At 44.4% G+C, this 72089-nt stretch overlaps 1 protein-coding gene and 1 long non-coding RNA gene across 5 annotated transcripts; one reads left to right on the forward strand and one right to left on the reverse strand.

The window, feature by feature from the left end:
• Nucleotides 1-5454: 5454 nt before the first annotated feature.
• LOC119398589 (BTB/POZ domain-containing protein 6-B) lies at nt 5455-14816 on the reverse strand. The gene is made up of 3 exons (XM_049417355.1): nt 14775-14816; nt 13884-14104; nt 5455-6067 (listed from the first exon to the last, which is right to left on the reverse strand). The coding sequence occupies exons 1-3, from the start codon at nt 14814-14816 to the stop codon at nt 5455-5457; spliced, it is 876 nt and encodes a 291-aa protein (XP_049273312.1).
• Nucleotides 14817-24403: 9587 nt separating this feature from the next.
• Nucleotides 24404-55880, forward strand: LOC119399354 (uncharacterized). 4 transcript variants are annotated; one of them, XR_005184811.2, is made up of 3 exons: nt 24404-24574; nt 27329-27515; nt 55710-55880. It is a non-coding gene; the product is annotated as an uncharacterized LOC119399354 (long non-coding RNA). The 4 variants fall into 4 exon arrangements; XR_005184808.2 differs by lacking the exon at nt 55710-55880 and adding an exon at nt 54982-55002; XR_005184809.2 differs by lacking the exon at nt 55710-55880 and adding an exon at nt 53716-53735.
• The last annotated feature ends 16209 nt before the right edge of the window (nt 55881-72089 follow it).

The raw sequence follows: 72089 nt of genomic DNA on the forward strand, positions 1-72089 counted from the left end.
TTAAGAATACGAGATGATACTTTAATAAGAAAAAAAGCGCAGAGGGAACTTTACCGAACAAACAACCACGGGTGCTGAATCAGACTAATCTGTTCGTACATTTAGGCGTTAAAGGGACCGACAACTGATTTTTCTCGACACAGTTTCTTACAGCGCGACAGGAAGCTCACCCTTCGTAGCGTTTGTAGATGCAGTGGCTTATCCGGAAAACAAGTAGCTATTTTATAAGCAGTATTTTTCGATCTGAAAGGCTCCAATTACGCATGGAGGCTTGCTCCAGCAACGCTGAGAATTGATAGCGATGCCGCTAGCCCTTGTGAAAGCTGTCGTTCTTCTGCTTTCGCAGGAGTTACTGTAACAATGCTTAACCACCTTTATTTTGAGCTTTCCAACTAGTTTTGAAAATAGCAAGCTGTTACAATGAGATGTGTGGCTTTATACACCTTCCCGGTATTTGTACAGCGTTGTGTGCGCCTGCGCCCAAGGTTGCCTGCGCCTGTTTCATGGATGGCTTGTCCCGCTTGTCCCGGCGTCGTTACTCTCTCGATACACGAGCCAAGCCAAGTAATCGAAAACGTAACTGTGCATATGCACGGCCGCACCGAGTAGCAGCGCGCGTCATTTCTGAGACGAAGTGTAGGTAGCAAAGCTATGTCGCTCCAAAATCTTAGCGACCTGGAAACTGCGTGCACGGTTGCATGAGCACGCTGAAAAGTCGCTCAAGACGCGCTGACGCGCATGGGATCATTACGTCACACGAAGGCAGCGCCACTTTAATGCATACAACTAACGCAGGCCTATATGTATATTATTATGGAGTAATACCTTTTAATATTAAGAAACGAACAATATTTCAATACTAACAAAAACATCGTCAACCGCGTACAGTAATCAACGGTCATGTGGCCGTCTTCATCGGATCATTTATGTTTTTGCCGCCAGAGGCGCCACAGGTCATTTTTCGTGTCTTTCAATTAAGAAATAAAAATATAAATCCATCTCTCACGAAAAAAACAGGGTTGGTTTGAGTCAGTGCGACGGACAATCTTTACATCAGTGGAGTCAACTCATTTCATATTCTGGGCAGTTGTCGGTCCCTTTAAGAAATACACATAGTTTTCATCCACGTCACCGTGGGCGCCAGCTTAGGGCCCCAGCTGGTTGATATGCTGCGTGAACTCTTACTCGAACGCGCGGAGCAAGAAACCGTGGCATCAGATTTGTGCCGGTGCCCCCCCCGCGTTCCCTTGTCGCGGCTGGCGAACAGAAGAAAGCGGGCAGCGCACAAAAGAACGCGGGCACCGAACGACTCTGTGTCGTTCCGTGCACTGACACTCTCTAATGAGATAAAAAGTCACGGTGGCCGCCATTTTGAGGTACCCAGCGCAGAGAACCTGTCGGTGACGTCACGTGAAAACTATGTATGCTGCAAATTTTTCTGGTTTTCTAATTTGGACGTAAATTAATAGCGTTCTTTCGTCTGTGCGATATTCCGGTAACGCAAAGGCATAGCATAATACTGGACGGCGCGTGCCATAGCTGCCGCCACGTGAAGTGGCGCCAGCTATGGAATATATCAAACAGCTAAAAAAACGCGTAATATATGTCCTCTGAGATTTCGGGAGCGCCCAAAATGCTTTGCGTTTAGCGTAATACCAGGTGTGAACTGAGCATGCGCGCGCCCGAGAAACACGGCCGCGCCGCCCAAAGCTGTTGCCGTCAACCTCGAATCTATCGAGTGGCCGTCGTGCGCTCTGTAGCTCGTTAGCTCCGAAATGACGCTTTTATTTGCTTTAGATTCATGTCCTTAAATTTCGACCGCGAAGTATTCGTGTCGATTCGGCACCGTTTTCGAAAGCCATACTCAAATAATCGACGCTGTAGGCTTAGCGAATGGCGATGGGCGCTCCCGGAATCTCGGAGCACAGATTACGTGTTTGTAAGTTTTTTTACCCTCCATAGTGGGTGCCACTTGAGGTGGCGGCAGCTATGGTAGCTATGGCACATGCTATCCGGCATTACGCTATTGCCTTTGCCAGGCCCGTAGCCAGGAAAGGGGGGGGGGATGGGGGGCTACGGGCCCGGCCCTCCTCCCCCCCCCCCCCCCGCAATTTTGTTGAAGGTGTTTTTACCAAAAAGAAATAATGAGAATAGGTGATTTTCTCAAATAGTCAAGGTTGTGGGGGTGCTGTCGGCCCCTGTGGAGTTGTCTGCGCCTCATGGCGCACGCGCGCCTCGCGGATAGGCCGTCGGCGGCAGTGGCGCTGGGCTCGCGAGCGTTGGGGTTTGCGCGTGAGCGATGGCCGCGCCACCGGAGAGAAGCGGGCGAGGCTGCCGCGGCCGCCGGGCGGGAAAAAGGAAGGATCTGGGGATTTCGCGGCTGGCGTCGACGGCGGCTCCCGCGGTGGGTCCCGCAGGGGGACGATACCGCGGCTCGTTTCCCTCGGGGCCCCTCGTAGTGGTGAGCCGTGCGTCCTCGCACGCCGCATTTGCGGTTATTGCTTGTCGTATCTTATGGTGTATTTCATGTCTTACGTTGTTGAGTGTGTGTTATGTTATCCAAGTATTCATTGTCCGCGTGTAATTGTTTTAGCGGGTGACTAGATTGTAATAAGATTCGGCCGGCGAGCTCGCCGAATGTAAAAGCAGTGTGTAATAAACTTGAATGTGTTCGTATGAACCGACCGCGTCTGCTGTCTTCCGTGTGCTCTGAGAGCCGGCGATAATGAGAACACCCACGATCACAGATCCCACAAGGTTTTCAGCAAGTGCCCCCCCCCCCCACGAAAAAAATTCCTGTCTACGGGCCCGGCCTTTGCATTACCGGAATACCACACAGACTAAAAAAAGACTATTAACGGATGCCAATCAATAACAACAGCGCGCTTTTTATTGGTCCGTTATTATTTCTCTTTTTTTTTACAGTTCTGGTTATCCAAGTGTTTTGAGACCGGCGATCTTGCCGATGTGGAGATCTCGGTTGAGTCCTACCAATTGCGCGCGTAAAAGGCACCTTCAAGGCCCACAAAATGATCCTGGGTGCACAGAACGACGTGTTCAGGGCGATTTTTTAAGGCAACTTCGCCAAAGAGGACCGCATAGTGATCACCGACTTGCATCCAGAAGGCGTCCATGGCCTCTTGCGGTAAGTCTTTTGTTATCGTCTCCGTGTGCTTTAGTGTTTTAGGAGAACGCATTACGCACCTTTCATTTCAGTTCTCAGGCCCCATTTAGATCAGTCTTACAATCTACTTTTTTTTTTTAGAAAAAGAAAGCAATGCGAAGAACATTCTTCTTCAAATACTTAACAAAAATCGGAAGCCTTTCCCTTATCGGGAAAAGGGGGGCAAGCGGAGCTTGCATGTGCGTGCCTGACCAACTACTTCTCTTTCTTTCTTTCTTTCTTCTTTCTTTCTTTCTTTCTTTCTTTCTTTCTTTCTTTCTTTCTTTCTTTCTTTCTTTCTTTCTTTCTTTCTTTCTTTCTTTCTCTCTCTTTCTTTCAATTGCTTTGCGCAATGTCCCCTCCTAACGTTTCCCTTCCTGCATTGCGGGAATCGTACCTTCATTCACGTGCTTACAGCACAACACTTCGCTTGCTACAGGCAACAATGAAATGAATTGGACCTTCGTCCGTGGGCTTAGCAGCGCGAACAGCCGGGCAACAATGAAATGTGGCAACGTGAAATGGCAAGTCGCGTTCATAAAAGATGAAATTTACACATCAGAAACGGCTGGTCTATGACAAGCCCACGATCGAGAGAGCATCAATTATTAGAAAACCGCGGCTATAAACACGCTTGTGACCGGCACATTTTCGAGGGCCGCATTTCGGTGCACTCGCCGGCGCCGGGTATTTAGCGCACAGCGCCGCCGCCGCTGTCTCTGAACACTAATTTACTAGCATTGTTTGTGGTTATGTACTGTTCAGGCTTCGCTTGCGCAATACATAAACCAGAAAAATTCTAGTAATAAACAGGCAGTGGAAACAAATGATCGCAGCCATTAAAGATAACCCGACAAGGAAGGCTGAAGATTTATGAAATTTCCGTCACATGCATGTTTATTGTCAAGCTGCGTTTTATAGCTGAAATTTTGACACTTCAGAAAAGGCGTCGTGCTTTGTTTCGACCTGCCAAGAAACCTTTATTGGCCAGTAAGGGTAAGCTACGCCACAATTTGAACTGGTATAGCGCATTACGGGGAAGAAGAAACGGCCGAGCAGACCGACACAAGAGTTGGAAGTTAGCGCTCTGTCCTCTTGTGTCGGTCTGCTCGGCCGTTTCTTCTTCCCCGTAATGCGCTATTCCAGTTCAAGTACGACGAACCAACTCGCCCAATCTTCAACACTTGTGGACTACGCCACAAGATGCCCAGAAAATGTGCTCTGTTCAGTTACAGCACTGAACAGCTGTAAAGCTGCTGCTATCAGATGCCCTTTCAAACAGACCACGTGCAGGCTTCATGAGACGTCTGTATTAATGAGTATGCCTTGACACGAGGAATTAATTATGCGACCGTTGAAAGAGACAGCGTAGAGTGCCATTTTGTTTGGATTTGAATGTCACCAACGCACATCTTCCTGGGAAGACTCCGAAACTTGCCTTCGGAAAGTACATCGCTGTCAATGTTTAATGATTTTTGGAGTTTTGCGCATGTCAAGATGTATTACACGCCGAGTTCATACGCATACGTCGTCTGCGTACACTGACATGTTGATGACAATTGGAAGATGTTCAATAAGGCTGATGAGTGTGAAGTTTGATAGAGTGAGGCTTAGTACTGCGCCTTGATCTCCCCAGCAGGTGCAGTGTTGTCAGGTTGGATTATCATCGGCAGAAACAAGAATTGATTTCCCAAGCTAGTAATTAGATATCAACCGAAGACACAGCGTTCCCGTTAGTTCGGCTCTGATTCTGTAAAGTTACACGGCTCTTCTTATTCTTATTCTTGAAAACAACTTTATTGTCTATTCTGTACATTACGCCAATGCGCTATCTTCGCAACTCACACGACGGGACCGATCTTTTTACCACGAAGCTGCCTTATACCCTGGTCACACTGGCAAATTTAGTGTCAATTTGAGCGAGGCTTAATGCACAGAGATTTAGCATGACTCGTACACGTTACTGGTAAAACGACACGAGATGCAGATGGGAGCAATGGAGCCACTGACGTTTTGCAAGTATGTATGGTATGTATGACCTGGTGTGCCCCTACCAGCTGGAATGTGGGAGTACTAGCTACGGCGTATTAGAAAAAGTATTGCTCGTTTACTAAACTGCTTTAAGGCACGGCCATGGTCATCCAATAAAATCTTTCTCTTTCTGGGGGTCTGGTTTAAAGCGGCACAACGTGGCGACACAATTGTCACTGTTGACACTGTTGTCAACGGGTAAGTCTTAAACCTATGATGAGATCAAGAGGAATCCCTGTAACGATGGCTCACGTGCAAGCCTAAGCTCGAGCCTGCCGAATCTTGCAGAATCCCGCTGGCATGGGCATCGAACCTTCTGCCACAATGTTGCTTAATATGGCACGTGCTTCCGCATCTGTCAAGATTCCCCACCTATTGGGGTCATCAGTGAACTCTTTCGGAGTTAGTGCAAGGAACCGCAGCTGGGGGAACAGCGGCTCAAGTATGGTTCGAAGCTTGCCCTTCTCGTGGTCGCCAAGTCTACCACGCTTAGGTGCGCGTGCTTTCTTCATAAGCGTCAAGCAATGCCGCCCCCAGGCATACGCGGCTTGTAGTACCAATGCCTCTGATACATTAGTAACGTGTTTAAGGACATATTTGACGGTAGCTTCGGTGGAAGACTTAAACGTCGTGGACGAGAGAACTTTGAGGCTGTCCCTGACGATCACTATTGTTGCGTGGGTTGCCAGGGCTTCTTCACTGACGGTCAGAACATAGTCGAGGAAAGGACACACGTCATCGGGGGTCATACCGCAATTCATAAATTTGAGGCATTCCTCCTCGAGCTGTGGGACCAAGTACTTGTGAGCAGCGGTACGGGTACAGGCGGCCTCATGTACGGTTTTTACTTCAAGGCGTCCGCTGTAGAAGTACCTGCGTTGAAGGAAAAAGAAAGAACATGAATGAGAGAAGTCTGAAAGACCGACCTCAGAATAGGCTAGGCTGGTTAGTCAGCATTGTGAAAATGCAAGTGGCATAATAGACAAAAAATCTACGGCCCGTCGACTCCGTGAAGACCGACTCCGGAAGATTCCTTGCAGTGGCTTTTACTGCCCTTAGCAGTGACGGCAACCCTTCGTTGCCGTGCTGCCTCGGCTTCGCGAGTTCGCAGTTCGAAGTCGTGTGGTTAGTTAGGAAAGCGCGCGAGTCTATATGATTGGCTAGCGATATGACGTGGTGCCGTGAATCCGCCGCTACACGTGGTATGTGCGTGCTTACACCTGATAAGCCAAAGCGAGATCACGTGACCCACCGGCTCGGCCAATGGTTTTCTGCGTATGCCCACTACTACTACTACTACTACTACTACTACTACTACTACTACTACTACTACTAGTAGTAGTACTATTGCATAGGCTAGCCTAATAACCTTGTCACACGCGGCAACTTAAGTACACTTAAGTGCACTCCCACTGAGGGAGTGCACTTCGCCGCTAATGTCCTTCGCACGCCGTCACACGAGAACGCTTAGTGACGCTCGCTGCAAAGCGCACTAGCCGGCGAGCGCATTCGCCAAACTCACTTCGCTGCGACGGAGTGTTTAGCCTTAGTAGCAGTGGCTCGAGAATAAGTGACTATCCGAAGCCGAGTTCGTAGCATTTCTTAAACTATCATCCTCGTTATTAGGAATGTTCTTATGCATTAAAGCATACTATACCACACAAAAAAACTACCCTGCTATTCTAGTTCTCAGGCAGTACAGCCACGACCACCAGGGGCATACCCAGCACACGCCGTGGAATGGCCGCAGCCGCCGCGTTTGTATGTAAAGTTTATTTTAAGGGTCGGCTATAGCTGTAACACATTATTACTTATGAAACATTGCCTGAAATAACAGATATCTCTTGTGCTGCTTAAGTACCCATCGGCATTACAATAATTTCCCTTTCTCGTGTAGCAGCGCGCCGCCAAAGTGACATTCTGGGGGCGTAAGTGCACTCGCTCAAATTGACACTAAATTTGCCAGTGTGACTGGGATATAAGGCAGCTTCGTGGTAAAAAGATTGGTCCCGTCGTGTGAGTTGCGAGGATGGCGCATTGTCGTAATGTACAGAATAGACAATAAAGTTGTTTTCAAGAATAAGAATAAAAAGATCCGTGCAACTTTGCAGAATCAGAGCCGAACTAACAGGAACGCTGTGTCTTCGGTTGATGTCTAATTACTAGCTTGGGAGATCAATTATTGTTTCTGCGGATGATAATCCAACCTGACAACACTGCGCCTGCTGGGGATATCAAGGCGCAATATTTTTTTTAATTTATTTACAATACTGCTACTCTCATTCGAGAGCGTGGCAGTTGGGCAGTAGAATGATTTTCAGTACAATCAATAAAAAAATAGCGAGAAAGGGGGGAACAAAAATCAAAGCAAAACAAGTCAGATAAACAAACACTACCATTTGTAGCGTAATTACAGCGCATGTGGGTTACAGAGAAAAACAAAAACAAGAAGCACGATATGTACAGTATACAGTATGGCAAACAAATGCTGGTTAAAGAAACGGCATATTCAGTGGAATTTATACACAAAACGCATAATACATGCTAGGTTCAAGGGAAATGATAAAGAAAGACGGAAAAAGGAGGAAAATGAGGCTTCGCATGAAGTGGCCAAAGAGAATGCCAATAGTACAGGTGTCGCTAGGGGCTGGTAATAAAACTAGGGTAACTAAGATTAAACGTGTAGCATTGAGCCCAGCGAATGAACAAGCTGTCGTAAATGGAAAGTTTTTTAGATGGTATGAGGAAATCTATGTAGGTGATGTTGGTTACATAGGTGCTCTTACGCGAACAAATTTTTTCTATTTGCGCCATAAATTCCGATAGTGATTCGATGTTGGTGATAGTAGCGTCAAGTTGATTCCATTCTGATATTGCGAGCGGAAAAAAAGAATACTTAAACGTGTCATTTTTACATGCATATTCTGTCAATGTGTGCGCATGCTTATTACGTGTAGGTCGAGCCTGGGAAAGCGAAATGTACTTAGAAATATCTATTCTATAATTATTTTTCAGTAGCTGAAATAAAAATTTTAGGCGAGCGTGTTTCGCTCTTATGGATAGCTTTCGTAAACCGGATTGCATTAAAAGATGCGTTGGCGAGTATGTGCGTTTATATTTGTTATGAATGAACCTCACAGCTTTTCTTTGTATTGATTCAAGTTTGTTTATGTTAGTCACTGTATGCGGAAACCAGACTGTGTTAGCGTATTCGAGAACAGGTCTTACAGATGATGTGTAGGCTAGTAGCTTCGTTGCCATTGTTGCGTGTGCTAGGCTTCTTTTTTAAAAAAAATAGCTTCCGTAGTGCCTTTGAGGTTATTTTACTGATATGCTTGTCCCACTTGAGATCCGATGTTATTGTGACGCCTAGGTATTTATGTTCAACAACCCTATTAAGGGGAGTGCTATTAACTACGAACGTAAAGTTGGATGGTATTGCTTTCCTGGTCACAGTCATGATCGCTGACTTTTGTATGTTGAGTGTCATCTGCCAACTAGAGCACCAATTAGCTATATCAGCTAGAGAATCATTCAGCTCGATATGATCACTGTAATCACTAATTTCTTTGTAAATAACACAGTCGTCTGCGAATAGCTTTATATTGCATTTGATGTTGGCTGCGATATCGTTAATATAGAGTAAGAAGAGCAATGGTCCGAGGACAGATTCTTGTGGGACTCCGGATGTAACTGTGACTGTGTTAGATAACGTATGTTCGTAAACTCCAAATTGCGAGCGGTTACTTAAGAAGCTTTTTACCCAGGCTGAAAATTCTCCTATACCAAAAACATTTTCAACTTTGGCGATTAATTTTCTATGACACACACAGTCGAAAGCCTTGGATAAGTCAAGTAGAATCAAGTCGGTTTGACCACGGTTATTAATTGTAGCAGCGAGGTTGTGTACTAGTTCAGTGAGCTGAGTCACTGTCGATAACCCACTGCGAAAACCATGTTGGTTGGGAGAGAAAAAATTAATGCGCTCTAGGAATACTGTCATGTGCTTTAAGATTATATGTTCGAGAAGTTTACATGATGTACTAGTTAGTGAAATAGGCATGAAATTTGAAGGTGAATCTACGTCTCCTCCTTTGTGGATTGGTTTTACCTTGGCTATTTTCCATTCTTGAGGTAGCTGTGAAGTACTGAGTGATTTCCGGAAAATTAGGCCTAGGTGTCTACTACACCACTCTGCATATCTTTTGAGGAATGCATTTGGTATATCGTCGGGGCCACTACCTTTCTTGGGGTCAAGTTTAAGCAAAAGGTTAAAAATCCCTGCGTCCGTAATGTCCAGTTTATCGATTTCCGTGTATTGTTGTGTTTTAATCTCGGGAATGATATTATCATCCACGGTGAACACTGACTGAAAAAGTTTATTATATGCGTTGGCCTTAGTCTTTTTTTCTTCGGGAAGAAGATGTGATGTAACGGTTTTATTGGTACGAAAGTGATTCCAGAACTTTTGGGGATTATCAACAAGAAAATTAGGCAACACTACATCAAAATAGTGCTGCTTAGCACGTTTAACTTTAAGTTTGAATTCCGCGATAGCTTCCGATAGTTTCTGAATTTCGGACTCTCCCCCTCCTTTCGTTTTTATCGCCGTGCGTAATCTTTTCAACCGTCGCTTCGCTTGAATTACCTCCCGTGTGATCCATGGATTATTTTTTGGAGGACGCTTTGTTTCTGTGGGTATGTAGTGGGCGATACAGTAAAGTACAACTGATTTGAAGTGGAGCCAAAGGGAATCTACATCTATTGAAGCATGGGAACCGGTTTCTGTAAAAAGCTGGAATTCATGAGCGAGGTGCGTCTGTATGCTACCGTCATCGGCGTTTTCGAAGTCTGTTATTACAGATACAGAAGAATGAGTGGTTATGGTGCCGTCAAGGGGTACGGAGCACACTGGTACGTTGTGGTCAGATATACCATGGACTACATCAGTTTTAATGCGGTTTATGTCGAAGTGATTACTGAAAAATATTAGATCAAGTATATTCTGAAAAATTCCCTGCGAGCGGGTTGGACGTGAAACGACCTGATGGAGATTAAAGGTAAGCATAAGATCAAACAATGTATCCGAAGCTGATGATGAGTAGCACATACTATTCCAGTTAATATCTGGCAGATTGAAGTCACCCATGAGAACAATGCGCGAACCAAAGGTGTGACGTTGCATGTAATCATGAATGGCACTGATAGAAGCATCACCAGAGTTAGGGCTCCGATAAACAAAACCTATGAATATACTCGCGCCGTCACAAAGCAGTTTGCAAAAAATGGCCTCTGCGCTTTGTACATCTGGAAGAGCCACAAATGAAAGTCCCTTTTTTATTAATAACGCCACTCCACCACCACGTGTGGGGCGGTCTTTTCGGATCACAGAATAGTTAGGTGGGGCAAACTCGTGAACGAAAACGTCAGGTGTAAGCCAGGTTTCTGTAATTGCTGCTAAGTGAGGCTCATGATCAATGATCAGATTTTCAATCAATTCAGGCTTATTGATGACGCTACGTGCGTTCACCCTGAGGAGCGCTAGTTCGCCGATTTTGCAGCACGACGAGTAACAGCTCCCTTTTTTGTTTGATGACTAGGTACGTTCGCCGCCGTTGCTGAACATGTAGTAGCTGTGTCTGCTTCTACGATCTTTTTATTAAGCGGTACCTTGTCATCCTTCTCATTGCTCCAAACATATGCGCGATTATTTATATATATCTTATCAAAAACAAGGGAAACTTTCTCATTATTTTGTCGGTTAGCTTTCGCACTGTTCCATAGTTTTCGTCGGATATCGCGTACACGTTTAGAAAAGTCTTCAGCAATTGATAGGTCGGTATCTTTAAGTTTATATCCCCTCTTTAGTATTGAAGGTTTGTCTCTAGAGTCTAGTAGTTTAATAATTACAGGTCTAACCTTGTTTGGTGCTGCTCTACCTATCCGATGTATGCGATCGATTGCTATTGGTTTTAGTTCTAGAGTGCCTTCAATTATGTTTTTGTTTACTGTACCTTCAAGTATCGGGGGCGTCTCTCCTTCTGCCTCTGGTAAGCCGTATATTATCAGGTTATTTCGCTCACTACGATTTTCGAGATCGTCAATTTTTTCTTGCATGAATTTTATGAGAACATTCAGATTCGCGATTTGTTCTTGACAACAGTCGACTTTTTCTTCTAGGCTTGTCAGCAAGTCTAATTTCTTGTCAATTTTAGCAAGCCGACTTTCCTTAATCTCTTTTATATCCGCAGCTATTTCCTTTAATTGTTGGCTGATGTCAGGACCAGGGTTTGTCTCGATGTCTCCGCCAAGCAGTAAGAGCTTAAGTATAGACATCGCATGCTCAATCACACCAACACATGGCCGTGGGCACGGCAGCACAAATAAGAAAGGGTCGTCTGAGCTAATGCATTTTCCATATCGCTTCCTCACCTGTAGGATGAAGACAAGCGGATTGTTAGGTGACCGCATTCCGTGAGTGCCACCGTGCCCAATGGCCCGGCCGTGCTTGAGGTGATCCTTTATAGCTGGGTCGAGTGGTGGCGCTGAGCTGTGTCTATGCGCACAGCAAATGCGCACAGTGTCCGCGCAGGTAGACGACGAACGTTGCAGCACGGGATCCCATGACTGAATCAGTAAAGAATCTCGTCTGTTGATAGTGACGTTGACGCCACGTGTTGTCCTGGGTTGTCCTGGTGGCTCGAAACCCGGGCCGGCATGAAGCAGCAGTCCGAGGACGAGCTGTAGGATGAAGACAAGCGGATTGTTAGGTGACCGCATTCCGTGAGTGCCACCGTGCCCAAATTAAGCCTCATCCTATTAAACTTCACACTCATTAGCCTTATTTAACATCTGCCAATTGTCATCAACATGTCGGTGTACGCAGGCGACGTATGCGTATGACGAAGTGGATGCGCTTGAAAGACGAGGACGAAGAAGAGACGGGACACGCAATGCGCAACTTACAACTTCTTTATTGGAAAAAGGGGGTAGCGTCACTTATATACACTTAAGCACGTGACACAGGGCCTGCGCGTTACACGTTACTGAGCACTCAAATATGCTATCTCTTTCTTAGATAATGTCAATGAAGCTATGCTGACACACGATTCTGCGCATTCTAAAATATATTTTGCTTCAACTACGAGCCTCGCCGATTGGTTACGGTTGCGAGATAGGACTGTGCACTGATGCGTATGAACTTGGCGTGTAACACGTCTTATGTGCAAAACCCCCAAAATTTTTAAACACTGACAACGATGTACTTTCCGAAGGCAGGTTTGAGAGTCTTCCCAGCAAAATGTGCACTGGTGGCATTCCAATCTAAACAAAATGACACTCTATGCTGTCTCTATCAACGGTCGCATAATTCCTCGTGTCAAGGCATACTCATTTATTCAGACGTCTCATGAAGCCTACATATGGCCTGTTTGAAAGAGCGTCTGACAGCAGCTTCTCAGCTGTTCAAGTTTCTGGGCAGAGACATTTTGAGCATGTCAGTGCCTGTAATGCTGTAATTGAACAAAACACATTTTCTGGGCATCTTGTGGCGCGGCTTACCCTTACTGACCAATAAAGGTTTCATGGCAGGTGGAAACAAAGCACTACGCCTTTTCTGAAATGTACAAATTTGAGCAATAAAACCCAGCTTGACAATAAACATGCATGTGACAGATGTTGCATAAATCTTGATCTATTAGGAAGCCTTCCTTCTCGGGTTATCTTTAATGGCTGCGATCATTAATTACACAGCCTGTTGTTTACTAATAGCATTGTTTCTGGTTTATGTACTGTGCAAGCGAAGCCTGAACAGTACATAACCAAAGACAATGCTAGTAAATTACAGAGTTCAGTGGCAGTGGCGGCGGCGCTGTACGCGAAATACCCGGCGCCGGCGAGTGTATAGCGAAATGCGGCCTTCGAAAGTGTGCCGGTCACGTCCGCATTTATGGCCGCCGTTTTCTAATAATTGATCGTTTCTCGATCGTGGGCTAGTCATAGAGCAACCGTTCTTGATGTGGAAATTTCGTCTTTTATCAACGCGACTTGCCATTTTACGTTGCCACATTTCATTGTTGCGCAACTTGTTGCACTGCTAAGCCCGCGGACGAAGGTCCAATTCATTTCATTGTTGCCTCCTGTAGCAAGTGAAGTGTCGTGCTGTAAGCACGTGGATGAAGGTCCAATTCCCGGCATGCAGGAAGGAAAACATTAGGAGGGGGCATTGCGCAAAGCAATAGAAAGAAAGAAAGAAAGAAAGAAAGAAAGAAAGAAAGAAAAGTAAGTAAGTAAGTAAGTAAGTAAGTAAGTAAGTAAGAAAGTAAGTAAGAAAGTAAGATAGATAGATAGATAGATAGATAGATAGATAGATAGATAGATAGATAGATAGATAGATAGATAGATAGATAGATAGATAGATAGATAGATAGATAGATAGATAGATAGATAGATAGATAAAGTAGTAGGTCAGGCACGCACACGCAAGCTCCCCTTGCCCCCATATTCCCGATAGGGAAAGGCTACCATTATTGTTAAGTATTTGAACAAGAATTTTCTTTGCAGTGTTTCTTTTTTCCTCAAAATGTAGATGGCAAGACTGATCCAAATGGGGCCTACGAACTGAAATGAAAGGTGCGTAATGCGTTCTCCTAAAACACTAAAGCACATGAGAGGATAACAAAAGACTTACCGCAAGAGGCTATGGACGCCTTCTGGATGCAAGTCGGTGATGACTATGCGGTCCTCTTTGGCGAAGTCGCCGTAAAACATCGCCCTGAACACGTCGTTCTGTGCAGCCAGGATCATCTTGTGGGCCTTGAAGGTGCCTTTTACGCGCGGGAAGTGGCAGGACTCAACCGAGATCTCCACATCGGCAAGATCGCCGGTCTCAAAACACTTGGATAACCAGAACTGTAAAAAGAAAAAAGAAAAATAATAACGGACCAATAAAAAGCGCGCTGTTGTTATTGATTGGTATCCGTTAATAGCCTTCTTTTTAGTCTGTGTGGTATTCCGGTAATGCAAAGGCCGGGCCCGTAAACAGAAATTTTTTCGGCGGGGGGGGGGGGGGGGAGCGGGGCACTTGCTGAAAACCTTGACTATTTGAGAAAATCACCTATTTTCATTATTTCTTTTTGGTAAAAACACCTTCAATAACATTGCGGGGGGGAGGGGGGCCGGGCTCGTAGCCCCCATCCCCCCCCCTCCTGCCTACGGGCCTAATAATATATAATAAAAATATCTGGGGTTTAACGTCCCAAAACCAAGATATGATTATGAGAGACGCCGTAGTGGAGGGCTCCGGAAATTTCTACCACCTGGGGTTCTTTAACGTGCACCTAAATCTAAGTACACGGGCCTCAAACATTTTCGCCTCCATCGAAAATGCAGCCGCCGCGGCCGGGATTCGATCCCGCGACCTTCGGGTCAGCAGTCGAGCGCCATAACCACTAGACCACCGTGGCGGGGCTGGCTACGGGCCTGGCAAAGGCAATAGCGTAATGCCGGATAGTATGTGCCATAGCTACCATAGCTGCCGCCACCTCAAGTGGCGCCCACTATGGAGGGTAAAAAAACTTACAAACACGTAATCTGTGTGCTCCGAGATTCCGGGAGCGACCATCGCCATTCGCTAAGCCTACAGCGTCGATTATTTGAGTATGGCTTTCGAAAACGGTGCCGAATCGACACGAATACTTCGTGGTCGAAATTTAAAGACATGAATATAAAGCAAATAAAAGCGTCATTTCGGAGCTAACGAGCTACAGAGCGCACGACGGCCACTCGATAAATTCGAGGTTGACGGCAACAGCTTTCGGCGGCGCGGCCGTGTTTCTCGGGCGCGCGCATGCTCAGTTCACACCTGGTATTAAGGTAAACGCAAAGCATTTTGCGTATACCGCTTAGCTTAGCTTAGCGAGTGGCGATGGGCACTCTCGGAATATCGGAGGACATATATTACGCGTTTTTTTTTTAGTTGTTTGATATCTCCCATAGCTGGCGCCACTTCACGTGGCGGCAGCTATGGCACGCGCTGTCCGGAATTATGCTATGCCATTGCGTTACCGGAATGCCGGACAGACGAAAGAACGCTATTAATTTACGCCCAAATTAGAAAACCAGAAAGATTTGCAGCATACATAGTTTTCGCGTGACGTCACAGACAGGTTCTCTGCGCTGGGTACCTCAAAATGGCGGCCACCGTGACTTTTTATCTCATTAGAAAGTGTCAGTGCAGGGGACAACACATAGTCGTTCGGTCCCCGCGTTCTTTTGTGCGCTGCCCGCTTTCTTCTGTTCGCCAGCCGCGACAAGGGAACGCGAGGGGGCACCGGCACAAATCTGATGCCACCGTTTCTTGCTCCGCGCGTTCGAGTAAGAGTTCACGCAGCATATCAACCAGCTGGGGCCCTAAGATGGCGCCCACGGTGACGTGGATGAAAACTATGTATATTTCTTAACGCCTAAATGTACGAACAGATTAGTCTGATTCAGCACCCGTGGTTGTATGTTCGGTAAAGTTCCCTCTGCGCTTTTTTTCTTATTAAATTATCATCTCGTATTCTTAAAAAAAAATGCAGGGGCCCTTGCCCTCTCGGCAAAGTGGGGGCAAGCAAAGCTTTGCGTCTGCATGCCTGAAGTACGGCTTATTTCTTTTTCTTTTCTCTATCGCATTGCACAATGCTCCTGTTAACTGCTTCCTTGCTCCGTGCCGGGAATTGGACTTTCATCTATGAGCTAGCTTAGCAGTACATCACTTCAGTGGTTAAGGCCCGAACACACGTACGCGTTGCAGCGCGTCAACGCGTGACTTTTTGACGCGGCGCCGCGCCCTCTCCCTATGGAGAGGGAGGGCGCGCGGCTACGCGAAGCTGCGCGCCCTCCCTCTCCATAGGGAGAGGGCGCGGCGCCGCGTCAAAAAGTCACGCGTTGACGCGCTGCAACGCGTACGTGTGTTCGGGCCTTTACAGGCAACGACGACGGTCCTGCGTTCATATCCTTAGAATGGCGGAGCCCCCCCCCCCCCCCTCCCTTTCGAAAGTGGTCACTGTCGCCTGCATACTGGGCAACCGAACAACTGAGGCGCAGCTTTCCTTCAACACAACAATGACATAAATATATAGTGAAAGTTGTCCTACGGTTCCTTTGTGAACATCGTCCCCCGTGTCTCACGACCACGCACTGTATAGGCTCTCTGCGGTGCAGACCACTTATGCGACGCTTTCGTGTATTGCGCTCCAGCATTGCAGAGGACGGTACCGCTGAGCAGGGGCTCTATAACGTTGGAGCGCTGGTCATGCTGCTATTCTGCTCTAGCTAGCCTGAAGTTTAAATCATCGACGACGCAAATACGGGTGGGAACCAGTAAACGTTTTATGGACCAATCAAACCTCTTCCTATTTCAGGAAATTATTTTCTTTCATCGAAAAGAATCACATCACCGCTGCTCTATATCCATCCTGCTTTGAGTCGTTGAGTGTTTTAGTTGGGACGAGCCGGGAAAGCTAAAAAAGGTTTGCGCTTTATTCTCCTATTAGCATGCATCTCCTCGCTTATCATATGGCAGCTTGCAATGATCGCAGCGGCTGGCAACAAGGCGACGAATAAGGCAGTTGACATGAACACATTGGGAAGCCCAGCTTTGAAGCTTGCCCCGCAATTTGATCTACCCGGACCAGGGAGATGGTCAAGTCGCGCGGTTTTCTGGACTGAGGATACTGAATTGACAGCCGGGCTAGTTGGTCTTTATTCGTTTTAGGTTGACTTGTACAGCGCAGAACACAACTCTGACGGCAAAGAAGCACACACTCACAGCGCTGTTTATTTCTCTCTCTCTCCCTCTCTCTCGGCAAGGATGAGTTCACAGAGTTGTATACGAGCGCAAAAGTATCAATATCGTTACACTACAACTGCAGATATTTATTATACTCGTATGAATCAATCTGGCCAGCTGTTATAAGTAACCGCTGTCAATGTGATCGGCGGGAAGCCTTCTTGAATTACGTTCAGAATGAGACACTGCCCGGCTATTCCAGAAAAAGTTCAGGTATTACTCAGCATATTAATGCGCTGCTTATTGTGCACACGCTATTTTAACGCCGCGAGATTTCACAGGTTCGTGACAACGCGTAACAAGCAGGCGATTTTATTGAACACCGAAAATTTTTTTGACGAATGGCGAAGAACTAATAGCCAACACTATGCCGCATTGAAAATAGTTTATTCTCTTAATTTTTACGCAGTCGTGCATAGGCGACTCGACTAATAATTTTCGGGTCACTTATATTCGAGTACGATACGATGAGTATACAAAATGTACTACGCCTTTAATGCCAGGAATTATTAATTTTTAAAGAAAACTTGTGGTTCAATAAAAATATAGTAAGTGGAATAACAATAATAATAACGCGCTGAAAACACCATTTCGACTACGAGCGAACAAGGCAAACTGTATGCATGTTTGATGCATACAGCTGTTTGCTGTATAACTGCTTGCATGTTTTTGGAGTTTATTTTTAATTTTTTTAAGTTCAGAGGGTGTTTGCAGAGCTTATTTTCTGGCTGAAATTCGGCATTTATCGGAGTTTAAATTCGGCATTTATCAGCGTTCATTTCTCATAAATCCCCAATTCTCCGAAATATCGAGTTTAACTTTCATTATTCTCAATACTCTCAAATTTCAAAGATCAAATGATATCTGAACACGAAAACATCAGAACACACGAAGTGTATTTTAGATAAGCGTATTTTAGAAGGTTATATATATACCCGCAAGTACATACATATACCCACAAGTACAAATACTTGTGGGTATATGTGTCTACGTTTGTGCGTATTACAGCATTAAAGCTAATTGCAATAGACGCAAGCATACTTTACGAAGTTGCTCTCACTGATAGAAGCGCGCTCTTTTCGATTGATGATTCTCAGCTTTTTGAAATTGCCTTTTCAACGTTTGCGACAGAAACAGGGATAGCCTGAAGAATCAGCGCGCAGCGAGAAGGCGCTAGCCAGTGGACACTGTGAAGTATCCAAAACGACAGGGGTACAACCGTGTTACTTATTTCATAGTTCTCATATTTCGCAAAATCGCTCATGAGCTGTCTCACGTCGTCAATTGCCAGAGACACTAACTTCAAAATCAGCACACGTTTCGAACGAGCGGGGTATCTCATGTTTTCCTGGATTCACAATTTGAACGCTGTACCAAAACAATTAACTGGTGTACCGCAGTGCATCGCAAAGGTTTATCTCGACTGTCTTCCTCCACTTTTCCGCGACAGCAGCGTCGTATTCATGAAGGTCTGCGACAGTCGTTGAGCGGTCATCCTCGTAAAGGAGATCCAACAGACTTGAGACATCTGTCGTTGAAGACCTAGATGGGTCACGCCACTGACCATAGGTACGCAAACTCACTCATGAGTCGACTCACTCAGACACAGATCGAGCCGTGAGTCAGAATGAGTCAAGCTGAGTAATATTTTCGTGGGTCTGCGTCCGAGTGAGTCCGGTTGAGAAAAAAAATTCAGTGAGTCTGAGTCCGAGTGAATTTGAATGAGGAAAATTTTGGTGAATCTGAGTCCGAGTGAGCCCTAAGGTCAAATATATTTCATGAGCGAGTCTGAGGGAACTCCAACTTTTTTGCCGACCTGTGGTCCTATTTACTCAACTTCAGCATTACTATCAGCCTTATGATGACTCACGTTTATAACCACGTCTACTCACACATACATCAAACCATTCGCGTTCATGCGCCATCTCAATATTTATTGATCAGAGGCATGAGTTACGGAGGGGGGGTGCGGGGGGCGAGGGGAGGGGAGGGGTGTTTCACCTCCCTCTGGTAAAATCTTTCACGGGAAGTTCTTGATAAAGATATATTTTGTGAGTCATTTCGTTCAATAAAAATGTCCTTTACTGGATTGTAACCATTCGTATGTGAAGGTATGAGGTCAAAACGTGCCAAGTAGAACACCATTTATATGGGATATTGACATTTAAGAGCATTTACACTATGGTAAAAAATATTAATCATACCCTATTGGCCTCATGAGTCGACTCACTCAGACTCACTCAGACTCAGATCGAGCCGTGACTCCGAGTAAGTCCGAGCGAGCAATGTTTTTTGACTTTGAGTCCGAGTGAGTCCGGTTTAAAAAAATTTCAGTCAGCCTGAGTCCGAGTGAGCCCTAAAGGCAAAATATATTTCGTGAGTGAGTCTGAGTGAGCTTCACATTTTTTGCCGACCTATGCCACTCACTGAAGAGCGCGTGCAAATGAACCCCCAGTATGGGTCAAACCTGGGTGCTCCCTGGCTGAAGTTCCTTAATCGTTGCAGAGCACAGCTCTCAACGATTAAATACTTTGCCGCAATTAAAATGACATTGAGGCGACTAATTAACACGTTAATTACTTTTTTAATTATTGACTTGAGGGCAGCTGTTTAAATTTGAAAGTTATAATGCGTGCCAATTTATGGCATACCCATTTTTTTTAGAAATCACGAAAGTTGCGCGTAATCCGAGATATTCGTCATCGAATTTTAAGGCCGATACCGAAACTGATCGCGCCCGTCGCGCAAAAAGCGCGACCGCTCTATTACGTCAGACCAGAACAACACGTTACAAGGAAGTTACCAAATTTCATTAAAGGCACGTACCGGTAGTATCTTTTCGTGAACAGCGGCAAGTCATCTCAGTTGCGCCAGCGGATCTCTTTACCTTTGCGTGTGGTGTTTGGTGCTTATCTGCTTCTTTCAAGGTGTGCAAAAAAAATAATGAAAACGAAAATGCGATATGAACTTTTTATATTCCCGTCAAGAATAAAACTAGGGACCCTCCCCCCCCCCTCCTGAAATTTTGACGGAGGGTAGTGTTTCACCAAAAATAAATGATGAAAATATGTGTTTTTCTAAAATAGTCAAGGCCTACGGCAAGTGCCCCCCCCCCCCCCTGAAAAAAATTCCTGGCTACCGGTCTGGCTCGACTACTGACCCAAAGGTCGAAGGATCGAATTCCAGCCGCAGTTCAATATGGGGCGAAGCGCTGGAATCCCCTTTACTTAGATTTAGGTGCCCGTGAAAGAACCACAGGTGGTCGAAATTTTCATTGCCCTGCACTACTGCGTCCTTCATAATCTTATCGTTTTGGTTTTGGGACGTGCAAGTCTAACAATTATTATTTTAAAACTAGGTTCACTGAACACGTTAGGCTTCATTGAACTCAACTTAATGAGCCAACTGAGCTTTACTTCGATTAGTATGTAGCTTAAGCAGCGATAAAAAAATCACAGCATATCCACGGAGTGAATGATGATGAGTGGGCGAAGCTGCGGAGGTTCATCGGTAAACCGTGAATCTTCCGTGAATTCTGCCCAGTACATCATCACCGACGTGAGATCGGGCGCGTTTATACTAAAGGTTCGATGAGAGTTATGACGACTTGCAGCTCACTTTAATTTTACATGTACGCTGTGAATTTTCATTTCAGGAGAGGAGAAACATCTGGCGTCTTTCGTTAAGCAGCTGGCGTCTTTTCGTTTTGCTTTAGAAACATCTGGCGTCTTCGTTGCTTAGAAAACATCTGGCGTCTTTCGTTGGTTTATTTCATCAATCAACGGCGTTTTGAACAAAATTTTTATTGTTTAATCACGCACAGGAGAAATCTCACCAGGCACTACCTTGGAGGTAAACAATGGCTGCTAATGGGAATGAGAGACAGAAGAAGTCGGCTTTTAGCTAACACTTACACTTCTACTTCTACTAACGTTTCCTACTGGAACATGCCAATGGCTGCTAATGGGGAATGAGAGACAGAAGAATTCGGCTTTTAGTTAACGCGCACGCTGCGAATTTTTTATTATTCAACAACGCACAGGAGAAATCTCCCACCGGCACCAACTTGGAGGTCAAGATCTGGTACTAGCGTTAAGACTGGCTACGCACTACGACGGGGACGAACGGGTGCCGCTTTAAGGAGCTTCGCCCCTAAAATATTCACGCGGGTTACCTCAGACTTCTCTTCAGTCTGCGTAGAAGCGTGTTGGTGTGGTTTGGGAGCAGGTGCAGAGCAGTAGTAGCAGTTCTTTGTACTCACGCAGCAGAACCATCGAGGTAGCCCTAGAAAGAAAGAAGGATTAGTGCCATAGTCTGCATATACAGAGCGCTTACTGTAAAAAAAAAAAATGCGCAAGTACACAGCGGTGGGCACTGCAGGGAGATCGTTTCGCAGTTTCTTAAAATTCATGTTTCTCCGATAATTGTTACTCTCAATGTACGATGGCCCAGACAAAGCAGAAAGCCACAAAGGCGACTCGAAGGGTTCTAAGCCCTCATTTACGTCTACATGGGACAGCGAGTACTTTGCCGTAAGAACATATATCAAAGTAAATCAGAGGTATCTGACTGCATACAGACTATAGGTCAGCAATCTCACTTATGAGACAACTCGGACTCACTCAGATTGAGATCGGGCCATGGGTGTGAGTCCGGATGAGTGATATTTTGGTGAGACTGAGACTGAGTGAGTCCGGTTCAGAAAAATTTTAGTGAGTCTGAGTCCGAGTGAGTCCGGTTGAGGAAAATATTGGTGAGTCTGAGTCCGATACCTGTCGGTCCCTATGTGGGAGACGCCCGCTACGCGCTAAACGCGTCCTGCAGGACACAAATAAAGCTTTTTCCAATCCAATCTGAGTCGATGAGCCCTAAGCGCAAAATATATTTCTTGAGTCTGTGTGAGCTCCACTTTTTTTGCCAACCTATGATACAGACTAAATATTTCATAACTCAAAGCAAAAAAAAAGAACAGAATTTTACCGAAGACACGTAACAAACAAGAAAATTACTCTCCATGAGGGAAAAAGAGAGAGAGAGAGAATACAGGAAAGACAAGGAGGGGTCCAGTTTCCTGCCCTGCCCGTGGGGAGGGTAGCAAACTGAATGAGGAAGTAAAAGAGAGAGAGAGATAAAACGTGAGTGTACGCAATTCACATGCACACACACACAGTGTTGCAGCGTAGCTACGGGCGATCACTTAGTTCACTTGTCTTCAAGAATTGCAGAAGGGCTCGTACGGCTTTCTGGGTCTATGAGAGGCAAGGCCAGGCTCCCGAGATGAAACCAAAATGACAATTTTCTGAAATTTGTTATTTTTTTCTCGTAATATTTAGAAACTTGAATTGTCTGAAAATAATTTTAACGCATAATATACCTTTTGTAGAGTAAGCTTGCATTATTGAGATATTCATACAAAGAGCATTTTTACAGGGAAAAAAATGCAAACATAGAACATTTTGGCTAAATTTCCTGAGGCGTATATGGCACAAAAATTGCAGTAATATTATTCAGCTTCGTACAGCTTGCACAAAGCAAATTTGTTATTGAAACGAGAAACGATACTCTCATAACAAATGTTTTGACAAACAACACCCAGACGACACTCTTGCAAAATTCGGAAGGCTCCCACGTGACCAATTTTTTTTTCTCACTGAAAAATTTCTTTTGAGTGTACTAAATCAGCATATATTTATTTCCAATACATTTGAGATGGTCGCCAAAATGGCTGTGATGTTTGGCGTGGAATGACCCATATGGGTGAATCCGCCATACCAAGGGTCAGGAACGTGCGGCCCGCGGGGCAGTATTGTGCCTCCCCCGGCACGACGTCTGAACCCCTCCCTCCCAAACTAACCGATGAAGCCCCCCACGACTTTCTGCGACTGTCAGTGGGCAACCCTGATGTAGATATTTGCTAGTTCGCTCAGAATGTTCAGCACCAAAAGTAGCATTGAAAGACATTTTTGTTTTTGCTTGCAACCTATGTTTATAAATTGCAACGTTGTGAGATGCGTGCTGACAAAAAACATGATTTCTATTACAGTTTTGTACATCATTATTTTCATTTCACCGAATTTTTTCTGTTTACCTGCAAAGCACGCCCCCCCCCCCCCCCCCCGGTTTTCCATGTGGCCCCCGCCGTGTCGGCTTCATGCAACTGGGCCGTCTGTTTAAAAAGGCTTGCTGACCCCTGCGCCATACCAATGCGATATCTGACTGAGTTAAAAGATTCATTCCGACTCGGTCAACGGCGTTGATGGAACGCCCGTAGTTATTAATTTATCTATATATGGAGTGGGACACTCTGGGTACATTTTGTACATTATAGAGGAGTGGGGCGGAAATACAATGTAAGTGTAAAATTAAAATGTACAGGACTACTTGTAGGAAGTTACAGTGCAGAGGATTGCACTACGTAATAGTACATTAATGCACAGGGAATAATGACTAGCCAGCTTATATAACTAACCGCACGTATCTACGATTAACGCTGTCACAACGATCGCGATACTGCTTTTTGCGTAAGAGACGTCAGACTGAAGATTCGCGAGACGCGTGGCGTCACCTGTCGGAGCGAGATGGAAGGAAGTGAGTGGTGCAAAGTCCGACTCCCTAGCTTCCAAAGGTTGCTGTGGAACCAGGTGCAGCGAGCGAGTGTGAAACAACGATTTCGCTTAATATTGCGTGTGATTTGCCCATTTAACACTCGGAAAGAAAGCTATGGATTTCTCTCCGCTAGTCAAACGCGCCACCGAACCTCCAGGAAGTGCTTGTTGGATCACTCTCCAGAACGATGGCGATAGCAAAAGCACTCGCGACAGCTCAGCACGCCACGAAGAAACTCCGCAATCAGGGGCGTAGCCAGAAATTTTTTTCGGTGGGGGGGGTTCAACCATACTTTATGTACGTTCGTGCGTGAGTTTGTATGTGTGCGTGTATATATACGAAAGCAAAACTGAAAGATTTCGGGGGGGTTTGAACCCCCCCCCCTTGGCTACGCCCCTGTCCGCAATCGACGCTACTGTTGCGCTGTGAATTGCCAAGGACGCGTAAAGGACTGAATAACTGCAGTTTTACTGGTTTTCATAGGTGTCGTATGAAGCAGAAAGGCGAGAGCGCTGGGTCGTTGAACGTGCTGGGTTCAGCGGCGTAGCCAGGGGGTGGCACACCGGGGCGCGCATTTACAAAGGCGAGCGAATAAACCCCCCCACAATGCACCGCGCCACGGCGCTCTCTGGGGCTATGCATTTTGGCCGGCCAAATTGTTTCAGGCGGCTGCCAGTCCCCGTGTTTTCGTATCAGCGGAAACATAGCGACCGCGCGAACGCGCCTGTGCCTGGCTCCCTGGCTCTCCATGCCTGGACGACGCGACCATAGCAAACGCCTCACGAATGAATCGGATACTCGTGAACAGACAGTAAGTGCTTCGAGAGACGCTGTGCGCACACTTCTCGCTGCCGAAAGCCGTCTCGTCCAGGATGCATTGAAGCGGACACACACAGCCTGCAGCGAAGAACAACGCGACGGACATTGCTCTACTCCACTTGGTAAGTTTTTGTTGCTGCTCAGCATGGATCTATTAAAAAGCGCGTTTCTGATACTGTCAGTATATCTAAGGCTACGAACGTTGCTCGGGCAGCAAGCGCAGCTTCCACTAGCTAGTGGCGATGCAAGCGTGCGACCATAAAAGCCTGCGCGCAAACTTTATCGTGCTGCCGCTTCCAAACTTGCGAAGCTAAAAGATAAAAGAAAAGCACGCAGCCCTAAAGCACTGCCTTTAGTGGAATAAATTTAAGAGGAGGAAATTGAACTTAAAATAGGGAGCTCTTCGAGTATATGCTTTTTTTTTCATGGCTTCACCGCAATACGGCTCTGTGTTCCAGTGAAGGCAAGGGAGACTCGCACTTATCCGCACTCGTTTGTGGCTTCAGCTTTCTTTCTGGCAGTATTGTGCAACCCTCCTCCATGAAATTGTCGAGTGCACTCTATACGGCTCTACTCTACACTTTAACGCTTCATCACAGTAAAAAATATATATTAGAGGGAGGCTTACTAAAATCACGTCCGCCACTGTAGTGATCACTGTACCCATGCAGAAAAAAAGAACAAAACAAGGGATAACAATTTATTAACAAGAAAAGTGTCCCATGAAGTAAGAACAAGCAAAAGAGGTTTTTGGTTTATTGGTATATCACAAGCATAAACATGTTTTATATATATACACACACACACAGACATTAATGTTTATTGAAGCAAGGTAAATAACTTGTAAATGTGTGCAGAGCAAAGATGACAGAAAATTCTGTAGTGCTTTGAAGTTCAGAAGACAACTGGAAATGTGCAACCGCACTCTGGCAAAGTGGTAACTAGGGATGTGCAAATATTCAAGTTTCGAATTCAAATAGAATAATTCGTTTTGACTTTTGAATAGCTAGTATTTGAAGTTTTGAATAATTCAACACGACGAATATCAAAGACGCGACAAAGGCCAAAGTGCAATTTGATTAGGGTGGGATGGCAAAAACTAACGCTAAAGTCGCTAAACTTTATTAAATTTTCACCTTTCATTAAAACTTTCATCGATATGCTGGTTCAAAAGTGAGTGCATGTTTATTTTAAAAAAGATTATGTTGTTTCCACGCCTCATGGCTAATGGCCAGGGAACATTCTGTGAGACTCGAACTGCTGGCAACCAAAAATAACCAGCACACTGAGCTCAGGTCTTATAGGCAAGAGGTTCACAAATACTTCAATGAGCCCCTAATCACAAGAAAGGATGATCCTTTAACATACTGCAAAGAGCACGGAGCTGCACTTTATCGAGGTATCGCTATAATCGCTTTGTGATACCTTCCCAACCCTGCTACTGAGGTACCCAGTGAACAGCGAAAAGTTTTAGTTGATTACCCAGTGAACTTGCAGGAAACACCTTAACATCGTGGCAAGAGAGCCTGAAGCCAGGTCATGTGAAACTGCTTGTGTCATGACAATTCATAGTCTTTCGGTAGTAGCCACGCACCGCGTTATGTGTTCGAAGACATGAGCACATTTTATTTCCTTGTTCTTTCTTTCAATTTCAAATAAAACTTTCTGTATTCGATATCTATATTTGACATTTTCGGCCACTATTCGGCACTATTCGATTCAAGATGAAATTCACTATTTGCACACCCCTACTGATAACAAAAGATCTCAGAGAAACTCGCCATCAAGACAAAGGAAGCAGAAAGGTGTTCTATTTGACATGATTACTATTTCTGCTTTTGTTCTCACAACATCAAGACCACTGTAATATTCTAAAACAGGGGTCGACATGTTCAAGGAAAGACATGCTCCGAGGTCTGCTCACTGGTCTCCTTTTCTGTCTTACTGGCATTGTGGTCACTGCTGCCGTGCAACTAGGCTGTGCAACCAGGGTTATGTTGCTTACATCTGGAGTAACTGAACCTTGACCTCTTTCGCTTTTGTGAGTTACTTTAGTTACATTTGTTCATTTTGCTTAGCTGCCCCATTTGAAATGCGAAGCATTTCTTAGCAGACTGCAGGCTATTTGAGCTTGTCTATCTACGTATCTGTCTAGCCGCCTACGTCTGGGCGCTCTTGTGGTACATCAAAAATTCAGTCAGCCCTCAGTGATGAGGGCTGACAGCACTGAGGACCACACTAGCTCCTAACGGTAAGGCATAGCAAAAGTCAATCATCATGGAATACCACATTGTGACTGCATGACAACATGACTTGACAGCGTGACTTGAATGGGCCACAGCTGGAGGAGCCAAGGGTTGTCCGTTAGTAGGTGCCATTCTTTAACATGACTGTATGCATGATACTGTGGTAGCAGTGCAGAGCCAGATGCTTGCGCCTGTGGCTAAGGTCACCAATTGTAGGGGTATGATGTCACAACAGCCAACGTGAGGAGTCGTTGTCCTCACTTTGATTCAAGGATAGGTGAAGCACCTAAGTGCAGTGGCGGCGATGAGCAGCCTGTATGATGAGCAGCTCCTTTGCTTAGATTTAGGTGCATGTTAAAGAATCCCATGTGGCCTAAATTGATCCGAAGTCACCCACTACGGTGTGCCTCACAATCACATCACGGTTTTGGCGCATAAAACCCTAGAAAGGTTGTTATTGAAACCAGGCTGGCACTGTGCCTAGGGCTGCCATAAAACCCATTAGGCGGGAGGCAGCGAACATTCAATGCAGGCTTGCACTGGGCACATTCTGCTCGACGTTTAGCTTGAGAGAATGGGGCCTCTTCTTTGGCCTGTTGGCAGCTGGCTCAACTACTGGGCGCCTTGCAGGCATCCTCTTAGACCCCCTCGTGAGCCTTGGCCGACGCCTGGCAATGCTGGTTGGCTGCACTCGTATCTGACGAGCCCGGCGACGTCTTGCTGCAGCGGTAGCCTTGAGTGCCAGCATCAGCGCAGTTCCATCCGTGCTGTTTTGCACACGAGCCAGCTCCTCTCCAAGGCCCTTCAGGATCTCGAGGTAAGCCGGATTGTGTGCATTCATGGCAGGCACACGCCGTACCTGGGCCTCCAGGAATAGACCTTTTTCAAGCAATCCCAGAACTCCCCGAGGGCGCGCGAAGCACTATGGGAAAAGTGTGTACGGCGAGCCCACCCGCTGTTCCGTCGCTTGCTGCTCGTTAGCGCCGTGGGAGCACCAAACGAAAAAAAAAAAAAAACACGTCACCGCTGGTTGACTACTATTAAATACTAAATGCTACCCGTCTGAACGCACCTGCATGTATCTCTACGCATGAAATGCGAAAGAAATGATGCAGTCAGTGTAGGTATATTACCGAGCGGATGTATACTGGATCTAGCAGTTAAGCGGCATGCGAGTTATCACGTGCCGGTATGCATGCAGTAGAAACGTGCTATCGTGAGCAATGTGAGCTGGAACACCGAATTCGTATTTATTCAATGATTACTTGTTCACAAGCCACTACGGCATTTAATGCCATAGTGGCTCGTGATAGGGTTTAACCAAACTGTAGAGAGGTGTTACAGTGTTCAGGTATACAGATTATTATATTATTTTAATTGACAAGTCATGCGCTGTACAAAGAAGTGAGCACATCCTAAACGTGTTTAAAGAAAAAGGGATTGGACTAGAATTCACTTGTGAGATGCCTTGCTCTGATAATTTGCAGTTTCTTGATACATGCTTATAAGTTTAACTGCGGAGCATGTTCGCGGGCACTATAGCCCGCGTTCAGTGAAATCGGTGTTCAATTCTGCGTCGGCGCATTCGAATGTTGTTAAACGAGGAATTGTGATGTCATGATTACGCAAGGCATTGGAAAAAAACTTGCGCACATAAGATGAGCAGTAGTTTCCAGCTGCAAAGTGATCAAAGAGGCGGGATATCCTGCGTATCGTTGTATCAGTTCGCGAAAATCTGTTCGCATGGCAAAGAAAGATTAACACGGACGTTCTCCATCCATAAATAATAAAGAAACTAGAAATACTGCAGTTATTCCACGTATGTATAAGAAGTTCTTCAGTCGCATGGCCTGAAGAACGTAGGGAAGGGATGTGGGGTGAAGGTTGTGTTTACCGCCCCAAATAAGCTCAGTCGCATTAAGGTCGCAGGGGTCTGCGGTTGGCAAAGAAAAATGCGGTCAGAGGCATGCCGATTGTTTTGTAAATTGTGTAGGAGTTAACCATAAATTTCTCTTTCTTGTGTCCACATGTACATCGGCCAGACTGGTCGATGTATTAATACGTATACGCGCCTCAGCGTACATCGAAACTCATTGAATGGAGCAGTCTCATCTCGCCTCTCTATATCAGTCATGAAAATGTAATCCCATCTTCGAAAGCACAGTAATTTTGTACCATCAACCTAATCAGACAACGCGAGAAATTTCGGTGGCATATCATGTCACAAATAATGCCACACTTTGTGTCAGTCAACCTTCTCAGTCGTTACAAGACAAGGAATTCTACTTTATTAATCGACTGTAAGCACACGCCTTGGTTGTTTGACTTTTCGTACCTCTTTACGACACGCGCAACGCACTCGCATTTTTTAATGCTTTTTTTCACGCGTGATATAATCTTTCAGTTGTGTGTGAGCGCTGGTTTGTGCATTTCCTTCCTTGTACTGCTCCTTTCTTTTTTCGCTCTAAGTATTATTCCAACCTGTAGCTATAGCACCAACGAAGGTTAGTAGGCACTTATAGTTCGTTACATATATGGTGCGAGCGACGCAATGGATGTATCCCATTTCCCCAAATGCCGACTACACTTTCTAGTGTACTCTTCAGATATCAGAACCTCACACTGTAGTCGTCGACAGTGTCAATGGACGTTGATTCCAAATGCATCCGAGAATCATAGACCGCTCCTGCATTTCGTAGGCAACCGAGCTGTATTTTTTTATTTATGCCGTAAGGCGCAGTGGGGCTAAAAAAATAAATAAAAGGTGACGCTTCTGAGCCGCTCAACTTAGAGTTACTGTATATGCTTAAAGGTAGCATATACAGTAACTCTAGCTCAACTGGTCCAACAGTGGGAGAGATGCAAATCGTCGAGAGGCCGTCGCAGCTAAGCACTTAAGTTCGGGATTGAATTGCGCAGTAACATGTTGCACCTTGCCAAATTCACTGCGTCTAAGAAGTCCTGGCATGGCGCAAGCGGAAAGCTACAGCGCGAGACATGCGCGCTCGTCGCGGCGGCTGCTGCGGCGTACACATCCCATGAGCGCTTGCGCGCCTGTTGGTGGCGCTCGTGTGCTTGAAAAAGGTCTATTGGTATGCATGTTCTTGAGCCTGCACAGAAAGTGGTGAAGGAAATATTGTTCACATGATACACCACACCAACAAGAACTGCACATTTATTTTGCTGTTCTCTAACTGCAGCCAAGGGCTCAGTAATAAAGGTTAAACTGAGGAGTCAGTTTTAAGTGAAGCTTTCCCTGTCTCCTGTTTTGACTGTCCTGCCACTGGTAGTGCTGCCAATCTAAAAAGTATACAGTTTTACTGACTCAGGTAAAGAAATGCTTGACATTTCTTTACATTTACATAGTATATATTCAGTATGCTTTGTCTTCATATAGTGTTGTGCTATGCAAAGACATATGGAAAAATTTTTAGTTTAGATTACTTTTGAAGGGTTTGAACATATTGCAATAATGAATTCGCTTTAGCCAAGCTGCAATGATTTAACAAGTTATGACTCTAATACACATCAGTAATGACACTAATTGTTTCTGTGGACCTACCTACGTCTCTGTCGGCACTAATGGCAGTTCTTGCTTGTGGTTGCAGTTGGGGTATGTATGTCCAATGATCAGTCAGTCGAAACTTGGCGCTCTGGAGTCACAACTGCAGCCAAAGAGTTAAACCCTAACAAAGAGTTAACCCTTCATTAGTCGGATGCTGAATTCAGGCACGTACCTGTCCTAATTCATTATTTAAATGAAATCTATCCTGCACGATTTGCATAAGTATGTCCACGGTGTGCAGACGCACCTGCAGTTAAACATACCACATTGAAGTGCTTCAAAAGTTCTCTGTATATGCCTCTTCCGCAGCATGCCGCATACAGCAGAAAAGGCAGCTGCATGAAGCATGGCTTCCAAAGAGGAGATGAGATAGCTACCTGGCTCTCTCGGACAAAAAGTCCAGTGAGCTGACCTTGGAATAAGGGTCTATACCATGATAGCTTGCATTCTCTCTCTTTTTACTTCTGCCAATAAAAGTTTTCTCAATAAATCAATGGGATTCTACCTGTTTTGTTGCAAACAAGAAGGGAAAAACACGAAATAACCTACACTTAGCAAGGGTAGATTTTTGGTCTTGTTGGTGCGATGTATTCATAGTGTTAAGCGTGGAACTATTAAGACTGAGACAAGACAGAGAGTGTTTGTGTTACTCCATGTTTCATCTCTGTCGTGTTCCGTGCTTGACACTATTAATATCCTACTTTGTCTCGTTTCACGATTTCACGATCAGCACATGATGATGATCATAATGCCTGTGGCCACATCCCCTTGATGTTGCAGGTCAACAGCCAGAGCTCGATCAGGTCAAAAATAAAAATAAGCTTTAGGAAAAAAATTATAAAACATGGAGAAAAAGATATTACACCCTGAAAAGTACAAAATCAAAACCCTGGATTCCTGAGCAGCATTACTTTCTGCAGGTGCTAGGGCCAGTGACACAAGTTCATGTGAGGTAATAAATTGCCTTAATATCAACCCAGTCGGACCTTTTCGGTTTCAAAGGAGAGGGCAACCCTAACTTGTCAGCAGTTGAGATTAACAAGAAAGATGTTAGATCATATGCACATTATGCCAGGATCTTTTTTGTTTGTGTGTTTGTGTCTGTGTGTGTAGGGGGGGGTGCTCGATGTCAACATATACGGTCTTGTATCAGTTCTTGTATCACTCCAGTATGCTCTGACCTGTTCCTGGCAGTAGTCGACTGGAAATTAGCCCAGCAAATGAAGGGCTTTGACATATTAGCTTGTTTTAGATGCGTAGATGGTTCCTCGATATACAAATCAAGTTTGAAATGCACCACATGCGCTGGCATTATAACACTATAGGAAAGAAAGAGATCCCAAGCTTCTAGTGAAACCACTCGAAACTCATCAAATGAGGCATAGCTTTTGTTTAAAATGGCATACTGTTCCCTGGCAAGAAGCGAGGCTTAAACATCACGAACGATATTTATTGTCAACCGTTTCGGTCGATTCTAGCTGCAAGTGCTCGTGAGCACGGTCTCTCTCGTGGAAGGCGGCGCTTCTTCTTCTTCGGTCCGACACGGTGCTGCGCTTGATTAAACACACTCCCGGCCACCAAGTCACTCGTTCAGCTCGAGCGAATAAAGTTTTTGTATCGGCCTGGTGGTAATAACCCCTTGTTGTTGTTGAATCTTGCAAGAACGTACGTGGCCATCAGCACCTCTGTACACTTCAAGAACCCTTGCAAGTTTCCACATTTGTCGAGGTAATTTCTCAGCTTGGACTATGACGATGTCTCCTGTTTTAACTTCGTTGGTGGTTCTCTTACGCGAAAAGTGCGCTGATCGAAGTTGCAGCAGATATTCTTTCGTCCACCGGCTCCAAAAGTTCTCAGTTAGGCGTTTCCTGTATGCATGCCGTCGTACCGCTTCCGTGCGCGTCAGGTCCATTGGCATGTCGTTGCTGCCCTGTGGTAGCGTCGTTAGTCTCCGCCCAATGATGAGGTCTGCTGGGGTTAATGCACGAGGTTCCGCGCTGTCCGACTCAATGAATGTGAGAGGCCTCGAGTTCACGACCGCCTCTACTTCCGTGAGCACAGTGGTCAGCTCTTCAAAGTTGAGTCGAGCTTTGCCGAGAACCTTTCTCAGTGGAAGCTTTATCGTCCGGACTAGACGCTCCCACCATCCGCCCCACCATGGAGCGCTGGGAAGAATGAACTTCCAGGTTATCCTCTTCTCACCCAAGTATGCCGACACATCCTCTTGGGAAAACACCTGGAACAGCTTCTCTAAGTCTTTCGAAGTCTTCTTAAACGTTCTTGCATTGTCAGAATAAATTACGCGAGGGAGACCCCTTCGTGCTACAAAGCGTCGTAGACACATAAGGAAGGCTTCCGATGTCATGCTGGAAACCAGTTCCAGGTGGACTGCACGTGATGTGGCACATGTGAAGAGCGCTATGTAGCATTTTCTCTCCCCGGCTGTAGTCACAACAAAGAGTGGTCCTGCGAAGTCAACTCCAGTGACTTCGAATGGGTTCGTCGATGATAAACAATGACGTGCTATAGGAGCAGTTGGAGCGTTGCCTGGGCTACTACTGAAGCGTCTGCACGTAAAACAGCCATGTATGACTTTCTTGACCAATGTTCGTGCCCGGCAGATCCAATACTGCTCTCGCAACTGTGACAGAGTGTCTCTCACGCCTCCGTGTAGTGTTTCGCAGTGTGCTCGCATGGTCAGTAACGTAGAAAAGTGATGATCGTGCGGGAGGATGACTGGATGCTTTACCTCCTCAGATGCTTCAAGGTGCAACAGGCGCCCACCGACCCGAAGGATGTTGTTGACATCAAGAACGGGTTGAGGTCTTTGATGCGAGAGGTTTCCTTTGCAGATGTGCCTTTCGAAATCGAAGTCATCTCTTCCCTGAAGGCTTGTTGCTGTACATGCCTGATCCAATAATTTTCTGCTTCTTGGATCTCTTCCGCTACTAGAAATCCAGTGTGTGCTGCGTTTGTCTGGCGGCAGCGTTTAATGAACCTGAATATCCAGGCTGTGACCCTGAGTAGCTTTTCAATTCTGCTGTAGCTGTCAACGTTCAGGAGCGATGTCGTCGTCGTCTCGCTGGATATCGCGACGTGAACGGCAATCATTTCAGAAGTGATCCTGTCGTCGGTGCTGATAGGTTCTGACGGTTGTAGAGGCCATCGGTCTTCTAATTCGCATAGCCAATCTGGACCATGTCGCCACGTGCTACTAGACAATAATTTATCCATCGAAACCCCACGTGTGAGCAGGTCGGCCGAATTCACCAGTCCCGGACAATATCTCCACATAGAGGGATCTGTTTTTCCCTGATCTCTTTCACTCTGTTAGATACAAATTGCTTCATTTCGTTATGTCGCCTTTTATCCAAGACAGCGTGATTGTAGAATCCGACCACATTGTGCAGTGGATCTTGAATTCTGTGAGTGCGCTTGACACGTAATGAAGTAGCCTTGCTCCAATCAAGGCTCCAAGAAGCTCTAGCCGTGGCAGTGTCATCGTCTTGATAGGTGCTACACGTGCTTTTGCGAGCAGCAACTCGGGCTTTACTGAGCAGCTCGTTACGACGTAAAGCGCTGCACCGTATGCGGAAGGCTTGCGTCGCAAAAAAACATGCACCTGTAGCTCTCGGGGCGATTTGGGCAATTGAGATCCGCCTCCAAGATAACGCGGTACGGAAACATTCTGCAAGAGCGGTAGTTGACGCACCCAGTCATGCCACTCCTCCTGAAGATCCCGAGGTAGCTGCTCATCCCACGCTATTCCACGTGTCCATACTTCTGGAAGAAGATCCTTATAGCAATGGTGAGTGGCGCAACAAATCCCATTGGGTCGAATATTCTTGAAGCAGCTTGAAGAACGAACCGCTTGGTATCACACTTTTCTTTCATAAATTCTAGAAGGCCCTTCAAAGAAAACGTGAAAGTGTCCGTGGGTGGATGCCATGTAATTCCAAGTACTTTCACACTCGTCTCGTGGAGGATAGCCAGTTCCTTGCCTGCTGACTGTTCTTGCTCCAATACGTCAATCAGGCTATCTGAGTTGGTCGTCCATTTCCGTAGTGTCATTCCTGCTTGCTGCATAATCTCCTTGGCTTCTCGGCAGATTTGAAGTGCTTCTTCATCTGATTCTGCTCCAGCCACTAGATCATCCACGTAGAATGATTCACTAAGTAGTTTCGCGGTTCTGGTCTTGCTTGAATGCACACTCTTTAGATGGTGTGCATTCTAGCTGCAAGTGCTCGTGAGCACGGTCTCTCTCGTGGAAGGCGGCGCTTCTTCTTCTTCGGTCCGACACGGTGCTGCCGTCAATATGTAGGGGCTACAAGTTGCTCCAAATGGCACTCGCGTCATTCTCCACTCCTGAATCTCCTCTTCTGAGTAATGTAGTGTTTCTTTTTCCTTAACCAGAGGAACCTGAAGGCATCTCTGTCTTTCTCTGCAATTGAGATTTGAAGGAATGTTTTCTCAATGTCGGCTAGCATTGCTATACGGTGCGTTCTGAAGCGTAATAGTACCTTCACGAGATCTTGGTACAGGTTTTCACCCTTTTCTAGGCATTCATTCAATGAAAGGCACCCTTTTGCGTGAGAAGAAGCGTCGAAAACGATTCTGACCTTCGTGGTTAGTGCGTGCTCTCGGATGACTTCCCTATGCGGCATATAATAAACCTTTGTCGAATCCAGGGGTGGCCTGTCAACTACTTCCGCATGTCCCGCTCGCAGGTACTCCCGGATGGTGGTGTCATAAGTCTCCAAAAGTCCTTGCTTGTTCGAGAGTCGGGAGAGAAGTTTCCAAAGTCTTGTCATGGCGACTTGCTTGTTGTCAGAAAGCTCCACATTTTCCTTCCAGGGTAATGTTACTTCGTATCTTCCGTTCGTAAGACAGACGGTTTCTTCAAATTGTTTCAATAGTGGACTGAGCTTTCTCTCGCTGTCAACGGCGTCTGATATTCCTACGCTCTCAAGTTCCCAGAATGAACGGAGGAATTCGTCGCTCTCCTGTACACTTGTTTTCAATACGCAGACCATAATCCGCGAGTCTTTCACATCCGATGCTACGCTGCTGGTGTTGCCTTGAAACATCCACCCTAGTTTGGAGTTCATAGCAATAAGTGTCTCATTGCTTGCGCATCGAGTGACCTCTCCCGTCATCACCGTCCACATTTGGTCGGAACCGATGAGAACGCTTATGCCTTCTTCCCCGACAACGGATCCGTATAGTAGTTGATCAGCGATGTCTTTTCCAGACCTCTGGATTTCAGCGACGAACGGTGAGTTGGTGGTAGTTGCCTCGATATCTTGGCATATGTGCGGAATTGCTATGGCTTGTAAGTCAACTTCCGCGTGTGAAAACTGGCTACGCAAACGGAGCTGCACAACACGCCGCTTTTGCGCTGCTCGACTTGACTTGCTTGCAAATGTGTTGAGCGCAATGACGGTGGATCCCACACATGGCAACTTCAGCTTCTTCGATAGCCTCTCTGTGACGAACGTGCGCTGACTGCCTCCGTCTATGACACCTCTGACATACCGACATGTCCATCTGTTACTGCCCAAGCCCGAAATGTCTGCAAGAGGACGCTCGTCGATGAATTCTCGAGGGTATGTCGATTCGTCCCAGAGATGCACACATAGTCGTGTTTGTGCTTGGTTTACTTGTCGGTATTCTGGCATTTGTCCTGCCGGTTTTTGCGTGTCTTCTGGCTTAATTTCTGCGGATCACACACGCTCGTCGCATGACGTCCTTGACAGGTAGAGCACGTAATATTGCGCCTACAATCACACGCCCTGTGACCTTTAGTCGTGCATCGAAAGCACCTCATGTCTCCTGATAAAATGTGCTTCTTTTGCGGTAGCGGGAACTCCAACGAGCAGTCTTCCGTGGAATGTTGGCTCGATTTACAAATGCACAGTTCTCGGGTACTTTCATAGCATTGTTATGGAGAACTGAAGACGTGGGCTTTGAGCCACGAAACTGGCGCGATTTACTTTGCGCATTCTCCGTATGGCTGTCTCTTCCTCGAGGGTTCGCGAGCTCGCTTTCTCTAAGCTCTCCAATTCGATGGACAGAAATGTAATAGGCGTTCTAGCTCCGTGAGAGGCTGCTTACTGCTGTCGCTCGTCTGGCAATTAGCGCTAGACCGGTGGTACTGTACAACGAGATCGTGTGGTAGAGCCCGCAGCAATATGTCGCACAGCAATTGCAGAAAAAGACGTCTTGCTCACCCCAAGGGTCTCCAGTCCTCGAATGTTGATGACAACTCTGGTCGTACAGCTTGCGAAGAGCTGTCAAGTCGCTTGAACGGACTGAAGGCAACGTACGAAGCCTGGAAAAGTACTCGTGTTCGAGTCTCGTTTTGTCTCCGAAGCGTCTCTTGAGTATGTCGATGGCGTCCTTGTAGCAAGCTTCCGTGGTTGGCAGGCCCACAATAGCTGAAGCTGCGTCGCCTCTTAGAAAAACTCAGTAGTTGAACTTGTCCGTCGCATGAGGCTTCCGTTCCGGTGAATCATCTGGTCAAATTGTTCCCAGAAATCGTTCCACCGACACAGATCACCAGCAAATGGGGCGATGGTAAGCTTGGGTATCTTGGTACCAGGGCTCCAGCGGTACTGGCTACTGACGAAGTCTGAAGCTCCGGTGTTGATGACATGGCCGCAACCATACGCGCGCTTGCTAAGCAGCTCACTCATGACGCTGGTAGCGTTGTCCTCGTATTCAACGACGGTGTTGTACTCTTGCTCAAACTCTTCATCCACTATGGTGCTCTCTAGCTCCTGGTTGATTTGGTTCAGCTCATCGTTGTTCGCCTTGAGACGTCCGTAAATGGCGTTCAGCTGATCTACGGTGGCTGTAGCATCGCCGAGAAGAGCTCTTGCCCCGTTGATAATTCTTGTGTTGAGAGATCGTCTCGACGTCCGCTTCGATTTCAGCCGCTCCATGCCGGTCAGTTCACTCGTAGCCTTCCGTGGTCCCTGGTAGTAGATCCCGGATCTTCGGCACCAAATTGTTTAAAATGGCATACGGTTCCCTGGCAAGAAGCGAGGCTTAAACATCACGATATTTTTGTCACCGTTTCGGTCGTTCTAGCTGCAAGTTGGCTCGTGAGCACGTCTCTCTCTCGTGGAAGGCGGCGCTTCTTCTTCTTCGGTCCGACACGGTGCTGCGCTTGATTAACCAGCTTTCTACAGCGAAATCTGTTTAGATCACAACAATGGCCGTTTTTGGCGCCATAGTTTGTTGCTGCCGGCGATGTCCGTAACCCACTATCATGCAAAATAATAAAAAATGAACTTTGAAAAAATATCTAGTATAACGGGCTCGAACCTGGACCCTCTCCGTGGCAGCCCAGTGTTCTACACAGAGCCATGGCACTGCTTCAAACTTCTTTGCATAAAGACCCTACACAGGCTTCATGACGGGAAGAAACGACATTAACTGTGTAATATAGTGTGGTAGAGAGTAAAATAAACCAGGCGTCACCCAATGCAATTGTGTAGACAGGTGTTGCACAATGTGAATTGCGTAACTAGTGGGTCATTGAATGCTTCCAACTCATTGCAAAGGCTCTGGCATAATTCTTCATCAACATCACCACAGCATCAACAGTGTGCACTAATGCCTTGCAGATGTGTAACGGGTACCTTGCTTCTCCGCAGAATGATATATAATGGCGCAGTCGGTGCTTCCCAACTTGACAAAATTATTATTTATGCGTAGTGGCAAGTGTACTTGTATTAGTAGCCCCAAGAGAGTTTACAACGGACTGTAGAGTGCTGCTCTTCCAACTTTTGCTGTGACTGTGCTGTGCTTTCTGCACAGGCCTGGCGTTATTTATGCATCTGGCGAGCAGTGAAAAAGTCCTGCCATCATCTTCTAGAGCATGGGTCTCAGCCGCATGCAGCCCGCCAACCTTTCGCTAGCAGCCCGTAGCCCACGCATGACAGTTTTCCCATATTTTTGATGACTTTTGCGACTTTGCTAAATGGTGCTGGCATTATTTTCTTGCCTGTCGTGATTAATAACCTTTGTTCGGGTAAGCCACACAAATGTGAATGGTCTAAGCATCTTTTATTCATCAGACACCTCATGCGGTCACCTTGTTTGAAACTCACCGCGAACAAACTAAACTTAAGGATCGGCGTCCAGATATTAGTCATTGTGGAGATCGGTATAGACATGTTTCTCTATTCCTGATGCCAAATACCCTTAAGAATGCCAATATAAAGATAGGGAAAGGCTTCCCTTCAATGGCAATGTTAGCTGACATTTTACTTACACTCCCCCACTCCCTCCCCCGCAGTTCTGACATTTTCACTGTCACTGCCCTTTGTAAGATTAAATTTCATAACTGCAGTCCGATAGCTGATGTGAGTTGAGACCCCTGTTTTAGAGCATAGCCTTAAACCATCAGTTTAAAAGGTTAAAAAACAGTGGCTATTCCCAAGCATGCTCGTAGGAATCAGTGAAAATTAAAAAAAAGAAACCAAAAACCCATGCGCCACCGAAGAAATAGGACACACTGACCTCAGCAAGCAGCAGTTGTTCTGTTTTTGTACAGCATTTTGCACTATATGAAACAAGCAGGCGAACATGCAGTGTCAGTGTTTTTTTTGTCTTCAGCGCTTCATAGCTTTAAGGGATTCTGCAAAGCAGTGACAATAACTGAAGAAAAAGTACATAACAAACCACCGAGACCCCCTTGTTCTATGTGCTAAGAAGTTGTGTGCAGTATTCCCCTAACCTGCGGTAAAGAATATACATGATTTGCTCCTTGCATGGCCGAAGCTTATCTGTATGATGGAGCCCAGTGTGTCAGAATTGACGAGGTGTGCTCAGATCCTGTACCTGTTAAGTCGGGCATTCCACAGGGTCTGCGCTGGGCCCTTGTTCTTCTTGATATCTCGTTAAAGTTAAGCTCTATCTTGATGACTGTACAGTCTATCACAACATTCAGAATCCTAGTGATCAGGCTCTACTTAACAATGCTTTAGCACAAATTGCAGTGTGGTGCACAGATTGGCAATGAAAATAAACATTAAAAATCTGTTTCGATGACTGTGACACAAAACGACAGCCATTAGTTATCGCTGAATAGGCGGCAGGTCTCCTTGTTTTAAACAGATATAAATACCTCAGGTGACAGTAACGTCGGATATGAGGTGCAATGAACATATATTGAATGAAAGGTGTGCGGAGGGCTATGTGGAAACTTGGTTACTTAAAAGAAATATGCGGCAATGTACACACGAGGTTAAAATAGCGTATAAAACTGTTGTCCATCCTGTAATAGAATATGCATCGATAGGTTGGGCCCATACAGTCAAGGAAACACAAACAAACTAGAAACTGTCCAAAAGAAAGTGGTTAGGTTTGTATATCGTTCTTATAGCTGGCGCACTTCTGCTAGTGCTTTGGTAAAAAAGCTGGTCTAGAATTCCTACAAAGTGGCGCCAACACGACCGGTTAAAAAATTCATGCACCTGTTATTCCATGATAACTTGGTATTCATAAACACACTTACATATAGCCAGTGTCCAGGTGAGCCCCCATTCACACCACAGTAAAAAAATAAAGATATCCCTGCCACACTGAAATTTGCAAAGTTGTTTTTTCCAAAGACAATTTTGAATGGAACCGCCTGCCAGCCGGCGTTGTGGAATGTCTAACTACTGATTCTTTTGTACAAATTCTTCATTTGTAATCGCTTTGACAATATTTACAACTGTTATAGTTTCAAATGTGTCCATATGCCTTACACTTATTTGTTTTTTTTTTTGTGAGCACATTATAACTCTTTTCTTAACCCCTTTTAGTTGACATGACATGTCTATCGCATCTTCACGTTCTTTTTTTTTTTCTTTTACGTGAGAAGAAGTTCTGTCATCTTTCTCCAGTCAGTTCGCGCGCATACAATGCTCTAAAAATTGCCTTAGTATCGAAGCTTGGGCGTGTTGGTTAGACATCGGTGCCCTGTACCACTGGCGTGGTATACGTGATTCCTCTGTCCTGTGGGAAGAAATACGTGGGACAGACTGGTAGGTGCTTAAACGACCGTCTGAGAGAGCACCACAACAATGTGTACAACACGGTTCAAGGCTCTTGGGCATTCATTGTCGTGACTGTGGCTGCGCGCCCATCTTTGAAAAAAGCGAGGTCCTGGCTAGGCATAATTTACAGTTGACACGCGAAATCATCGAGGCAGATTTCATCAGAAAGTTCGACAGCAGTTGCATCAGCTCTCCTTCGATAGCACTTTCATCTCATGAAATATCATATCTAAACAGACCATGAGTCATACGCCCGTGTGCGCAGTGGTGCTTGCTCTATGTATAATGTTCAAAAAAATCGTCATTTGCCCCAGTTGTGGCGCATGTCAGCGAAGTGTATAAATATTCATCCTTCCCTTTCTACCAATAAAGTGTTGTAAGTCAGCGCTCTGTGTGCGTCGCCTTTCTTGTCCTCGTCTTCTCTTGCGCTGTTTCCCCTCCGGTCCTAAAAATTGCATATATGCTTTGTATCTCACTCTTCAGGAACGTTTTTTAAAGACGATAGTCTTTCTTGGGGAACTTAAACGCAGAAATTTTGGTCTGTCCTTTCTGTCTGTCTGTCTTTCTGTTTGTCGGCACGTCCCTCGATTCAGCCACTCGGCCAAAGTTGAACCACTTGCCCAAGGGCCAGCCGTCTTGAACTGGTGCGGCTGTTCATACTTGTGAACGTTTTCGATCAAAAAGTAAATATCATGCATATCTGAGGTGCAACATCACTAGGTAAGTATTAGGTGGCGTGTTTCCTTTAATAGAAAATGCATACATACGTAATTTTAAGGACCCTAGTTTCTTAAGCTGAGCTGAAAATGCATAAGAATGGAAGCTTGAGCGAGTTGGTATGCGTTCATCTTTGTTGAAACAGCGCTTACTAGACGACGACGAAGTAAAAGAAGGCACAAGACAGGCAGCGCCTGTCCTGTGCCTTCTTTTACTTCGTCGTCGTCTAGTGAGAGCTGTTTCAACAAAGCTGAAAATGCGACTGCGCTGACATTTGCCTTCCTCCGTGCCCTTCGCACGAGCTCATTGTTGTGTTCGGTTTCGGTTCTGTATTGCACTGTACGAATGCCATGGGTTGGTGGTTGAAAAACTTTAGTTTTGAGAAGGCCAAGAAGTGAAAAAAAAATATTTAAAAAATGAAAAAAGCAGCGTTGTGGGAGGGCCTTCAGGCTGCCGGTTGTGGGCGCCACTCTGGCGTTCCTGTTTTAACCCAGGCGACGTGTAAATAAAAGAGTGTGTGGAGAGTACTCGTTGAGTGCGGACGTTTCTCTGCTTCAGCGCTTCGCGCCAAACCGCGTTTTCGGGCCTGGCTGGCGTCCCCGCCGGTCGCGTTGGTCACCGCCGGTCTTCGCCTGCTGCTGCGCCGGGACTACCAGCACGCAACACAGCACTCATGTTTCCCGACGTATTGCCAGATGGCGTCCATATCTCACACAGCGCCTCTTCTATCGTCTTTACACGACATTTGCAGCGAAGCACGCAGATACGCGGCCAATTTTTTTCTTGTTCTTTTCGATTCATGTGACACAATTGTTGTATCTTGATTTGTTCACTTCGTTTTGTACTTGTAACTCCACTCCTGCTTACAGCCTCATCTAGAGGCTAGCAGTACTGTATGAATAAACAAACAAATAAATAAATAAATAAATAAATAAATAAATAAATAAATAAATAAATAAATAAATAAATAAATAAATAGGGCATACAGGACGCTGTATTAATAAACGTCTCCTGGAACACAGATACCCCTGCCAACAATTGCAAGCAGCAGGTCACCTCGTTGCACACTGAAAACGATGCTGTACACCAAAGTTCCGTGACCGTGTTGCTTGCACATTGCAGTGACAAGATACCAGGGAGATAAAAGAAACCCTTTTCATCATAGGGGCAAAAGAGCAATGCATCAGCACCCCTTGCTGTTGCATTTAACGCAAGCAGAAATAAAATTTCTAGAAAGTGATATACACTGATCCGCTGAAAATTTGTCTGTGCTTAATAAGGCATATGCTATGTTCTGGCATCATATTTGTTTTCTTTTTGCCTTTTTGCTTTTTCTGCCCTTTAACTTAACCCTCGAACCTGATGGTTAACTACCTTTGACACTTCACAAGATGTGAATAAATCAGTTGTAAGTTTGCACACCAACTGTCCTGTAATCCCTCACGAAAGAAAATCGTGAAAGACCACCAACTGGCCCAATTCGTCACTCTGCTAAACCTTTATTACTCCTTGCCAGAATTGTTAAAACGTGTTAATGGCTGTATTAACAAACAAGTGCAGGAAACTGTTTTTACTGAAATGTGGTGCTTCAATGGTGGCTCTTCTAGAAATTCTTTCCATGTATTTAAAGTCGAAGCTGGTAGGTTGGAAGGAAGGCATTTATGTGCAGAAATCGGGGATATGTATTGGTTCTAAGGTTGCTCTGATACTTAGTGATTTATACCTTAGCAAGATTGAGAAGCGGTTAGAAGGTGCCTTAGATAATTCTGTAAAGGTTTTTTTTTTGTGCACGATTACTTGATTTTTTGTAGCGGTGAGGACATTGACTCTGTGGTTACCTCAGCGAGCAAGAAATTTGAAATAAATGGAGGAGGGCTGAACTAAAGAATGCCCTTGGAATAATGGAATGCAATTTTTATACATTTCTGTAACATTTCAGAAGAACCGCACATGCTGGCAGTATTCTCCTAGATAGTCAAGGCCACCGTTTCACTTCTCGTCAAAGCATTTTAAGGTTGTAAAAAATGGTATAGCCATGTCGTGCCTTAAATTTTCCCTCAACAATTCATGTGAGCACAAAGTGAGTTCTTGCTTTAAAGCACAGCTTACGCGTCTTTTATATGTGGGTTATCCTTGCATTGCAGTGGCCACTGTCGCTGAACGCTTAAAGAAGTCCATTTTGTTAGGAGCGAGCATGATTGCAGAAAGCAATAGGAAGAAACGTGTCATAGGTATTCTTTACATTCATGCATATCTCACAGGCTAAAGAAAGTGGGAAGTTAGTACGTCATTAATGTTGTGTTTACAGCTTCCTATAAGCTAGGCAAGTTTTGTACTGCTGTGCACAGAAAGAATGAGCAAGTTGACAGCGAGGTGACAACAAGTGGACTAACAAATGTTTCGTAAAACACACCAACAAATTTAGGTTCCTTTTAGCTGTAACCGCTTCTATGTAGGACATGGGGGCCACTGTGTTAACGAGAGATTATTGGAACATAAAATATCGCTAACCGAAGGCTCAACGTCTATGCTGTTTTTACATTGTCGAGAGTGTAAGTGCATGCCAAAATTCGATGAATGCACAGTTTTGTGCAGGCACAGGAATGAAGAATCACGTCTGATAATTGAGGCGTCGCATATCAGAAATAGTGGTAGCGCATGTGTGAGCCAAGCTCACAGATCTGAAGTGGAGACCGGGCAGGTAGATGTGCTCAAGTGTCATTTTATACTCTGTATGCTGTGGCAAGAAAAAAAAATGGGGAAGCTTGCACTAGGCCGCGCAAGGCTTCAAACAGCATAGCTGGGCGATTCTGAAGACTAATCTGGTTGCTTCTAGGTTGTTTCAAGGCCTTAGCTTGGTGACACCGATGTCCGAACTCCACCGATGACACCAATGTCCAAACTCCAGAGACAGAACCTCGTGCTGAAACCAAGCGTTCGCACCTCTCATAGATCTAAAGGCACGTCATCACTGGCGTAGGCCTTCTATCACTTCGGGGTCTTCTTGCTGCCGCCGTTGCCTTTCCCGTTCCCTCTCATAGTGCGGGAAAAGACGCGATTCTCCGGGTAACTAGGGAACGGGAAAGGCAACGACTGCAGCAAGAAGACCCGAAGCAATGGAAGGCCTACGCCAATGATGACGTGCCTGTAGATCTATGAGAGGTGCGAACGCTTGGTTTCAGCACGAGGTTCTGTCTCTCGAGTTTGGACATCGGTGTCACCTAGCTAAGGCCTACAAACAACCTAGAAAACAACCTAGAAGCTCATTGTACATACTCGGGGTCTTCGGCTCGCCGCCATCGCTTCGCAGCCATTTCTTGGGCTAACTGTTGACTTCTTCATTTTTAGTGGACCAGATTTACCAAATATCTGTGGTACATACCAGTTTATGATGATAGTTTTTTTTGTTCGCCGGACAAGGAAGGATTTGCTAAACAGCTTGGCTGTTAAAAAAATTTCGGGCGGTGGGAGGTCATGGGCGCGGTCTGCCATCTTCCAGATCACCCTGCCAAGCACCGGTGTGAGTTTGAAACCATGATAAAATAAACTGCCAGGCCTGCGCGGAACGTACAGTACAGTAACAGCGAAAGCTGGAAGAGCGGCGTTCTAGAGCATTTGTTTAAACACTCTTGGGCCAACTACTACAAGCACACTTGCATGGTACCCACTACACCATAAATCATCATAATTTTTGTGTAGTGGGGGAAGTGTCCACTATGCCATTATTCGTCGTTCTTCAGAAAAGCATGGTACCCGCTACAAACTTGTAAGGCATTATGTGCACTTTGTTGATGCTGTGGCTGACGACGATGAAGAAATATGCCTGAGGCTTTTGTAATGGGTTGGAGCATTAAACGACCCACTCATTACGCAATTCGCATTGTGTGATACCCTGTTGTTCTGAAACGCTTTATTACGCATGTTAACATGATTCCTTACCCGACATGAAGCCTGGATATGGTCAGTTTGCAACGGAGTTTCAAGCACCGGCATAGCTCAGTGGTAGAATGCTGGGCTGCCACGCAGAGGGTCTGGGTTCGATGCCCATTGTGTCTTTGGCATTTTTTATTTATTTACCTTTTTTCTTATTTCGTGCAATAGTGGTTATGGACACCGGTGGCAGTGGACAACTACGGCACCAGAATCAGCCTTTGTTGTGATCTCGTGACACCTTTCGCGGTAATAATAAGCTTATCTAAAAGGGCTAGAACGGCTTGAGGTAAAGGTTGCATATGATAGAGTAGACACTAAGGCGCGTCATAGATTAAAACTGGAGTCATATAATCAGTAAAATTAGTATCAAAGAGCAATAAGCACAAATGCTTTGGTAAAATGATACGAAATTGATGGTGGGGGGCATAGGTCGGCAAAAAAATTGGAGCTCACTCGGACTCAGACTCGCCAAAGCTTTCCTCAACCGGACTCACTCGGACTCAGACTCACTAAACCTTTTCTCAACCGGACTCACTCAGACTCAAACTCACCAACATATTACTCAGCCCAACTCACTCAGACTGATGGCTTCACCTGAGTCTGAGTGAGCCCAAATGAGTCGACTCATGAGCCCGTTGTCGTAAAATTGACTTTTTCGATCATGGTGTCAATCCTCTTTAATGCCAATATCTCACATAATCAGTGCTCTACGACACACCTTTTGATCTTGTACCTTCAAATACGAGCTGGGTGATTCCATGTAAGATCGAACAAACGATGGCTGGTCGACCTCTCAAATTTATTTCAAAATTTTATATATTATTGCCTGATGAGTGGAAAGAAGAGATCCGCAATTTGTTTTGCCCCCAAAATTTTTTTCGAACCACAGGAAATCAATAATGACGAAGAGGTGGAGTGGAGCGCTCATTCGCTCTGCTGTTTTGGCCAACTTTCGTTATGAATTGCACAAAATATATTAAAGTTAGGTAGCTGAAATTTATTTACCTAAATATATGCATGTTTTTGCTTCTGCTCAGGTATTTTTAGTTTTTATGTGTAGTGTAGATGTTTTTATAAAAAACCTCAAAATGGCCCAATCGGCAAAATTTCTTTACTTTGAAGGTCTTTATCTCAAAAAAGCCCGTAGCAGAGGTACAAAAATTTCGCATTACGTTCTTCGCATGCGTATCTACCAAACTGCCAAAATCTTGTATTTATATAACTTTCAGTAAAGAGATATGATCGGGCTAAGTTCAAGAAAACACCGAACAATGAAAACTTCTGACGACAATTAAAAAAAAACCCCATTTTTTAAATTTCTTAAACTTTGTCCACTTATTCTCCTCCACATCAGCTTTCACAATCATTAAAAACATGTTGCATAATGTCGTTGCACTAATAGTTACGGCCCCTCCAATGAGACCCTTAGGCAAGGATGGGCAATTCTGACTTCTTGCCCAGCAAGTGTATAAAATGCAGGCAGGATTGAATTTCTTTTTATTAAAAGGTCAGCAGGTACCTAAAAAGGTGTCGCCGGCACTGAAGACGTTAATTTTGAAATTATTTGGTCACTGCAGCGGCCACGAGCGCGGAGCTACCGAGTAGGCGCGCGCGCACCGGAGATGCTCGTTGTAAGAGACGGCGCAGTGAGAGCTCGTTCTCGCGTCCTCAGACCGATTGCGTTCGAAACAGCAACACCTCTCGGGTGACTTGAATGCACGTGCACCGGTAGTCGCAGTGATCTGGTTAATTGCGTCGATTTCTTTTTCAGGGGCATAAGAATGTCATCGTTAAACTGTGCGTTCCGTGAAGATCTTTCATTGCAGTGGTAGCAAAAGCACGCGTAGCACAAGTAGTCCGTCTCACTGACAGTCACTGATCTTTCGGGCGTTAAACGTTCCTTCAAAGCATTTATGTCTAGGTCGGTAACTCTGCGAAATTTTGGCTTCTTTGCTATAATTAAGAAGTACTAACACGATTTCGCATGAGACATCGCAAAAGGGACATTTTTTGCTTCGTTGCTATGCAGTGTCCACGCTGTCCACACACTGGAGTCGGAGAACACGTATAAAATATTTTAATTTGACTTTGAAGTTTTCGTCGCTGAGCATTTGCAAGCCAGGCGCACTGCAAGGACATTATCCCGACAAGTCAAGACAGTTCCTCCGAGTTCGCGAGTTCTGCGTCCTGCATGCAGCCTAAATCGTAGAAATCACTGTCAGGGTCACTGGACGACAACTCACTCATCGTTGTCTATTGCACCACGAGCAGATGACGGACTTCCCGCTAGTACGTCGCGAATTTCTGTATCTCCGTGACGTCACACTGCTATGAAACGACACTGAGAAGCCACCCCCTCGATATTCGAAACCGAAAGTGTCTTTTTAAGGTGGCGCTAATTAAACTATATAGGATGCATACCCAGGCACCACAATAGTCGTTTTACGTTTCTCGACACCAGTATTTTTATTTAGAGCAACAATCCGAAATTTTTTAAAATTCGTGTCAGTACTCCTTTAAGCTTCTTGTGCTTCGAAAGGTAGTCTCCACATAGACTCATTCAGAGCTATACTTTCTCGTCATGAGACGCACAGGAGGAGTAGAGTAAGAGCAAAGCACAAGAACTATCCGCGCCGAATGAAGTGTGAACAGCGCACCGAACGCGCGGCCAGTTCACGCCGTCTGCTGCCGACATCTAATACAGACAAGCGCATCCGGTTACCGATAGTTTTGCTTTTTCTTTCCTTTGACAATCCATATTTTTGCTTTGCCACTGGAGCGCCACGTTCATGCTTTCCACTGATCGCAACTGGCGCAGCGCAGCTTCTGTGGCAGCAGCGTGCGTGAAGCGAGCGCTCATAGCTCCCTTATAGAGTTTTCATCTTGCTTCCATCTCCGCCGTGTTATCAGCGCCTAGCTGAGATGCGAATAGAGGGCGGATAGAATAGCGAAGCTCCAGTGCACGTGCGTTCAAGTCACCCGAGAGGTGTTGCTGTTTCGAACTCAATCGGTCTGAGGACGCGAGAAACGAGCTCTCACTGCGCCGTCTCTTACAACGAGCATCTCGGGTGCGCGCGCGCCTACTCGGTAGCTCCGCGCTCGTGGCCGCTGAAGTGACCAAATAATTTCAAAATTAACGTCTTCAGTGCCGGCAACACCTTTTTAGGTATCTGCTGGGTGATTCCACGTAAGATCGAACAAACGATGGCTGGTCGACCTCTCAAATTTATTTCAAAATTTTATATATTACTTGCCGGATGAGTGGAAAGAAGAGATCCGCAATTTGTTTTGCCGCCAAAAATTTTTTCGAACCACAGGAAATCAGTAATGACGAAGAGGTGGAGTGGAGCGCTCATCCGCTCTGCTGTTTTGGCCAATTTTCGTTATGAATTGCACAAAATATATTAAAGTTAGGTAGCTGAAATTTATTTACCTAAATATATGCATGTTTTTGCTTCTGCTCAGGTATTTTTAGTTTTATTGGTAGGGTAGATGTTTTTATAAAAAAACCTCAAAAATGGCCCAATCGGCAAATTTCTTTACTTTGAAGGTCTTTATCTCAAAAACGCCTTGTAGCAGAGCTACAAAATTCTGCATTACGTTCTTCGCAGCTTATCTACCAAACTGCCAATCTTGTATTATATAGCTTTTCACTAAAGAGATATGATCGGGCTATGTTCAAGAAAACACCGAACAATGAAAAATTCTGACGACAATTAAAAAAAAACCCCATTTTTTTAAATTTCCTTAAACTTTGTCCAATATTCTCCTCCACATCAGCTTTCACAATCATTAAAACATGTTTGCATAATGTCGTTTCGCTAAAAGTTACGGCCCCCTCCAATAAGACCCTTAGGCAAGGAGGTGGCAATTCAGACTTCTTGCCCAGCAAGTGTATAAAATGCAGGTAGGATTGAATTTCTTTTTATTAAAAGACCAGCAGTACCAAAAAAAGTGTCCACAGCACTTAAGACGTAATTTTGAAATTATTTGGTCACTGCAGCGGCCACGAGCGCGGAGCTACCGAGTAGGCGCGCGCGCACCCGAGATGCTCGTTGTAAGAGACGGCGCAGTGAGAGCTCGTTCTCGCGTCCTCAGGACCGATTGAGTTCGAAACAGCAACACCTCTCGGGTGGACTTGAACGTACGTGCACTGGAGCTTCGCTATTCTATCCGCCCTCTGTTCGCATCTCAGCTAGGCGCTGATAACACGGCGAGATGGAAGCAAGATGAAACTCTATAAGGGAGCTATGAGCGCTCGCTTCACGCACGCTGCTGCCACAGAAACTGCGCTGCGCCAGTTGCGATCAGTGGAAAGCATGAACGTGGCGCTCCAGTGGCAAAGCAAAATATGGATTGTCAAAGGAAAGAAAAGTAAAAACTATCGGTACCGGTTGCGCTTGCCTATCTTAGATGTCGGCAGCAGACGGCCTGAACTAGCCGCGCGTTCAGAGCGCTGTTCACACTTCATTCGGCGCGGATAGTTCTTGTGCTTTGCTCTTACTCTACTCCTCCTGTGCGTCTCATGACGAGAAAGTATAGCTCTGAATGAATCTATTGTGGAGATACCTTTCGAAGCACAAGAAGCTTAAAGGATTACTGACACGAATTTTAAAAAAATTCGGATTGTTGCTCTAAATAAAAATGCTGGTGCCGAGAAACCTAAAACGACTATTGTGGTGCCTGGGAATGCATCTATAAATTTTAATTAGCGCCACCTTAAAAAGACACTTTCGGTTTCGATATCGAGGGGGTGGCTTCTCAGTGTCGTTTCATAGCAGTGTGACGTCACGGAGATACAAAAATGCGCGACGTACTAGCGGGAAATCCGTCATCTGCTCGTGGTGCAATAGACAACGATGAGTGAATTGTCGTCCAGTGACCTGACAGTGATTTCTACGATTTAGGCTGCATGCAGGACGCAGAACTCGCGAACTCGGAGGAACTGTCTTGACTCGTCGGGATAATGTCCTTGCAGTGTGGCTGGCTTGCAAATGCTCAGCGACGAAAACTTCAAAGTCAAATAAAATTATTTTATACGTGTTCTCCGACTCCAGTGTGTGGACAGCGTGGACACTGCATACCAACGAAGCAAAAAATGTCCCTTTTGCGATGTCTCAAAATCGTGTCAGTACTCCTTTAATTATTGCAAAGAAGCCGAAATTTCGCAGAGTTACCGACCTAGACATAAATGCTTTGAAGGAACGTTTAACGCCCGAAAGATCAGTGACTGTCAGTGAGACGGACTACTTTAGATACGCGTGCTTTTGCTACTACTGCAATGAAAGACCTTCACGGAACGCACAGTTTAACGATGACATTCTTATGCCCCCTGAAAAAGAAATCAACGCAATTAACCAGATCACTGCGACTACCGCTGCACGTGCGTTCAAGTCACCCGAGAGGTGTTGCTGTTTCGAACTCAATCGGTCTGAGGACGCGAAAACGAGCTCTCACTGCGCCGTCTCTTACAACGAGCACCTCGGGTGCGCGCGCGCCTGATCGGTAGCCCCGCGCTCGTGGCCGCTGCAGTGACCAAATATTTTCAAAATTAACGTCTTCAGTGCTGTCGACACTTTTTTTGGTACTGCTGGTCTTTTAATAAAAAGAAATTCAATCCTACCTGCATTATATACACTTGCTGGGCAAGAAGTCTGAATTGCCACTCCTTGCCTAAGGGTCTTATTGGAGGGGCCGTAACTTTTAGCGAAACGACATTATGCAACATGTTTTTAATGATTGTGAAAGCTGATGTGGAGGAGAATAAGTGTACAAAGTTTAAGAAATTTAAAAAATGGGGTTTTTTTTTAATTGTCGTCAGAAGTTTTCATTGTTCGGTGTTTTCTTGAACTTAGCCCGATCATATCTCTTCAGTGAAAAGTTATATAAATACAAGATTTGGCACTTTGGTAGATAAGCATGCGAAGAACGTAATGCAGAACTTTTGTCGCTCTGCTGCAAGGAGTTTTTGAGATAAAGACCTTCAAAGTAAAGAAAATTTTGCCGATTGGGCCATTTTTGAGGCTTTTATAAAAACATCTACACTACACATAAAAACTAAAAATACCTGAGCAGAAGCAAAAACATGCATATATTTAGGTAAATAAATTTCAGCTACCTAACTTTAATATATTTTGTGCAATTCATAACGAAAGTTGGCCAAAACAGCAGAGCGGATGAGCGCTCCACTCCGCCTCTTCGTCATTATTGATTTCTTGTGGTTCGAAAAAATTTTTGGCGGCATAACAAATTGCGGATCTCTTCTTTCCACTCATCAGGCAATAATATATAAAATTTTGAAATAAATTTGAGAGGTCGACCAGCCATCGTTTGTTCGATCTTACGTGGAATCACCCTGCTGACCTTTTAATAAAAAGAAATTCAATCCTGCCTGCATTTTATACACTTGCTGGGCAAGAAGTCGGAATTGCCCATCCTTGCCTAAGGGTCTCATTGGAGGGGCCGTAACTATTAGTGCAACGACATTATGCAACATGTTTTTAATGATTGTGAAAGCTGATGTGGAGGAGAATAAGTGGACAATGTTTAAGAAATTTAAAAAATGGGGTTTTTTTTTTAATTGTCGTCAGAAGTTTTCATTGTTCGGTGTTTTCTTGAATTTTGCCCGATCATATTTCTTTACTGAAAAGTTATATAAATACAAAATCTGGCAGTTTGGTAGATACGCATGCGAAGAACGTAATGCGAAATTTTTGTACCTCTGCTACAAGGCTTTTTTGAGATAAAGACCTTCAAAGTAAAGAAAATTTTGCCGATTGGGCCATTTTTGAGGTTTTTTATAAAACATCTACACGACGCATAAAATTAAAAATACCTGAGCAGAAGCCAAAACATGCATATATTTAGGTAAATAAATTTCAGCTACCTAACTTTAATATATTTTGTGCAATTCATAACGAAAGTTGGCCAAAACAGCAGAGCGGATGAGCGCTCCACTCCACCTCTTCGTCATTACTGATTTCCTGTGGTTCGAAAAAATTTTTGGCGGCAAAACAAATTGCGGATCTCTTCTTTCCACTCATCAGGCAATAATATATAAAATTTTGAAATAAATTTGAGAGGTCCACCAGCCATCGTTTGTTCGATCTTACGTGGAATCACCCAGCTATCATTATGTATCATATATCATCATTATCATATATCAATCCAGTAAAGACATCTTTATGAAATACGCGACTCACACGAGATATTTTTATCAAGAACTTCCTATGAAAGAGTTTTTGGGGGGAGGTCATGGCACCCCTTCCCCTAACTCACGCCTGGGATCAATAAATATTGAGATGGCCCATGAATACTAGTGTGAATAGACTTGAGTATAAATGTAAGCCGACATGAGGTTGATAGTAATGATGAAGATGAGTAGATAGGACCATAAATTGGCAACAAAACGTGGAGCTCACTCGGACTCACTCAATAAATATATTTTGCGCTTAGGGCTCACTCGGACTCAGGCTCACCAATATTTTCCTCAACCGGACTCACTTGGACTCAAACTCACCAAAATATTACTTACCCGGATTCACTCAGACTCATACTTGTGGCCCGATTTGAGTCTGAGTGAGTCGATTCATGAGTGACTGCCAACCTATGGTTGGGGGTCAAGTGGACGGTTGTATTTCAAGGTGAAAGTGTTAGATGCCTCATCAAATGGGAAAAGTGACTGCAGTGGCAGCAACAAGAACAATGCGAATAGTCACGTGATCATAAATTAAGGCTTTATGACATCGTCATAATGTTGCAGATTAGCAGTATTTGCGACGTCATATAAGATGACATTACGTGACGACATAACATGAAATTATCACATGGTCAAAAGTGTGCTAATCCTGCAAGCAGTGCAAAAATACATTAGGTGCAGAAAGCTTTCAGGTGTTGGGGGCAAGGATCAATACATCGGCTGTGCAGAAAAAGACGGCTGCACAATTAATCCCAAGTTTACCAACACAGTCAGTGAGATTGCCTCTCTCAGACCCTGAACCTTTTCTGCCCTTTCACCAGATGTTGTGCCAGAAATACATACTATGTTGCACATTACACTTTTTTTGTATTAGAAAGTGATACCAATAAGACATATTTGCAAGAAAATAAAGTAAAGCATGTATATGGATAGAGGTACATAATAGTGTGATGCACTTAATGAAGTGCCAGTGGGGTAAATAATAAGGTAAATAATAAAAGAAAGAGTTTAGCCTAGTTTATCGAAGGCAAGTGGACGAGGGAGATGAGTTGGAGGTTGCAGACATGCTAGGGAAGGCCACCAGCTACACTGTTTCCCAACTCATCACAACACTGGTGCGTAGCTGCCCCAATTTTCTTTTTTTTTAAGACACAGGGTGAGGTAAATTTCTTTTATTATTGAAATTTGGTTTTTCTCTTTTTTTGCTTCTGTGAAATAAGGCCTTCCTTAACAATGTCCAGTGCCCCACACATTTTACCGCATTTTGATTGAGCCAAAATCACAAGGTATCCGAGACCAGCTGGCGAGCAGCCGCACCCCCTTAGGTCGTGTAGAAGCTGAGCTTTCTGCCTCAAGCGAATTTTTAAAAAACAATACTGGTGGTTTCTCTGAGCTTAGCAGGTTTTTAAAGTCAGTCTGGCTACCTAAAGGCACATGGTACAGATCTTTTAATACTCGCGGCATTTACCAAGTCCACTTGCAAAAGATATGCTCGTGTTGACAAAGTCACCGTTTGGAGAGCGTAGTATAAGTGGAGATCTACACGGTTCAGCTACTAACAGAACGAGACCGGGAGCATTCGTGCAAGCAAGCTGAAGACCGTGTCGCCACAAGGACAAAATGTTACCTGTAATGACAATGGCTGTGCTTTGATTGATCATTGCTAATTCATTGGCGCATATTTCAAGTCTCCCGAAAAGGAGAAAGGTGCGCTTGCTCAGGTAGGGGTGCTTACTTGGTATTTTACGGTAGTAGTTTCCAAGGAAATTGGTCTTAAATGCACCTTAAAATACATGGGAGGCATAGGGCCTAGCCTGTGCCCTTAAGTTTAAGAGCTTGTTATATGGGCCAGGGAGGAAAATTTTAAACAGAAATATTTTACTATATGGTATAACTTGCAACTTACTCATATTCAAATCCTAAATTCAATATAAGTTTGCTTCAACTTCGCTTCACACCAAGAAAGGGACATTGCAGGTATAACAGCACAAAGGGACACTGTCAAAAGTAGACCAGACGACACTAGCGCAAGTGATATTTGCACATGCCTAGTTCTCGTTCGTAAAACTGTTGTGGAAGGTCGTTGGATCATAATAAAACTGCTCGTTTTTCTGTGTAATATGTTATATATTCAATTCTAACTACTTTATTTCAAATTATTCAACCAAATTACTTTCCTTAAGACCTCACATTTACAGTTTGCCAATCACTAGACTTGGGAGTTCTTGCTTCTTCTGGCTGGGCTGGACAAGTGTGTGAAGAAGTGGCCGAAAATCCCATGCATGTTTTCTGACAGAGCAGACTGCTGCAGGCCCATGTTACACTTAAATGTTGAATCGGAGAACTGAAGGTTACCCAGCATACAAGTTGTCAAGTTTCGTGCATATTGGGAATTCACTGTGAGCAGGACTGGACATTTCTAATCGATTTCCTGTATTTTTAATGCGATGAAGCTATCTGTAATGTTCTGGTAAAATTGTTAAAGCGAAAGACTTTTACTTGGGGTGCTGCCTCACATCCTTGAATAACTTTGTGACAGGGTCTTGAAAGTCCTTGCATTTTGGCCTTCAAAACTTGCATAAGCTTTGAAAAACTGAATTACTCATAAGCACTAGTTAAGCTAAAACTGAGATATCTTCAATATACCTCATCCACCAGAATCTTCTGCTGCCTCACATCCTTGAATAACTTTGTGACAGGGTCTTGAAAGTCCTTGCATTTTGGCCTTCAAAACTTGCATAAGCTTTGAAAAACTGAATTACTCATAAGCACTAGTTAAGCTAAAACTGAGATATCTTCAATATACCTCATCCACCAGAATCTTCTGATGGTCTCGTCAAGCTTCGCCGATGCCCATGGGGTGTGGAAGAAACCAAGTAATGGAAACAAAACACAGTTTTCCTTCATTTGTATATTTATTCACTTATTTATAAATAATAAAATGACCAAACTTGATTTTAATGACTTTGGTACAATAATCACATACATGGCAGTAACAACACACTAATAATGCAAATTAATCAATCTCTCTTTTTTTTTGCTTGCAAATGGTGCTTTCATGGCTTATCGAGCCACCTTTGCTGCTTTTCAATGCACATGCACTCTCAATCATTGCCACGCGCCTCCACATGGCAGTCCTCATGCGCCCGTGCAGCATTAGAAAAATGTGAGCCACGTTAACTTAATAGTGTACGCCCATAGTTGACATGTATTTCCATGTGCAGTGCCCTATAGATGTGCTGCTTGCTAAAAGTATACCTTGATAAGCTTAGTGATAGAAATTTGTGTCATCAAGAGCACAATTCCATTAGCAATGCATAGCATTGTGTGCATTTTTTTGTGGGGTCCTCTCTTTGGTGTGCTGCTTGTATGCTTTGTATTCAATTTTATGCCTTCTCTTTGACTTGTGTTATGGTGCTGATACATCTAGATTTCTGACTGTTTCCATTTCCTCTTTTGCCTTCGCAAAGCTAAATAAAAAGTCACTAGAGAGCAAGTCACAGAACTCGGTACTTAAAAACACTTTGGTATCTCCTCCACTTACAGGCTGACCACCAAAACGGTGTGAATCTGGGTCCTTAAGGAGCTTGAACACCATCAGGTGCCAATGCTCTGCTCATTGTGGACAAGTACTGCGACGAGGACAGCACCTGCCTTCGTGCAATATTTCTGGATGCTTCTTCATTGTGACTAATGTGAAAATATTGTGCAATTTAACCTTTGTTTACTTCACTAAAACAATAAATGAACCCAACAATTACAAGAGCAAGCTTGGAAGTGTTGAGACTTCATATTACTTTGACTAAAAAATAATAAAAATATAATTTTGTAATGCAGGAAGTTTTTGCTTTTGTTTATTCCAAAACACGCCAACTGCATCTTTTAAAGGCCAACTCCGGCGATGTTTTGGCCATGTCAAAGTAATGGTGCTTTTATGTTCCTGAGACGCTCCTGTTACGGGCCCGATAGCAGAAATACTCGGCAAATTGGAGAATAATTTTAAATAAGCAAAAAAGCGCAACACCAAAACCGAAACCCAACTGAGTGTACTGTCTACGTTTGACGTAGACGTTGTTACGAACGAACTGGAAGTCGTGCAAGGCATGCCGGTGACGCCGGCGCGGAGTATGAAAACTGTGACAGCCGGGACGACCAGCGAAGCGCCGGCCAAACCAACGCTGTCTGTCGCCTTGTGCACAGCAGACGCTCGCTGTAGCGGCCGAAGCGCCGAAGTTAATAATAATAATATCTGGGGTTTAACGTCCCAAAACCACGATATGATTATGAGAGACGCCGTAGTGGAGGGCTCCGGAAATTTCGACCACCTGGGGTTCTTTAACGTGCACCTAAATCTAAGTACACGGGCCTCAAACATTTTCGCCTCCATCGAAAATGCAGCCGCCGCGACCGGGATTCGATCCCGCGACCTTCGGGTCAGCAGCCGAGCGCCATAACCACTAGACCACCGTGGCGGGGCGAAGCGCCGAAGTTAGCGGTGCCCTCGGCTGCATCACTTCCGCCGCCTTACCAATACTGACGTCACAGGCGCAATGTTGCCAATAATTGTGGGAAGCCAGGAGGGCGTTTGCAGACAATCTTTAATATTCATTTGCAAACAATCTGCGCATGTCTCAAGCCTGTAATTTGGCATAAATGACGGAAACGTGCAAAGGAACGTACCCAGCGAATTTCATTGAGATCCATCGACCTCGAAAAATCGCCCGAGTTGGCCTTTAAAGGAGTGTAGACACCTAAAATCCGACTGTAACTCGACATGAAAAGGACTGCATCATGAGCGTTCAGTGCTTGCAAGGAATGCCGTGAGGAATAAATATTCACCGTTTGACACGCTATGTACACATTGTGTACACCACTCGATTTTGCTATTTGTATCAACTAGGGGCTAAGAAACATCAAGATATATCGAGCTTTGGACGAATCGAACCTCCTGCGTAATACACTTCTCTTCATTTAACTTAATTTTGCAGTCTACTGTTGTGTATTTATTTATTTACCCTCAAGGCCATAGGGAATTATAGAGGGGAGTGGTTACCAAGCAGACAAGAAATAAAATGCAGCATGAAAATAAGTTATTCAAAAAACAATAAACTCGCCATTATACAATGTTAGCTGCGTAAGGACAAAAGGACAACGAACACAATACCATAGGAACATAATACATACTGTGAAAAGTATAATTTTCCTTTGCTCGAAATGTACATAACCAAGAATGAATTTTAACAATATTTCCAGCCTAAAATTTCATTCTATTTATGCCAAAAGAGAACATCAATGTCTTCAGAATTAATAGATATTTAATTACTACTTAATTAGGAGGAGTTACTATAACACCTAAATTGATATATTATGACACTATTTTTGTTGCAATAGAATACTGAGTGCCGTCAAATAATGTTGCGTCAGTTTGACACGTTTACATACAGTTCTTCGTAGGTGGCGTCTGAAAGGGGTAAGTGAAGAGGTGACTTTTATTTATTTTTGTTATTTCAGGAAACCCCCGAACACCCTCACTGGGAGGGAATTACATAGGGGGGTAGCAAAAGAAGAAAAGATACAATACAGAGACAGCAAACATAAAAATTAGCAAAAATAACAAGACTTGCTTAAGCATACTGAAAAAAGCAACACAATAATGCAACACATATTGAAAATATTGAAAAAGATATTTAAAAACGCAATATAATAACGCAACACAAGATAACACAATAACATAATACAGTACAAAATAAGAATCAAATGGGTAATTGAGAATAGAGCAGAACATTAAACTTTAAGGTTTAAAAGGTCATTAAATTTCTGAATTTTGCTTTCTATTGCAATTTTACGAGGCAGCTGGTTCCATTCAATGATGGTTTTTGGTATGACTGAATTAGCAAAAGATGAAGTACGGCATGTGATGTGTTTGATCTTGAGAGGGTGATGACGGTGTGGAAAGATGGCTAAGGGTGACTGAAAAAATCGTCATGAAGGAACGGATGATAATAAATTTTATGAAAAAGAGATAAACGGGCAAGTTTACAATGATGGAAAGGTTATCAAGACCTGCACAATCTCTTAAGGTAGGTCACCACCTTGAAAACAGAATTTTTTTGAATTCGACATTTTCAAGCTCCTTGTCTATTCAAGAATATTTACCAAAAAAATTATGTAGTTATCTTAAGCCGTTCGACAGTTCTGACCATTTTTCCAACCTAAGACGCATTCGAAACCGAAACTGAAGGTTTCTGATTCCACAACACCTGCCATGTCGTCATAAATGTTTTTCCTTGTACATATTACATAATGCTAAGTGTCTAAGTACATTCTGAAGCTTGTGGGGCATGATGTTTTCGATTTATTTGAAAATTTCCACTACACGGATGCGGCACTCTGTTGTTTAAGTTGTGCGCGTTCTTACTCGGCCGTCTGTGCTTTTTCGTACACCACTTCAAGCTCTTGGATTCATTTGTGGCCTTTCAAGGAGAAAGTTACAGTACTCCATGAAATATGGCAAAGTATAGGACAAAAAAGAAGCATCAACGCAAGTTATGGAATCAATATACCAAGCGTGGACCCGCTGTGGCGCACATAGATGAGAGTCAGCTGGAGACACAAATGAGCTTAAAAAAATGTGTGCTTCAGCTCGCTCAAAAGGAGAATGCGCCACTTCAGAGGAGGGCCCAAGCTATGATGCTGGAGAATTTCAGACATATTGATTGTTTCTTTATTATATGTACATTCGACTGAAATCTTTAAAGCCATTTTTCTCAAAACATGATTTTTTGCATCCTACACTTATGCGAACAGTGATAACTTTCCTTGTGATAAACATTTTTACATACAATTTTGCATACTACTTCTTTAGAGGTTGAGTTGTGCACTCAAGCAGTATTACTGAAAATGAGCAGTACCTTTTTGTACTATGGCCAATTGTGTGCAAAACAAACCTGTCAAATATAAACTTTTTCATTCTTTTTACAATAACGTGCCTTAGATTAGAGATGGGGTGATCATGGAGGTTAGATGCACAGGATAGTGCCCTTACTACGTAGCTGCCAAGTTGCATTTCAATCGCACCAACCATTTAGTAGTTGTGACTGTTGGTGCAACATGCATATTTTGGCAGATTTTGATTTTTACAAATATTGTGTTTTACATTTTTAGCAGTTTCATAATTCTAAAGTTTAAATTTACCTAAGCCCTACAAGCCAAAACCATAATTATAACTTTTGGACTGCAACTGCAAAATTTTTCTCGAAGGTGGTAACCTACCTTAAGGCAGTGAAGCTAGTGAAACAAGAGTAGTCAGAGAAAATGAAGTAAGCAGCACGGTTCTGCAAGGATTCTATGTTATCAATGATATAAGCTTGTTCCGGGTCCCATATAGCTGAAGCGTACTCAATTTTAATGCGGATTAGGGTAATATACTCAAGTTTTTGCACATGTGCAGGAGCATGACGCAGGTCACGTTTTAACATGCCAAGGGAGCGGTTAGGAGCTGCAAGAATGTAATCTGTGACAGTTCCAGGATACGTCGGATAGTAGGTGAAGTCCTAGATATTTGTATGAGATGGCTGACTTTACGGGTGTGTGATTAAGTGTCAGTAATGTCGAAAGTTGGGCGAGTTGGTGATAGTTCATGATTAAATTTGAAGCAGCGCACGACGACAGACACAAAAGGAACGAACGGGACACCGCTGCACTCTCAACTAGTTCATTTCGCAGAAAAACATGCTTAATATACAACAAGACGGTGTACCACGTGCTACAATGACGTTCAAGCTACATCATATTTTCTAAAAAGCACACTTCGCAATTGCTCAAAGTTATCGATGCTTGGCTAATGCAGTAATCTTTTCTTTTTGCGATGTGGAAGGCCTTGATCACTTCCCTGGTCACCTGATCTCTGTGACTGGAAAGTATTTCACTCTCAGAGAACAGCGGGGAGCAGCCACACTCCGAACAATGCCGCCTTATGTGTGAGTAAGCATTATTAGCTAATGCTCTCTTGTGCTCCGTCAACCTTGTATTTATGCACCGGCCAGTTTGGCCGATGTACATCTTCCCGCATGACATGATCAAACAGTATACTACTGCAGTCCTGCACTCAACAAACGAAACAACGTGCTTGACAGAGCACCGAAAACTATCCTTTCTTGTTGATTACCTCCTATCCAGCCTCGCGCAGATTTTTCTTAGTCTGTTAGGAGCAGAAAAAACAACATGTATTCCATATCGGCTGCCTACATTTTTCAGATTATGTGATATACTGTGTGCATAGGGTATTGAGACACATTTCTTTTTCTTTTCTTCAGAATTCCTATCTTTTTGAGGCTGCTCCATAGACACACCACTGCGCACATGATGAACCAACTTCTTGCTGATCTGCGCAGAACATGTTCTTTGTAACCCGCACTAGCTAATCTATCTACTTGTTTATTGAAACTGTCATTAATTTGGTGGGGACAAGATTACCTACTACACGGAGGCATAGCCTACTCATGCCTCCGTGCTGCCTTGGCAAAATCTTGACCCCACCAATAATGCTTACTCACACATAAGGCGGCATTGTTTGGAGTGTGGCTGCTCCCCGCTGTTCTCTGAGACTGAAATACTTTCCAGTCACAGAGATCAGGCGACCAGGGAAGTGATCAAGGCCTTCCACATCGCAAAAAGAAAAGATTACTGCATTAGCCAAGCATCGATAACTTTGAGCAATTGCGAAGTGTGCTTTTTAGAAAATATGACGTAGCTTGAACGTCATTGTAGCACGTGGTACACCGTCTTGTTGTATATTAACCATGTTTTTCTGCGAAATAATCTAGTTGAGAGTGCAGCGGTGTCCCGTTCGTTCCTTTTGTGTCTGTCGTCGTGCGCTGCTTCAAATTTAATCATGATTAAGTGTATATGTGGTCAGGAGGCAGCTGGAATTTCATGTAAAGAAGACGAGTTTAGCCTTGGAGTGATTTAGCTTCATTAGCCATGATGAACACCAAGAACACCAAGCGCATGAGGAGCAGAAAGAAACGACTGTATAATATCGCTAAGAGCCTTTGCACATCATCTTCATGGCAGAATTAAAATGCTATCTTAAAACATATTGCTCAGCTTTAGGCCAAGCAAACGACAAATATTTCTCTAATGACCTTCCTGAACTACTTAAAAACAATCCAGCTAAGTTTTGGAAAGTAATAAGCCCCAACCACGAATCTAATGATATCTGCTTACACAGCAGCAGTAATGTTCCTCTTCCAAATAGCGAGTGTTCATCTGCTTTTAATTCATTCTTCAGTTCCGTATTCACGAAGGAGGACACTTCAAGCGTACCTTAGGTTTCCGATTTCAGCTACCAATACATGGAACCTATAGAAATCACATTGGAGGGACTATCATCACTCACAAATAACCTTAAGATGTCTTCTTCTTGTGGCATAGATGGTATAAACTAAAAAATATTACAAAATACACTAACAGTGTCAAGTGAAATTCTTCTTCACATATTTAAGCAGTGACTCGCGACTGTCCTCCTTTCTACAGACTGGAAAATGGCAAAAATCATACCGGTATTTTAATCATCGTGCGAAAATTACCGACCAATCTCCTTGACATGCATTTCTTGCAAGTTACTGGAACACATTATCGCCTCGCAGATTTACAGACACCTTAAGACTAACAAGTTCTTTTTTTCATAATCAGCATGGTTTTACAAAGGGCCTATCGTGCGAGACACAGTTGCTTGAATTTGTTGCAGACCTACACACTAACTTGAACAACAACCAACAAACTGACTGCTTTTTTCTGGACTTTTCAAAGATGTTTGATCGCTTCGCACACTGTCGCCTTATTTCAAAATTTTCAGCTCTTTAGTTGGACTGTCTCACTTTATCATGGCTCCGGAACATTCTTTCTATTCATTACCAGTTCACCACCATTGCAAATAACTTCTCGTCCTCCTTAACTGAAGTAACTTCTGGTGTACCACAAGGAAGCATCCTCGGTCCTTTACTCTTTCTCATTTTTATTAACGATCTTCCACATAATGTGTCTTCCACTATAAGAATATTTGCTGACGACTGCATTGTCTATCGCACAATAGTTAATACAGACGACCATCTGGTTCTTCAGCATGATCTAGAACAAATTAGTAACTGGTGCAGTAAATGGTTAATGACATTGAATACGTCAAAATGTAATGTCATTAACTCGGAAGCCTATACCTTCCCTACATTCATACAATATCAATAAAGACGCCGTTGCAATCGCTACACAATATAAGTATCTAGGCATTATATTCACTACAAATCTTTCTTGGTCAGAACACATCACCTCCGTTTCAGCCAAAGCCTCCCAATCTTTGGGTTACTTGCGTCGAAACTTAAGAAACGCTTCTTCGAATGTTTGCAAATTTGCATAGCTTACTCTCGTTCGCCCTCAACTCGAGTACGCTTCCCCTATTTCGTCCCCTCACCAGAAATACCTTACTGACATGTTGGAATGAATTCAGAACAGGGCAAGCCGCTTCATTTATAACGAATACAGCTATCAGTCTAACATCTCACAAATCAAACTTAACCTTTCATTGTAATCTTTGAGTACTCGACGTGACATTGCCTTGCTGACACTGTTTCACAAATTCATTCATTCATCTCGAAACACTAGCATGCTTGAAAAGACCCTACTCCACGTCACACAAGCTTCATAATCACTTTAGCTATACCCACATTTAAAGATCAACACGTGCATTCAACTGCTCTGCGCTTCCACGAGCAGTCTGATGTTGGAATTCCCTGCCAGATAGCATCGCATGTCTGACAAACATTGATGCATTTCGTGACTCATTGACCAGTTATCTGGCCAACGAGGTGTAAAAATATTTGCCATTATCGCAGTGTGCTCTCTGTGTTGTAACCTTTTTGCAATTTCTTATTGTATAGCACCGTAGTGTCGCTTTTCTTTTTTTTCTATTCGAACCCTAGTACTGTAAGATTTCAATTGTGCTTGACTCGATGAATATTTCCTTATTATATGTTTTATCTTTGCTAGTGTTGTTGATTTTCTTTTGTTACCATTGCTGATGAACTAATTAATTATTTTGTTTTGCTCTTCTTATTATGTGATCTGCTACATGACCGCTGTTCATGAACTTTTTGTTATGTAACTACTATGGAAGTCCACTTTTTCATACTGCCCCCCTTACACAATGCCTCAATGGAGGCTTGTAAGGTCTTTTTAAATAAAACTAAATAAATAAAATAAAATAAAATTTATGGGACTTAAAGCTAACTTTTAACATCGGTGGGCCCAGGCGTGGTGAAGAATGAAACGATGTGGCCACTTTGGCCGTATCCCCCTGTGAAAAAGGAAAATCATTCCTGGTGTAAGCAGCCAGGACCACCTTGAGAGCAGCCTGACAACAGAGCGAGAGGGGGGACGAACAATGGTCCTTGTTGGGTGCTAGTCGTGGTATTGTGTGCGCCCTGCGTATCTTCGTTGACAGTACTAGCTCTTCTTGTGTAACGTCATAAGGGACCTCTGTCTACAACATACTTGTGCCGATGTCACGAGGTGCTGAAAATCCAAATAAGAACTCACGTTTAGTTTAAACCCAAATTAAGATATCTTAAAAGGAACATTCGCCACTAATAATCGGTCAGAAGTACCCCTTATACAGGACAGTCAAACAACACAGACATCTCAAGGTTTCGATTTTGGTGTCAGGGGCCCTTTAAGTAAGCCACGGGCAAAGTTACGCCACAGTACCGTCTGTCATCAGAGATGAACACAAAGTCAGACACACCTTAACCCTTTGAGTGCTAAGTGTACTTTGCGAAGTGCAACAAATTCAATTTTTCTTTAATGCATTTGAAATCTTTTAAATGAAATGCGGTTTGCTGGCAATATCTTAAAGTTTAAAATTGTTTTAACTTGTACAAGCTGTCAGACATGTAAATAAATTATTCTAATTGGGGTAACTAGTGTACTTCAAGCAATATGAGCAGCACTCCCTGTAACCTGTCCCTTCTAACCAACGCTGATGTCTCATAAAAAGCAGTTTGTAAGTTTTTTGAATTTCTGAATTTAAAAAAAAATCATGCAGCCTTTTTGCACCATGAAGGAACAAGATAAGTAAGCTGCACTAACAATAAGTCAGCTTTGCCACACCATGTCTCGCATAAATGTTTTGTATTAGTAACCTCTGAGTTGATGGTACACCCACTCTAATTATGGTTCACATTCATGACTTCTGTTGGCCATTAGTAAGACTACAGCATGGCACTTCGAATGGTTCAAGGTCCTTTTTCATATTTAGGAGTCGCCATTTGTCACACCATGTAGCACCACATTAACACTGCGCTACATAATACATCCTTCTCATGCGAAGATTTTGTAAACTCGTGATGAATGAATACGGTAATTGGCAATAAACATGTGCAATATATCTTTTCTGCAGCATTGCATCAGTATAACACAGCAAGAACACAATTTCAAACCTTGCAGAAATAATGCTTACCATTGCTGACCCATTTTAAGCTCGATAAGCTACAATTTGCCACTTCTAATTAATAGCTACAGTGAAACCTCGGTGATACGATCACAGCTCATACGAATTTCGGGGTGATACGAATTTTTCACTGCTCCCGGCCAAGGCCCATTGGCGTGCAGTGTAATGGAGTACACTTGTTACGAACCGATTTTCACCCAGCGACGTTTGATACGAACATGCCATGCACATGCGAGCGCGGGAGCACAAGCGTTGGCATGGGCGCCGCACCGCCAAATCGTCAGAATCACGGTGTAAGAAAAACACTTTTCTTACGGTCAGTATAAACCTGCAGAGACGCGTCACCGTCTCCGATAGTGTGTGCGCGAATCTTTGAGCCTCTGATGTGCCTCCGTGTGCCTTCGCGTTTAGATTACAGAGGATATTAGAGCCTTTTTTGTCTCTCTAACGCGTCGACGCGGGCTGCTGTCGTTGTACTGTGTTTACATGTGCTTGCCTCGTGCATCAGACATCCTATGAAAGGTGGACGAGGACCAGAAGAAGGCGAGGACGGTCTTGGCGAAGGAGTCAGGCCTCACAACATCAACATGCGCGACCGTTGAGGTCGCACTTGTGCGGGCACGACCGTAAATCTCCCAAAAAACATCCCCAACACCTCCGCGATAACAAAATCATAACCCAGGACCGTAGTTCTGTAATTTTGTGGCCTTGATACATCGCGTCAAAGCGCTTCTTTCGTTACTTTCGCTGCTGTATTCCAGTGTCATGCAAAAAAATCACAGCATATCCACGGGGTGAATGATGATGAGTGGGGCGAAGCTACGGAGGGAATCATCTGTAAACCGTGAAACTCTTCCGTGAAATGCGCCCAGTACATAATATAAAGAGTGTGAAACATCGTGTGTATATTAAACATCAAACTTTTATTGTACTGTTGGTTTACGTGGTCCCTTCATTATCACTTGTGATCGGTGAAATGCAAGGAAGAAGTCCGCTCCCGAGCGAAAGAGCGCCAAGAGCGACCGCATTCCCCGCTCGCCCTGTGCGAATTGAAGGCAAGGCTTGAGGGAAGACAGGACGCGCGTTCCACGACGCGAGGTCGGTAGCATGCCCAACGAAAGCCAACGGAACGCGATCGTGCAAGTGCTCCGGCTTCGCATCGCCTCATGGTTCCATTTAGCGTCCCAAAACCAAACATATTGCTCAAGGTGTGCCTTGCGTTTTTCGTAGAAATAATTTCTTTATCATGTACATTAAGACGAAAAGTTGAAAGCTCACTAGAGTGTATCGCCCGCAAAGTATGTCTTTTAGTGTGATTTAACTCTCGTACGGCAGGGTCCTCGCGCCGTTGCCGGTCCACCTCGCCCGTTGACGATCGGGCGAGGTGGCTAAATACAACTACTACTACAACACTTTAAGAAAAACATCTGGCGTTCTTTCGTTCTGCTTTTACAAAACATCTGGCGTCTTTCGTTGGTTTATTTCATCAATCAACGGCGTTTTGAACAAAATTTTTATTGTTTAATCACGCACAGGAGAAATCTCACCAGGCACTACCTTGGAGGTAAACAATGGCTGCTAATGGCAATGAGAGACAGAAGAAGTCGGCTTTTAGCTAACACTTACACTTCTACTTCTACTAACGTTTCCTACTGGAACATGCCAATGGCTGCTAATGGGGAATGAGAGACAGAAGAATTCGGCTTTTAGTTAACGCGCACGCTGCGAATTTTTTATTGTTCAACAACGCACAGGAGAAATCTCCCACCGGCACCACCTTGGAGGTCAAAGCGTAAGACTTGTTACTCACTACTACGATCACGACGACTACGAGGGACGAACGGGTGCCGCCTTAAGGAGCTTCGCCCCTAAAAAGCATACTAAAATTTGGAAGGGGCTACTGCTGTCGTGGGTCACAACGCACCTGATTCATTAATTGAATACGCGCGTACGGGCCGTATATTTACGAGTGCTGGTATGATTACCGACATCTAACAACTTAACCAACAATCATTCAGGGTTCTTGTTGACGTTGCTGCAGCCCTGAAAAACAATAAATGAAAATGTACGCCAGCTTTCTTTTGTCGCATGCTAACTTTCCATGCTTCCTGGTGATACGAATTTCGGATGATACGAATATTTTTGGTGGTCCTGTGAGATTCGTATCACCGAGGTTTCACTGTATATGCATTATGAATAAGTTTTTTTGTTCTAGGGGAAAATTTAAATAAAACAACAAATGCTTATGTTATTATGACAATTACAAAATGGTCGTTAACCCCTTAAGGGCTCATTTAACAAAAAAATTATGTTCCAAAATTGCCAAATATTTTTATGATGCGAAATGCTTCAGTAATGTGTTCAAAACAAAAAAAATATTTGCGAAAACTTTTTTCAGCAGATAATAATGTTTTATTGGCCATTCTTCGCTCCATCATATATTACTCTATAATACATGGGGCATTTGAGGTGTATTCTGCAAAACATTTTTCCAACTCTAGAAAGCAAAGGTTGGAATTGAATTGCCGCGCACAAAATGCACTATTCCTTGATAGTTCACTTAGTGTGATAGCGTTCGAAGCACGGCACTGCGCAGAGAGCCTTCTCGCACCACCTGCAGCAGATCCTGGTTTCCTTGCGGATGTTTTTGCCATTTCCGTCAACATGTGGCCATGTTTGTTTATAAAACGCGTGGGAAACACAACGCGTGCACTCCGCCAACTGTTACGCGAACGCTCATTCAACAAAAGCGCCAATGACGGAACCCATGCTGCCATCTATGGTGTAAATAGAAAAGCACCATTTCTTGAGCTGGGCTCATCAAAAACCTCTATGACGCGAGGGAAACACAAGGCGCGCATCCCGCCAACAAGTGCGGTAACGCTCACTGAACAAAAGCACCAATGATGGAACCAGTGCCGCCATCTGTGTTGTAAATAGAAACGCACCATTTGACGAGCTGGGCTCGTCAAAAGCCTCTTGGAACACTGCGGAAGACCCATGACGACCACAGGTCGTCATAAGCAAAAAAGTGGCGACTGCTCATGACGAGCTTAGGTCGTCATAAGCCCTTAAGGGGTTAATGACTGGCCATTTCACATTAAAAGTGCAATTCATGTCACCTATGCCTGCGCTACTGCTGCACATCTAAAATAAAAGCCCCCGCTTGTAAAATGATGCAATATTCATGGCAGTTTATTACCAAATTTGGGGTGTATCTTAGGCTGCCAAAGTGAGCTACGAGAGCATGCAATACCTTTTGATATGCCTTGAGTTGCATGCAAAGGTGTTTGCTGAAATTTAGGAAGTAGGTCGATGCTACTACCTCCAAAGCATGCCTGTTGCCACAGTGAGGGACAGTTCTATAAAAATGGTTCAAAGCTGCATCGCCGGGCTTTACACTACCATCCCTATCTAAGCACAGCTTGCGGTCAATGCAGTCTTCATAACTTAGGAGAAATCATTACATCACCAAAGCAGCAGATCAATGTCTTTCTCATAGAAAGAGTGCCACGAAGAAGTCATAAAGCATCCACTGACTGCGTGCTTAGAGGGCCTGGTGGCAATGCATCTTGCAAATTTCCCGAGCTACTTCACTGTGCAAGTATACCTTGCTCATCTTGGGCCATAGCCCAATGATTTGATCTTGATGGCGAGGTGTTTCATGCATTTAGCACTGCAGTTGTTGCCTGCATTGTTTCATTCATGGTGCTAGCAGCAGTGCTGTCACAGGGGTTTTTTGGGGGGAGAGGGGAACACATGCCTAGTACAATACTTGCAACAACCCTGGTTGGCAGTGGAGAACCTTTGTAAAGACTATTCCACATGCCAGTCATGAGGCATATGAACACTGGTACTTGTATAATGCTTTGCTGAATTGGAAGTTTGTTTAAAAAATAAATAACAGGTGTGAATAAATAACATTTCACAGTTCTGCATCTGTACGTCTTCACATTTGTCAAAAGTGATAATTCGGGCTTCTGGATTTATAGATGTCCGCATCTCGTAGAGAGACATATAAACTGGTATGCTGTCAAGCTTCTCACTTACATAAATGTGAATATGGGAAATTTATATGAAGGAATAAGCTACCTTTTATCTTCAATGCCAAAAGACATAAGAAACTGGGTGTGTTATGCTGTCTGTGTCATCATAGGTGTTATCTTGGATATTTTTATAGCATTAAAAAGATTTAGCAGAAATGTGTGCAGCTGAATAAAATGCGTGGCCTCCACATTCGCCAAGCAGCTTCCTCTGAAAAGTATTTTTACATATTCAAGGATGGTTGTGGCAGTCTCAGTTGGTCTACTCTTGTTCAGAATGCTTCTGCAAAAGCAAAAAATATATTGCTTTCTTTTTTTTTAGAACAGCTCATAAATCTTTGAACCAGTTTTAACATTTCCCGTGATTTTTGCATTACGTACTTGTGGTAAGGCACCAAGATTATAGGCTGAAGGGGTCTGTAGGCATTTGACACAACCTGTGCAAGAAAAGAGCTTCCAAGGCTTCTCAGAAAATACACATCGCTAGCATTAAGAGATATCTGCCAGGTTCCCTGTGAATGCTTGTGCTAGAATTAATATTAAATTGTGAAGTCTGATATGGTATTATAATTCTTGCACAAATCATGCAGTCATACGCAAGGAAGTTCATTTGAGCAGGCACATGCATACAAGACTGGCTATCACTTATATAAGGTAGGATGACGAAGGGTGCAAGCAATGATCCCTGTGATACTCCAGGTGGCATTTCACCTGCAATGCATTGGGTTTAAGTAATGCAAAAAATAAAGCAAGGTGTGTTTGTATATTTGCAAGATTGTGGGCGACTTCCATGGTATGCAGTCCTATTTTTACTTCAATTTCTTGTGACGACTACGTGGAACTTCCCATGAAACACAAACCCTCCATAAAACGTCTTAGAACGTATAGAGGTTTTGTGTTGCATGGGTTGTGGCCAGGTAGGTTTTTTACTTGCCTTCAAGCATGCATGATGGCTTGTTGCATAAGGGTGGGTTGCAGAAAGAAAAAAAAAACACGTCGAGGGGCTACGTCAAATTCTCACAAAAAATATGGTTGGCGGATGATGGCGAGAACCTGGCTTTCGGCGAGTCTTATTCGCATATCATAACACTGCGCGTGCCTTCAGAGCTTCACCGCATTACACATGTATTGCGATGAAATGCGAAAAAAAAGAAAGAAAATGGCAGGAGCAGAGCTCTTTTTCTGAAGGGCACACCAGAAAATTTTCGTTTTTGTTCGAACCTTATTTTGCTCATAGGTGATATCCTGGCGCCAGCGTTTCTTTTTTTTTTCTCTCTCTTAATGATCGCGCATCATCTTATATATATAATCAAAAATATACGAACGGCCGAAAGCTTCGCGTGTTTTAAGGAGCACAATGGCGTTTCGAAGATCTTCATATTGCATCGCATGTCCCCATTCACAGTGCGTAGCTTAAAATAATTCTAAGCCAGTGCTGGGCCGTCAGCTGAAGCTAATTAATGCTGAAGTGACGACCGCGACGTAGGGAATGACATTCTTCGATACCAGCTTTCTGAGCAGCAAATCCGTCATCCCGTCGTTTTAACTGCATATATGGCTTTGTCAACATCGATACTTACGTCGTTGCAAACAGATCAACGCAACTTTCGGCAGAGGAGGGCATGGTCGATAAAGGCGCGCGCACTAACGTTGCTTGAAGCATCTACAGTTTCGCGTGCATGCGATCCATCGTAGAGGGCTTTCCTTGATCACATCGTCCCAGAGCCCACTTTTCCTTTGCTTTGCCACGTCTGCATATATCGTTGCTGACTCGCAAGAAATCCGTCATCCCGCCGTCGTGTTGTTTTTCACTGCAGGCTGTGTCCGCTTCAATGCGTCTTGAACGAGTCGGCTTTCGGTAGCGAGAACTTGTGTGCGCACAGCGTCTCACGAAGCACATCTCTCGCGTGTATCCGATTCATCGTAGGGCGTTTACTATGGTCGCGTCGTCCCAGCACTTTGCGTTTGCACCTTGCACCGCAGTACAGCCAGAGCATATCTACCACTACTGGTACAGCGCGCACACAGCTGTCGCTGTTTCCACTTATGCGAAAGTACGGGGACTGGCAGCCGCCCGACACAATTAGGCCGGCCAAAATGCATAGCCCCAGAGAGCGCCGTGGCGCGGTGCATTGTGGGTGGGTTTATTCGCTCGCCTTTGTAAATGCGCCACCGGGGCTGGCCTCGAAATTATTTTTCCCATGGGACACAGAGCACAAAATGACGCTCCACCACACTTGCCTGCCCGGACCCCATATCAGATCAAGGACGCCCCCCCCCCCCTTTTCCTCCCCGAAACAAATTCCTGCCTACGCCACTAGCTGGGTAAGCGAATTACTCGCATTCTCCACAGACACTCGCATAAGAAAGAGTGTTAATGTGGCTCTGCTGTTATTTTTCTTTTCTGCATAGCCCTGACGGAGAACCGTGGCAACCTTGACAATGAAGCTCAGTAGTCTCTCTGATCACGGTGCGCGCCATGTAACAAAGAGTGAGCAGTTGGTGACACGTGCGATAAACATCACGCGCATCGCGACCTCCCATAATCTGAATTGGTCGGTACTACATAGCATTGCCAACGACATTTTTAAGGCTGAGTGTTCCTGTTTTAAATAGCAAAACACATGCGTCATACAAGTAAACCGCAAAATGTTGGTCGCCGCCACCTTCATGTTTGTTTTGCCTTCGGTTGTATACTCCGCGAAAGCGGGCATACACGTATTCCCATGTTCAGAATATAGAAACGGAAGCCAACCATCCACGGAACATTCGAAGATGCGTAATAAAACAGTCTAACAAACAGGAAGCGAGCTGTAGGGAGAATGCGACTGGAAAGGCGGCAATCAATCCCCGGGGCCATTAGTCCCTGATAAGGCGAGCTTTGTACCACCCGTGGCAAGATATATAGCTAACTAAATTGATTGTGTATTTACTTGGTCGTTTTGACATTGTATACCGAAGTTAAACGCGTTTGGGCGCTAAAGAACGGACGTCAGTGGGCTCGCCTCGAACTCGATGTCGTGCGATGCTCCCTTGTATACTTGCGAGTTGTAGCGCGCTGAAATATCTGAAACCTCTTTTGCACTATACCCGCAGTTCGCGCTGATGAGCTTCCGACTTTTCTGCAGCGTGGATTGGCGGAGGAAGCTTTCCAGGTCCTTAATTTTCAGGAAACCGTGGCTCGACAGAAATGAAAGAGCATCCCTCTTTCTTATGGCAAGGCGATAAATTTAGCTGTAGGTGAAATAAATTTACCTTACCTGTAGGTGAAAAGCTTCGCGAAAATTACGATAAGATGCTGCACACGGTCTATTGTGGCCTATGCACATCCGCGTGCGGAGCGCTCTTTTTGCGCTACACAGTTAGCACCGGGGATGCGAT

Source organism: Rhipicephalus sanguineus, chromosome 7, assembly GCF_013339695.2.
Source record: "Rhipicephalus sanguineus isolate Rsan-2018 chromosome 7, BIME_Rsan_1.4, whole genome shotgun sequence".
Classification (NCBI taxonomy): Eukaryota; Metazoa; Arthropoda; class Arachnida; order Ixodida; family Ixodidae; genus Rhipicephalus; species Rhipicephalus sanguineus.

Excerpts from the sequence above, each read along its gene's own strand:
- LOC119398589 (XM_049417355.1), bottom strand. The coding sequence starts at position 14,816 with ATGGTCGCTCCCGGAATCTCGGAGCACACAGATTACGTGTTT. Across the intron at positions 14,105-14,774 it reads AGCACACAGATTACGTGTTT|TTCTGGTTATCCAAGTGTTT; the intron begins GTAAGTTTTTTT and ends TTCTTTTTACAG. Across the intron at positions 6,068-13,883 it reads GGCGTCCATAGCCTCTTGCG|GTACTTCTACAGCGGACGCC; the intron begins GTAAGTCTTTTG and ends CCTTCAACGCAG.